The sequence below is a fragment of the Caretta caretta genome, chromosome 8 (assembly GCF_965140235.1).
Source record: "Caretta caretta isolate rCarCar2 chromosome 8, rCarCar1.hap1, whole genome shotgun sequence".
Lineage (NCBI taxonomy): Eukaryota > Metazoa > Chordata > Testudines > Cheloniidae > Caretta > Caretta caretta.
In genome coordinates this window covers 102,902,636-102,974,724 of record NC_134213.1, presented here as the reverse complement: position 1 = coordinate 102,974,724, position 72,089 = coordinate 102,902,636, and the positions used below count along the sequence as shown (strand labels likewise).

Sequence of the window (72,089 nt, the reverse complement as noted above, 5' to 3'; positions counted from 1 at the left end):
TAAAAGGACAAATTGGTCAGGATCTGTTTGTCTCAGCAAATTAGTGAGTACACGGTCCCTGACATTATTGCTGGGGCACAAATTCAGCTCTGACTCAGATAGGAGGAGGGAAAGTACCCAGTCCACCACCAGGATTGTAACTGGAGGTTTAAAATAGGTTTAAATATATTTGCCAGAAAATATTCCAATGTTTTGTGTTGTTATCTACAACGTAACACTAGGTGGCAGCAGAGAGATTCAGATATACTGCAAAGCCCTCCTCTTGTCACTGTATTCAAAGTGATTGGGCTAATATTGCATAGTTCTATAATCATTCATTTGAATTGTTAAATCAATTCATTTTGGCCTTCTTCATACTCTTCTTGTGCTTGCTTATGTTGTCGGAGTATTTGTGTGACTGCATTTCAATAGCAGAAATCCTCTTGCAAATCAAAATGTCAACTCAGCTATCCTAATGTTCCCGGAGCATGCATTTAAAACTCACTCTTTCTCTCTGAACAGTCATATGAAAAACCCCATTAAAGAGTTAACCCACGTCCAGTCCAGGGAGAAAAACAATGCGTGCGGTTGATGCGCTGATCTAGGACTACGGTAGATCACAGCTCAAACACAAGCAATAAAAGTGTGGTGGGAAAATGTGGTATAATTCTGAGCAGCGAATCGATCTGAGAAATTTGTGATCTGTTTGTGGCGATGAAGAGCAACGTTTGTTCCTCTGTGATGAGCCAGCGCAATGCCTTCTGTAACTTATTTCTTATTTGCATTTCAGTCAACCCGAAGAGCCCTGGGCATGGATCAGAACCCCATTGTGCTAGGTGCTGTACAAACACAGAACTAAAAGACAGGCCCTGCCCCAGAGATCTTACAATCTAAGTATAAGACAAGAGAGAACGGATGGAGGCAGACAGACAGGGCAGCAAAAGGAAAAAATGAGACAATATTTATTAGCTTGGTAAGTGGTGATCGCAGTCGACACTTAAGGCCCATTTAAGCCCTCTGCACAGAGGTAAAGTTCACCCTCTGGGAGGAGAACGAGAGGTGAAATTCATGAGATAAATTATTCATTACAAATCATTCGCTCAGCTCAACTATTGACTCACCTCCCCTAGGGTGACCAGAGCTGATTGACTAAATGTTAAATTGCCACAAAAACCTTTGGATCCTCTTGGATTGTTTTTGAAAGCCAATTTTCTGGGTTTCAGAGTAGCAGCCGTGTTAGTCTGTATCCGCAAAAAGAAAAGGAGGACTTGTGGCACCTTAGAGACTAACAAATTTATTTGAGCATAAGCTTTCGTGAGCTACAGCTCACTTCATCGGATGTATTCAGTGGGTGAATTCAGTTACTCAAGAACGGGAAGCCCTGGAGACGGTTGCCCTTGGCTCAGCCACAGGACAGGTCAGGGGGAAGGGTAAAGCTTCCTCAGCTCAGACTCAGAAAATAAACCCTCCAAGGGCTTGTCCTCACCACAAAGTTACCATGAAGCTCTGGTGTTCCCATCATCTTGACCCTTGTCCAGACACAAAACTTCCCTCCCTTATGTGCAAGGGGGCCAACGCGAGGTGGCCGGGACGACCAACGGTACAAGGCACACCTCAGTTGGACTCACCTCATCAGCTGCTAACATAACTTCTCTGTAGTGTGGCCACAGGCTTGTGCCATGACCAGCAGTTGAAGGCTGCCAGTGTCTTCCCACAATTCTCCCAGGGCCTCTTCCCCAGGTCTTGTCTTGCTATCTACACCTATTCCCTGCTTCCAGACCAGAAATCACCTACCATTGGCTTATTTTACCTGCAAACCACACACACCCTCACCCCCCCACCCACACACATACATTCAGATGCAGCCTTCACTCCCATCACTTGATGGCATAGCAAGCTGCCCTTTAGGAAATCAAAGGAGACCACTAACTCATTACTCATATGCCATCAGGCAGCCATGGGATTTGTTACTCCCGTGTGCCAGCTCATTCAGTCTGGAGGTGAGAGGTGCTGTATCCCGCGCCAATTCCCTGACCGGCTCTCACGATATCTGGTGTTTTTCCTGGAAGGCCCAACTCCTGGAGTCAGGTGCTTAACTGAGAACCTCAACTAAGCTTCTAGGCTTCATGGTTGTGGAGAAAGCCTTGACAACACAACCCCGAAAGGGCCAGAAAACAGAAGGCGAATAAAGGGAGCCCTCAACGGAATAGTTCTGAAAAAAATCTCATGCATTTTAAGGCTCTCATGATTTTAGAACTTGAGGAGTTGGGATACTGGCCGTGATCCTGAGCCCATTGAAGTCAATAACAAAATTCCCATCTACCGAGCACTCTAGCAAGGATCTTAGTGTGCTTTGCAGTGACTGATTCATTAAGCCTTAGAGCATCCCAAGGAGAGATAGGTACTAGAAGTATAATACCCATTGCACGTCCAGGGAAACTGAGGCACAGAGAGGTCAATGATTTGACAAGGGTACACAGCTAGTGTTGCAGAGGGAGAGCTGGGAAGGAAACCCAAGAGGCCATATTTCCACTCTTTTGTTTTGACAGCACTACTACGTAGCACTTACCATGTTCAAATTGATGCTAAGCCATTGTCACCATCACTACACACTGGTGTAGCTAAGGAGAGTATTATCTGTTATCTTCATTGTACAGGTGAGGGAAACTGAGGCATGGAGCTGGGCAATGACTTGTTCAATGCCACACTGTGCAGAGCTGGGGATTTACTCCTCAGAAGTGCCTGACTCTCAGCCCACTGCTCCTTCCACTAGGTCACAAAGCCAATACATTGTTCTTATTCCAAGTATAAAGTTCTAACTGCAAAACGACAACTGGGTCTCTTTCCTTCTATCTATTTAGAGTGTCTTGGCCATTTCTGAGCTACCTATGCTTTAGCATGTTAGCGGCACACATGCAATGTATGTCTTTTTAAATTATTTTTTTGGTAGGGGATGGGGGGGCAGAATCTGCCTTTTAAGAGTCAAGCGTGGATTCTGATCTCTCTGACCCCAGCATAAATCTGGAGTAGCTCCCCTAAAGTCCTGGAGGTTACGCTGGATCTCAGAGATTAGAATCTGGCCCTTTCGCCCCGTCTGCAGCCTGCAAAGCAAAGGAAGGTGTTTCCATGAGACTTTTTGCAGTTTATTACCTATTCGTCCCCTTTGGCTTGAGACTCTTTTCTGTCTCCTCCACCCCGTTGCACCACCGGAGAGGCCGCCTCAGAGTGACTCAGCTGTGCTGATAACATGGAAACGGTTTCCCTGATGGACTGCAAGACTCCCGTCTCAGTGGCTACGGCAGGCCCTCCCTCTCATCCTGGTTTCTTTTCATTTTACCCAACTCTCACAGCAGGGTGGATGGAATTAGATAAGGAGGGGTAGATTTTCAAAGGGCTCAATGATGAGCAGCAGGGGTGGCTGAACCAGCTACTGGAGGCCTTTGAAAATACATTACTGGGTCGCTGCTTTGAAAAGATTTTCCCCTAAGGCATCTGGTCTGCTGTCCCCTATGGGACATGCAGCTGGGACTGTTGGGTAATTGGCATGAAGCAGAGTTTCTTCACACAGTAAATGGCAGAGCTTGTTGGATCCTGCAGAAACAGCATTCTGCCACCAGTTGGCTGTTTGATTTAACCATTTCACTGCTTGTTCTGCTTTGCTCTTGGGGAGCGTTCACACCCCCGGGTGTGTGATCACATGACTGTCTGGGAGAAAGGCCAGTCTTCACATTCACATCTACATTCACCCCAAACCAAGGGTGTTCATTCATGATCAACAGAATTCATCCTTCTGCAATCCTTGTTCCCAGAAATAAGGAGTTCCAGTCACCCAGTCAGGGCACAGAAATAATATCATGCGACATAGATGACCAATCACACATCGCGAACAGCAGAGGATCAAAGTTATCAGCGTGAGAGCAGTTTACTGGCTCGGTCCAAATGGTTTGGTGAATAGTCACGAAGAAAAAACATTCACCCAAGTTGGGCTCAGTTTGTGATTGATTCACGAGCAGGCTGTCCTACACGGTTCACATCCAGGCGTAGGAATTGACGGGTGCAATTCCCTAGCCTAAGTCCTGCAGAAGGTGAGAGTAGATGGCCTAATGGTCCCTTCTGGCCTTTAACTTTCTGTATCTGGATCTGAGTGCCTCAGCGATCATCTCACTCCATCTCTGATTCCTACAAAAGGCATGAAACACACATCTCGCTGCAACAGCTGGCTACCTAATAGTGAGGAGCTAACTTCCAACAGCACAGTGATGCCCTGGGTTGATTTTAATGGCAAGAATCAGGAAGAATCTCCATTCTATATCCTCACCTAGAAGTACCACCTGGGACTACAGTGCCCCAACATCACCCTAGGTTTCTCTTCGAGGCTGCCCAGCCAAATACTGACCCAGTCTGAGCTGGAGGGTGTGTTTATATTTCACAATGACTCAGTGGCCTATCATGATCATTTGCAGTGTTTATTCAGAAAGGACCCAGGCTGAGGGATCTCTGGAGACGGGACAGACACCTTCCCTAACAGGTAGGTTAAAGAAATTGACAGTGAGCCTTTGTCCGGAAAGGAAGCGAAGTACAAATATGCAGCTCTGCTTGGGGATGGGGCATCTAGACTCCAGTCAGTAGTTAGCAGAGAGGAGGTTACCACTCTTTCTGAGCACAATAACTTAAACAGAGGCCTGCTGTCACTCGCAGAGATTACCATCTGTGTCCAGCGGAACAAGGGAAGAATAATGGGCCAGATCCTCAGCTGAAAATCTGGCTCCATAAAAGGACTCTTGTGGTTTGGGTTGATCTGGGTACCTACAGATATGGGGAAATGCTTGCTGTGACAGGTCCCTCTGCCATCATTTATTTAGGGTTGTTTTCCCTTCACTCAGCCATCAGCTTCTAACCCAGCCAGCCCCTTTAATATTCAGGAGCAACAGCTTGGTTTCAAATGTGAAAACTAAGATTAAAAGAGAGAACTAAGAACTTCCTCGCAGTTCTATCAATGTGGGGATGAGCGTGCAGGGAGGGCATTGCTGTCTGGAGCGTAGAACAGGCGACTACGAGTCATGGCTCTCGAGTTCTGTTCTTGACTCACTGTGTGAACGTGGGTTCTTCTTGGTGTGTCCGTATTATCTGGAAAACGGCCAGCACTTCGCTACCTCACAGCCATGCTATGGGGCTGAGTGGATGCCTGGTCGTGAAGCGCTTGGAGATCCTCGGATGACATGCGCTGTGCGCCAAGATTACCATGTTAATTTTTGTTGTTGATTGTTATTTTCAATGCTGCCATTGCATCTCTCTGGCACTGTCCCCCAGCGTTTGGATTAAAGGCGTTATATATAGAAATAACAGGTAATAAGGAAAGCCGGTCAGAGAATATTTTGTTGCACAACAATTTCCATTTGTGATCAACGTCTTGAAAGTTTCCAGCCCACTCTGGTAAGCAGTGCCAGGTGTTGTCATTACTGCAGAAGAGGCATGAGGTGAATACCTTTTTAAAAGCCGATTTACGGCCTTTTCCTGCAGCCAACGTGGACCAAACTTGCCTTGACTTGTAGATTTGCCTGCAGCAAGATCAGTGCTTCTGGCATGACCTCGAAAAACGCTAATGTCTGGTTCATTGATGGGCTCAATGGAGGGGCAACTGGATGAAATTCTCTGGCCTGGGCCATACAGGAGGTCTGATTAGATGACCCTTTTTCTAGCCTTAAAGCTGCGGGCATCTGAATGCCTGCATGTTCACATGACATTAAACAGCTCTTCATCTCTTTCTGAAACCAACGTTCAACGGCTTCTAGAGGAGAAGAAAACCAGGGTGAGAAGCGGTCAGCGTGGCGAGATAAAGATCTAATCGCTCAAGTGTTCACCCCAAATGACTCCCTCTAATATGATGACATTTCTGTACTTTCCCGGCACTCCCTCTGCATTGCCATGACTACAACGACTGCACAATCAAATGGCAATTTATTAATGGGGGTTGCGGGGGGGGGGGGGGCTTGGTGCCATAAATCCAGTTAAAGACACAGATAGCGCCAGCTCTGATGGCATTAATGAGATGGTAACGCGGCACTTAGGGAAACCGGGCTGTGTGTTTAGTACCGAATATTCCCCTCTCTTTTTTTGTTTTGTTTTTGAACCGCAACCAGTGGAGCTAAAAGGTTAGGTATCAGCCCGATAATCGCAAAAGACATGTCATTATTACGTGCCACACATTTATTATCTCCTCCTCCAGCCGTGTCACAGGCGGCTGGAGGAGGGCAGATAACTGGTTCCTCCATGCAGATGGTTTATTATCAGCGTGCTCCAGGAGGAGGTTTAAGACAGTTAGTGATGCTGTTTGCCGGTTAAAGATTAGAGACCCCAGAGAATAATTAACAATCCCAATACGCAGTTTTCTGCAGGATTCTTATGGTTTCTCTCCCCTCTTCCCCACCCCCTTTAATCTCTCCGTTCTAGCAGGTGTAATAAAGTGATAAGGAAAGACTCAGGGGATGTTTGTTTGACTGCTGTGGGTATACAAACCAACACTAGATGGGGTTTTACTGCTGGCTTTTCATTGATTTGAACCGAGACCAAAAACTTTTTGAGCCACTTTGCCACACACACTCCTGCGCTGGCCCCAGATACCATCCGGCCACGGAGGACGTGCCCACCGTCAGGACATGGGGAACATATACCTCTTCCAAACAAGCTGCAATGCTCACCTCAGGTTGCTCCGGCCATCTGCCAGAATTGCAGCCATGCATGGAAGCCAGGGGCAGTTTGTGGGTTAAAAAACATGCGGCTCCATTTCTCTTCTCTTCCGCCCGTGGTTCGGATCCTCCGATTTTTTTCCCCCTTGGGGAATTCTTGCATGCGCATTGTTATGACAAAACAAACTTTCCCCCATCTTTATGTGCATTTGACTCCCAAATAGCCTCTTGAGATACAAACCTCATATCCACCAAGGCCTCAAGGCACCGCAAATGTGTGATCATCCCCCAAGCAACTTCCACACAATGCAAAGACTATAATGCAGGATACTCCACCCTAGCAGCAGTGAAAACCCATCTTCATTTTTACAATGACAGGACTGCGGAACAAAAAGTTGCTTACAGAGATCATCGATCTATTTCTTGCAATGATCATTGAAATACAAGGAAATGTTCTGGTCTGATTCTGTAATCTTTGAAAAGCCACATTCCAAATTTCTTTGGGGGCCGGATACTCAGCTGGTATGGACCGGGGTTGTTTCACTGAAGGCCGCAGAGCTACACCAATTTGCATCGGTTGCTAATGCATTAGAGGCAATGGGGCATCACCAGTTTATACCAGCCAAGTACCCAGCCCTTAGTACCAAGCAACATTTAAGCTCTTTGGGGCGAGAACCATTTTTCTGGTCTGTTTGTGCAGCGCCTCGCACAGCGAGGTCCTGATCAACTACTGGGGTTCCTACCCGCAGGGTAAGACCAATAATAATAAAACCAGTGTCACTCCTGTGATTTCACTGGAGTCACACCTTATGTACGCAGCAGTCAGAATCAATCCCCATTGGAAATCTTGCCACAGACTCCACTAGCAGGCCCTTAATGGCAGTCTCAAGAGGAGAGCAGACTCTTAGTGACTGTGGCTAGGATATGAATATTGCCAACTTCCATACAACCCAAAGGCAAACGGATTGCCGTGTCCATGGGCAGCATGCCAGGCAATCCTCTCATCCAAAAAGGGTAGGATGGAGGTAGGACCATGCAAAGGGACATGAGCGGAAAGGCAGGAATGGAGCGTGACATTGTTAGAGGTCACTGAGTGGTGACCAATTTCACATTTCAAATTAGAGCAGCCTGCTCAAGTTTACACCATCCACTTACGGGAGTTCTCGCCCATCAGCCAGCCAGAGACTAAGGGCGGTAGAGATTTATGCGAGACACATCCCTTTTAAATCAGCCTCGTGGAACATCCACTTCAGGTCACGCCACCAGGCAGTGTGTGTGTAACTGCGACTATGCTGCTCAAGGGGACAAGCAGCTCATATTCAAACTGGGATAAGGCTTCACACCCACTCTGCACTGATCCTGCCTCTGCTCTGATGCCCCAAAATCACGACCCTCTGGCATTGGTGGCCTCCTGCAAGGACTAAAGCTGCTGATTTATGAAAACATACCTGCCTTTCCTGTTACCTCGTCCTCTATCCCATCCCATTTGTCTGCCCATTGTGTCACATCATCATCGTAGACGGTGAGCAATCCGGGGCAGGCACTGCCTTTGTCCAGACAGTGCCTAGCACACTGGGGTCCTGATTGGGTTCTCTTGGTTGTTGTTATTGTTTTACGCAGGTACAGCTGCTGAAGCATGCACGTGTTTACTACATGCCTGTCTACAGATGCTGTCCCACACACAGTACAGGTGATGGTCAAATGGCCATTAGCCAAGACATACAGTAATCGGAACTGTTAGGGATAGAAAAGATGGGCTAGGTCACCTAGAGGATTGACCCCCACCCCCGAGCCCTCACTTAGCCAGTGTAGAATTATACCATCCAATACACTCTCCAGTGTCCTGACAGCATTGAAATGAGCTTCCTGCTGCAGACAGCAATGCTGTGGTTTTCACATAAGACCACCACAACACGCGCATTGCAGGAGGAAGAGATGTACTAGGAATCGCCCGTGTTTCACCCCTGAGGTGGCTGCATTTCAGTGGCACTTGGCAGTGGTTCCAGTACATGTCTTCTGCAGAGTAACTTTCGCATCCTTCCGATGACAGGCGCCAGCCAGCTGTAGGACATCATGATCGTTCAGCTACTTTGAATAGAAATGGTGACCACAGTTAGAGCAGGAGGTGGGATGCCAGGTCCATAGGGGTTCTCTTGAAGGATCTGTCATTGCCAGGTCATCCTAACCTCTCTTCATTTCCATTTTCCCATCTGTAAGGTGGCAATTACAGCTGACATCCAAGGCCTGGGAGGGGGGCATGCTGAATTTCTAGTTGTTTAACCTTTATAGAGTGCTTTGGGATCCTCCCACAAGCCTCGCTATAAACTGTACAGACCATTAGTCCTGGAGTTGTGACTGTCTGGTCAGGGGTACAGCACCTGTCCTGTGAGTGCCCCTTGGTCTGTAACTTCAAGCCATCGGGACACTGGCTTGATTCTCTACCAGTCGTGTGTCTTGTCATTGCGGTTACAGCTGTTCCAGTTAAACCTCTTACCTCTAGGGGGCAGCACTGACACTGCTTAAGGGACCTGTATGTCAGGGAGTAGTAGACACAAATATACCACTGTAGTTTGTTGTACGCGATGTTGTTATAGCCGCACTGATCGGATATTACAGACAGAAGGCGGGTGAGGTAATCGCCTTGATTGGGCCAAGTTCTGCTGGTGAGAGAGACAAGCTTTCGGGCTTGCACAGAGCTCTTCTGTAGACTGCAGTTTAGTGACTTTCTCCCCCCTCGCCTGTGGTCCTTAAATAAGTATAATTGTATTTTAAAATGAGTGCTTGGGAAAGGGCTCTGAGGCCTCTCTCTCGTCATTACCGCCCTCATTGGCCCCTCTCCCACCGTACACAAAGTCCTCCATGCTCATCCCACGGTGAAGATTTCACTGGGCCCATGGATCAAATTGTAACCTGGCTGAAACAGTTCTGATTCCTTCACCCCTTACATTTTGGTTCCCTGATGCTGCTAAAGCACAACTCTAGTACAGAGTCTGCTCCCCCCCCCCCCATTGTTATGTCAGTGTTACCCCACTGAGTTCACACTGGTGTAGAACTGGAGTGATGCAATGCTGAATTAGGTCCTAAAAGTGTGGTATCTGGACCTCAGCTCTTCTTCAGCATCATGGGACCAGGCATTTACTTTTCATCATAGTAGGGAATTATCTGACCAGTTGAGGGTTAAAGACATGCCCTGATACTGCGGTGATGGGCACCTTACAATCATGGGTAGTAATAACAACAAACAATAACCCGCTCCCCTAATATCTTTGTCCAAAGGACAATCAGGAATGACAAGATGTCGACCAGTTCTGTTAACCTCCCCTTCCTCTGTGTGTGTGTGTGTTAGACCCAGACTGGGAGAAGAAGGGTGGATGTCGCCTACAAGTGCCGTGCTGGTTGGGCCAATGTGAATGGGATTGGTAGCACCTATGGGCCACACCTCCTTGTTACAGAGGAGGGTGAGAGAGTGGGCTACTTTGTGGAACCTGTGTGGGAAGTTGAAGCCCATCCTCCGCAGAAGTATAACACAGCCACTTCTGATTTGTTGCCAGATGTTACTCTCAACTTACCCGCCATTGATTTCCCTGTTCAAGCCCGTGCGGTTACAGTGAGCATGGGCTGTGGCTCGTGGTTTGTTTCCGTGTAATTGATGTGGCCTTTGCTAACTCAGTCAAGAAGTAAGTATAGAACCAGAGGGCTGGAGATAATGTGTTAAAGGCCCAGCTCTGCTCAGGGGAAGCAGGGCGTGGTAGTTTGACCACCCTGCAGCAGAAGCGCTAGGAGGGAGCCAGCTCGAATTCCTCCGGACTGCGGCCAGGCCTCTGACACCCTCTAACAAGAGAGAGCCAGGCTCATGGGTCTGGATGACCCTGCAGAGAATTCTCCATGGGACAACCTCCCCTCAGCCTGTATGGTCACTCCAACATGGCTAGCCTTGGCCTACAGCATAAGGAGAAGCCAGCTCCCCCTTTGCATAGCCAGATTGCAATGATGCTGACAACTCATTACCTCAGGATGGACATGAGGACCTTCACAGAGCCTGCTTATCACCCACTGTCAGAGCAAGGGGTCACCTCAATGTTATCAGGATCTCTGAGCCGTGGGCCACAGTTCACTGGGTGCTCGGCTTTGGATGGCATTAGTGCCTGGGCACAGTGAGAAGTCGCCATCCTGTTCAGAGTTGTCAGCCGGCATTTAAACAGCTTGCTGGCCCTATCAGCCAGAGATCAGATATCCTCATTATGGCAATACAGCCGAGAACTCATTCCCTATCAGCCAGCATAGCAAGGTAAACAAGAAATATAACAATGAACCCTTAACACGCATTAGCTGTGTCAGATAATACCTCACTTTTCTCTCTTTGGGGCTTAAAATCCAATTAAGATTTTCCAGCAATAGATTCCCTTTGTTCTTTGTAGGACTGTGCTCAGAAATGTCGGTGAGCCATCTGATCAGTTGCTAATGTGGATGGGTGACTTTCTGTCTCTACCTGTATCACCACAGCACCTCGGTTGAGATCAGGGCTCACTGCCCGCGACTGTGCCAGGTGCTGAACAGACATCCAGTGAGAGACAGTCTCTGCACAGAAAAACTTTACAGTCTCAATAGACAAAGAGAAAATGGACACACAGAGAGGTGAAGTGACTTGCCCAGGGTCATATAGCAATTCGGTAGCAGAGCCAGGATTAACCTACGGCCACACTGCCTCCCAAGCAAGCAGCTAGAAAGCAACCTCACAAGCATTAAGTCAGGCCATTTTCACTGGGCCACTGCAACAAGTGACTCAGGCAGGCAAAGTTTCACGAAAGAGTGTGGGAAGAGAAGAGGAGCTTCAAGTAAGATTCCCTGTGTTCTCCAGGCGAAATGTGCTTATGATTACTATCCTACAGAACAGATCTGAAAGCAATTTCACACACAGGCTGCACCAGGGTCATTCTCCTTTTGTGTGCGGTGGGCTCTCATCATTCATTCCAGATTACACCAGTTTCTTCATTCTGCATCAAAACCATATACTAATGAATGGAGCAATCACTGTTCCATGCCCCCTTAGCAGCCCAGCATTTGAAGAGCTCTGCAGAAGCTCAAAAGCTGGGTTTTTTTCACCGACAGAAGCAGGTCCAATCGAAGCTACGACTCACCCCCTCTTTGCCTTTCTAATATCCTCAGACCAACAGGGCTACAACACTGCAGACAGCATGTGACTGGTGCTCGGCCCATGTGTGCAAAGATGAACCAGTGTTATGGTTACTCATTACAGACGTGGTGTTTATAAGTTATTTTGAAACCAAGAAGTAAAAAGAAGAGGACCCCTCCTTCCCCACAACCCCTCCTCCCCACGGCCCATTAACGTGAGCTAAAATGCCTATGCAGTGTAAATGCTAACCTGATTTGGGCAATTAATTGATCTTTGACTATTAGTGGTAAATAGGCCCAATGGCCTGTGATGGGATGTTCGATGGGACGGGATCTGAGTTACTACAGAGAATTCTTTCCTGGGTGTCTGGCTGGTGAGTCTTGCCCATGTGCTCAGGGTTTAACTGATCGCCGTATTTGGGGTTGGGAAGGAATTTTCCTCCAGGGCAGATTGGCAGAGGCCCTGGGGATTTTTCACCTTCCCCTGCAGCGTGGGGCACAGGTCACTTGCTGGAGGATTCTCTGCACCTTGAAGTCTTTAAACCATGATTTGAGGACTTCAATAGCTCAGACATAGGTGAGAGGTTTATTGCAGGAATGGGTGGGTGAGATTCCGTGGCCTGCGTTGTGCAGGAGGTCAGACTAGACGATCATAATGGTCCCTTCTGACCTTAAAGTCTATGAGTCTAAATGACTAATCTGAGGTACAGTCCATTGAGCAAGGAGTTGTCAATAAACTCCAGGATCTGGTTTCTGAAGTCTACCTAGCATTCAGTGCTTACGCTGCAATCTGTGAGCATCCCTAGGCTAGGAATGCTTGGGAGAGCAGTTCAGACTAGGGGTAAGAGCCCGGGACTGGGAATCAGGAGTCTGCGTTTCCATCTCCGTTCCTACCACGAACTCATTATGTAGGCATGGCACTTAATTTTTGTGCATGACTCTTGTCACCTGTAAAGTGGGGAGCTCACCTGCCTCATTGCAGTACTGGGACCCTTAAATCTTAAACAGAGAAATTGCCAGACTGGATCAGCCCAGGGTCCATCTAGCTCAGTAGACTGTCTCTGACAGCAGCCAGTTCCAGCTGCATCCAAAGAAGGTGCAAAACACCCTGCAATAGACAGTTATGGGATACAAAACTGCCCTCTGGGAAAGTTGCTTCCTGACCCCCAATAATCAGAAGCTGGCTTAGGTCCTGAGGCAATAGGGTTCACTTTTCCAAAGCTCTTGGATTTTTAAAAAATCTTTTCTTTGTTATACTAGTACATGCTTTAAGATCTTCAGTGTGGTGTATTGAAAATGGTATTGAAATTGCAAGCTGTCACTTTAAACGCACAGGGTGGCGGGCTTCCTGCTCCTGCTTGCAGGCTAGGGGGCTCTCTAGAGAAGCTTGCAATCTAGACTTCACAGCAGCGAGACTAGAGTAAGGTGGGAGAAGTCATGCCTCTCTGTTTTGGGGAGCAGCCTGTATTCTTTCTCTCTGTTTTGGAGAGCAGCCTAAATTCTCTCTCTCTGGTTTAGGGTTATAGTGTGTTCTGGCTCTGATTTCCCAGAAATAAAGTTCTGTTATGCTGCGACCTTCAGCAAGAGTATTTTTAAGTTGTTGACTTCTCTGTTTGCATCCCATGAACATAACATTCAGATAAAGGGCACTTTATATATTATCAGAAGTAGTACTGTTCTCTTGACACTAGCTAGGCCATGTGTTTATATTCTATTTGGGCCCCTGGATTTCCTGGCTGCCACCTACTGAAGACATCAGCAGCATCACCTGGGTGAAAACATTTCCTAATTCCAGTAACATTAGGTTCTGGTTTCGATGTAAGCAGACAGTATACAGGGAGAGAAAACAAGGAGATTTCAAGTTTCCTGCTGTCATAGGCCGCAGGGATAACACACACTAAAGCTTTCCCTTTCTGTGTATCTCTTGCTTCTTCACCTATCTTGGCATCAGAGGTGCTGTCAGGGTGGGGGAAAGCCTGTTACCTCTCCACTGCTGGACGATACACATCCTCTAGAATCGGTGAATAACAAAAAATATTTGGTCTCGCTACAGCTCTGTTTAGCCCTTTACAAACATTCAGTGGAGTCACTCTGTATTAATAATGGCGTAAATGAGACTACTGCTTGTCCCTTAGTAATTCATTCTGTCAACACCCCCCTAAAGAAGGTATGATCCCTGTTTTACAGATAGGCAAATGGAAGCACAAAGAGATAAAGTGACTGGCCCAAGTCAGCATCAGAGCCGGGAGTAGAACCTCAGTGTGCTCCCATCCTAGTCCTTTGCCCTAGCCAGAAAACTCTGCTGTCTAGAAAAGGAGGTGTGATCTAGAAACAACATGCTTTGTTCCTTTTCTGACTCAGCCTCCAGGTAGATTGAATCGGCTGCTCACCGAACAAAAACTTCAAATCGCTCTTGAAATAATGGCGTGGGGCCATGTAGCTGTTTTTGTTCTTCTGAGAACTGCTCTGATGCTGTGGGAAGTGGGCCCCAGCCAAAATTTCAGAATCACAGAGCCCTAGACTGCAGAGCAATTTGGATCTGGCTCTGAACACCACAGATCTAGAGCCCTTCTTCACTTAAATAGACACAGCCAAAAGGCAAGAGAATTTTACACACCCATCCAGCTTCCCCCCATAGCTACATGTGCATTAGTGCTCCTATACTTGAAATTTGATCCAATACAAATGTTTCAAAGCTTGCACGGCAAATCTGTGCAGCCAGTGTAACACCCATAAAGTTCTTCCAGGAAAGCCCTGCCTTTTCACACATGTGTATACAGCTCCTAGCGCCAAGAGGCTGTGATCTTGACTGAAGCTTTTGGGAACATCTCAGTGATTCAACAACAGAGGGGGCACGGGTGAGGAAGTCAGTTTGATTTACAAGCACTCCAGAGGTTTCCCCTCTTAAACCAGAGCAAGGAATATCACAATTGGTCTGAGGTGGGAAAGAAATATTTTGAGGGTGGCAGGAGAGACCGTGTAAGCAGAGGCAAAGAGCCCTGGGCAGTTTAAAAAACTTCTCCAAGCCTAAGCTCAGTGCATTAAGGGAAGAGGATTTCATGAAGCTGGAGCGGAATGAGTATAAACTAAACTAGATGAGGCTAACCTGGCTGTAGGCTCTTGTCTTATCATTAGATTAACAGAAGTTTGAGGTAGGGACTCTCCTTGTTCTGTTTGTGCAGCACGGTAGGATCCTGGCTAGGTACCACTATTACTAAACGATAGGTTACTCCAAACCAAATCGCCTTTCCCTCCCATCCCCAACCCCAGAGCTAGTCAAACCCAGAGCCACCCAAAATTCCCTCTTATAGTCCTTCCTTAATGCCATAATTCCCTGCAGCTGAGTCCAGCCCCATTCCCCACCTGAACTGAAAGCATTCTTCTCCAGCAGAGAGAGGTAACCAGGCAGTGGTGAAGGCTATAAAGGCTTTGTCCCTAAAGGATTTTAAGTGTTAACGGCCCAGCCCTGCAAACACTTGCAACCCTGAGAGGGGATACTCCTGGGCTAGATGTTTGTGTGCTCAGGTTCTTAGGTGGGTGGGGCTGGCATATTGTATTAGCCAAGCATGCTTGGCAGAGGGTGTTCGGAGCCTCTCATCTGCAGCTAATCTCCCGTATCTCAGCTTCAGCAAAACAACCCACGTCTCTCACGTAGGAATGAGAAGCGTTCTGGTTAATTAACAGCCCAGCAAGAAGAAATCATTCTAACCTGCAGCTAACAAGGAAAGTGCCAACACCAGCCACTCTCAGGGACCTGATCCAACTCCTGCTGGAGTCGATGGGAGTCTTTCCGGTCACCTGGAGGGGAGCTGGGTCCAGCCTTAGGAATATTCACATTAGCAATAAGGGAACCAGTTTGATGTGGGGCAGGGGATAGGGCACTAGACTGCGCTGAGGAGACCCCATGGATCTGCCACTGGCTGGCCTTGCCACAAGCCATTTGCATGCGGTGCCTCAGTTTCCCCATCTGTAAAACGAGGGTAATGCTATTTAACTCTTTTCTGAAGCATTTTAAGATCTATAGCTTTTTCATCTAAGTATTATTGCTCAATAAAAAGCCATCTCCCTTCCCCATTTCAGAACCGTCTCTCCGCCAGGTTTCCAACCAAACAGGCCCTGACATCTCTTGTTTTGTTACCTTACTTTATTATTCTCTTTCCCTCATCTCTGCACAAGCAATTTCTGGCCCATTCTAGAGAGCAGCGACCATCAGAACAGAAATAACAGTGAGGCCCATGGTCCTTAAATGCTGGAAAACCCACCGAACTGATATGCGTCAATAGATTATTTCAATATTTCCCCTGTGGAGGGTGGTTCAGGCTGATGCACATTGAACCTCCTCCAGTTTAGTTCTTGCTTTAAACCACAATCTGGGTGACCTCATCCAGAAATCCTCCAGAGCTGAAATCCTCCAGAAAAGGCTAGGGCATGTGATTCCCTTTGCAGCCCATTATTATTAACAGTATACCAGCAGCCCCTAGAGGCTCCAACGGAGATCAGGGCCACATGATGCTTGGTGCTGTCCACACACATAGCAAGATGCAGTCCCTGCCCCACAGAGCATACAGTCTGAACAGACAAGACAGACAAACAGTGGGAGAAAGAACGACGTGTTATCCCCATTTTACCGATGGGGAATGGAGGCCCAGATCCCCCAAAGGCATTTTGGCTCCTAACTTACATTGAACTCAATGGACGTCAGGAGCCTAAAATATCTTGGCCAGAGAAACTAAGACCCAGATTCTCAAAGGTATGTTGAGGGGTTGCAAGCCTGAGGGGGGACATGATTTTCAACAGTTTTCAAGTACATAAAAGGTTGTTACAAGGAGGAGGGAGAAAAAATCTTCTCCTTAACCTCTGAGGATAGGACAAGACGCAATGGGCTTAAATTGCAGCAAGGGCAGTTTAGGTTGGACATTAGGAAAAACTTCCTAACTGTCGGGGCGGTAAAGCACTGGAATAAATTGCCCAGGGAGGTTGTGGAATCTCCATCATTGGTTTAAGAGCAGGTTAGACAAGCACCTGTCAGGGATGGTCTAGGTAATACTTAGTCCTGCCATGAGTGCAGGGGACTGGACTAGATGACCTCTCGAGGTCCCATCCAGTCCTATGGTTTTATGATTTCGGTGCCTAACTACCACTGAGGATCTGGGCCTAGTGACTTGACCAAGGTCACACAAGGATTCTGGGGCAGAGCCGGGAACTGCACCTCGATTTCCTGTGTCTCAATCCAGCGCCTCAGCCACAAAAACCATCCTTCTCTCTCTCTTCCATCAATGCTCTGCCTTAGATAGATCCCAATCCTAGATTCCTCGCTCGCTCAAAACTCCCACTGAGGCTGAGCCTGTAGGCTAGCCAGGAATGTGTGAGAGACACCAGGACTGAAGGTCTGATCCTAGCCTTCCTGTGGCAATCTCAGGCTGGTCCTGCCTTCTGCATGTTGCCAGGAATGTCATTTTTCACCCCGCATGAAGTTCTTTCCTGTTTATGAAATTCTTTTGGGCATCTATGAAGATGCTTTGTGCCTTGTAACTCATTGGGTGCCACCGTGACATTAAAGAATAATTCTCTTTATTGCTACCAGGAAAAGATGTTCACAAGAGGAGATTTTGGATCCGGCAAATTCAACCAATTGGCTTTTGTTCACAAAGAGGAATAAAAAGGAAAAGGGGATACCTCACCCTCAAAAGGATGCCCAGCTTTGGCGATCAATAAATAACTAGCTCTTGAGGGAACGTGTGTAGAATATTTGAGCTTCTTTGGCTATAAAGAAAGGCTGTTACACTGCACAGGTGATTAACAGAAATGCTATTACACCGGGCTAGGACTAAGAAGAAGAGATGTCATAGGTGACATTATTTTAGGCAAAGAGAAGGAAGGGGCTTCTGTACAAACAGGGCAGCATTGCAATCTTACAGCCTAGCCTGGAATGGCTTGTGATTCTGGGAGTAACAGGCTGGTTCCTGCTTCTCTCTTGCTTCAGTTGGCGGGGGGGAGGGAATGGAGGGAAATTTGAACCAGACCTTTATTCCCCCTCTGCATTGTATCTGGTTCTGAGCCATTGGAGGGGATGGCCTCTCCCATTCCCTGCACACCAACAGGGAATGGGGAGTAAGAGGCAGCCGTGGCTGTTGTCCTTCCCACCCTGCCCAGGTTTGGGTGATGCTGGGAGCAAACTTCATCTTCCGGGGCGTGGGTGAATCCAGGTGCAATGACTCCAGGCTATCGAGCTGACCACCGCACAGGGATGCCAAGTTAGAATTGGAGAGGGGCGAAAAAGGATGGCACGAAATGAGCGATCCTTGAAGGCGGCTCTTACATCAGAGTAGTGATGACTTTCCCCTCGTACTCAATGATATTTTCGTAGGCATGCTGGGTTTCTTTGGACCTGAAATGTTACAGGAAAGCCATCAGTTACTGTTACATTCACAGCATACACACAGAGAAGTAAATAAAAACATAAATACTCTTGCTGGAAGGTTGCAATGTAACATGACTTCATTGCTTAGAATTCCAAACAATAACACACAAGAACCCAAAACCAGAGAGAGAGAAAACAGGCTGCTCCTAAAACAGACCAGAACAACTCACCCCACCTTACTCGAGGCTGGATGGCTGCAGACTGACTGCTGCTAGACTCAGAATGCATGCTTCCCTATACAGCGCCCTAACCCACAAGAAACCCCCCTGAAATTTAAAGTGACAGCCTACAATTTTAACCAAGTTTTCAGTACACCACACTTACCATGACAGTAAAGGAAGGATTTATGGTTAGGCTTTTAATTCAATATTCCTTAGTTTGAATGGAGCTAGAGGAATGGCCCATGTGGTATTGTTGTGAACTGGCTTGTGTATATGTGAACCATTGTCCTCTACTGGATGAAGTCAAAACTGCTCCAACGTGTGTAACTTTTGCTTTCATGGAAATCATGAGATAAATCCATGCTGCAATTTTTCCAGCAGCGGGAGGTGGTGGCTGCTCATAGAGGATTAGCAGGCCCATCCCAGAGGGGGGGCGGGGAGGAGGCAGCAGGTCCTATCACAGGAAATGTGGGGAGTAGGGTGGCGTGGGCTGGTGGGCAGTGTCTCATTCATGGCCAGAGATTCTGGCCACTGCTGCTTATTCCTGTCCAGCCACCATGGAGAGGGAGGCAGCACTGACAATGCACTGATTAGGAGCCTTGGCTTAGCCCTGGAGAAGCACCCCTAGGACCAGGGGAGACACCCCAGCACTGGCTGGCAAGGAGCAGAGGCATTATTAGCGCTGACCCCCCACCTCGCCCCATCAGCCAGACCGGAAGCAGCAGTGGCATCCTGGGATCCTGTCCGTTGGGGAGACACTGCCTTCCCGCCAGCCTGCCCCTAACCCCACTGTCTGGGACAGGGCTGACAGCTTCCACTTCCTCGCTGTTGGAAGAATCACAGCAGTTTGGGGAGAGAAACGGGGGAGACTCGGCAGCCGTGCAGATGCCATGAAATTCAAACATTTCCCTGGGACGCTACCGTACATTAACTATGTGTCATAGGGCCTGTAATGCTAACAGCTAATGCTCAAGTAGCAGCTTCTGGAATTCTGGATGGTGGAACCAGGGCTTTCAGACTAACCAGGGCAAATCCATAACAGAATTTTACGATCTAGTGAAAATGCCTCAGCTCGGCCTGCACTAATGTCTACGCTGCTGCTGCCATCAATTATGGTTTGTCAGAGGTGGGAATTGCCAAAATGAGTGTACGGGAGGCCCCGATCCTGCAAAGGCGTATGCCCCTGCTTAACTTTACGCTTCCTTGGGACTCCTCATAGCACATAAAGTTATGCAGGTGCATGAGCCCTGCAGGATCAGGCCCTATCTTTGCTAACCTGTAAGCCAGCCCTAGAAAGCCTAGCCTGGCCAGAAACAAAAGTGAAACTGACCAGTTTGCTGATCCAAGTGGGCTGAAGAACCTGGCAGCATTAAGGGTGAACACATCCGTTTGATTTTAAAAATCCACTTTTGTTTTCATAAACTGTTATTAGGGAAAAAGGGGAGACTTGATCTGACCTTGTAATGTTTGTCACCTGGCAATCTCCCTGTTTTATGAAGGCAGATGTGGGCCCCTACACACATGCAGAGAGGAAAAGGACCAGAGGAAAAATTCTTCCAGTGCAAGCGTACAGTACAGCCAAAACTGACAAGAGCAGGGAGGAAAAGGGGGGACAATTGTACTGTGGCCCTGAGCTCAGGCCCCCCCTCTAATCGTTTGTAACTGGGCTGTAATAGGGGTGGGGCCCCAGCAAACATGATGGACCAGGGCCCTAAATTTTAATCTCAATAGGCCTGCGCAGAGCCACCATAAGCAGCCCTGTGCTGTCCCCTCCCCCCAAGACTCGGCATAGGAGGTGTCCTGGGGGCAGAGGTAGGACTAGGGGCAGGTCTGGGCATGAGAGGAGGAGCTGCCCTCCTTTACACTGGAGATTATTTTGGTGACCCGAACCCAGATGCTGAATGGCCCAAGTGAGACATCAAACCATTTCTGCCCCGCTCCTGGCATAGCACAGAAGGGATCCACTTCGGATGAACTCGAAAGTTCTTGAACGCCTGGCTCACCTGAAATCAGCCGCGGTGATCGAATACCTCCCCTCAGTCCCGTTGGATACGACATCCTCTTCCTTCTTGTCTCCTATGGTGACCACCGACTCCATATTTTCCCTAACAAAAGAAGCACATTTGAAAGAATTTAAGATAGAACCATGGAAGGACCATTGGCTGCATTGTATTTATGCCTCTTTGGCTGACACACAAGTGAGCAACAGAGTTTCAGCTCAAATGATTTCACACTCTGTAAAGCTCAGGTATCATTTGAACAGTAACCCGAAGCTTTCATACCACTTATCAAGCCGTTGAGAGAGAGAAAAGGGGTGTGTGGCAATATCTTTGGAACATGCTTTTGAGTTGCACAGAGCTCTTCCTCAGGTCTGGAGAAGGTAACCAGAGCATCCAAGCTAAATACAAGGTAGGACCGATTGTTAAGCATAAGGGGATCACAAGTTGTTGGAGAACTCTCACACTGGACGGTCACAATGTGCGCCTTCTGGCCTTAACAATCTGTGCATGAAATCTATCTATAAGGTGATCAGTGAAGTTCTTTTTCTTATGGTTCCTCCCTTGCTTTTTGTCTCAAGTGTGCGTCCTCCTGTAATGGAGTCCCACCAAGCTGTTTTTTTGATTTTCACAGTGTTGCCAACTCTCATGAGTCGCATGATAATTATTGGCTTTCTTAAAGCCCCAGCTCCTGGAGTCACATGACTCTGTGATGACTTCAGCCTTCATTCTTAAAGAAAAACTGAGAGTCTATCCCTCATGGCTGTGGAGAAAGCTTCCATATGCGACCCCATAGTGCACCCTAAAGGTCCAAAAAGCAGAAGGCCAATAGAAAGACCACCACATCTATGTTTACATCACCTCCTGATTAAGCCAATCTCATGATTTTTGGGGAGCCTGACTCCTGGTGTTTGAACATGTGGGGTTGGCAATGTTGTTTTCAACCAATGAATCCTTTCATGCTCCCCTCACAAGCAAACAAGTGAACCTCAAACGGACCTGAGATGCAGTTCGCTTAACATCCACACACCAGACTATGAATGCTTGTCCAAGCTCCTGATAATCATCATCATTTTTCACCACAGATCTCAAAGCACTTTACAAAGGAGGTCAGGATTATTCTCTCCGTCATAGACAGGGGGGACAACTGTGGCAGAAAAAGAGACAATATGAGGACTAGAACCCTGAGCTCCATGCTAGGGAGCTAGCCACCGGACCACACTGCCTCCTTGCCGCTATCGGGCAACATGACCCAGGGACAGTGTTGCAGACCAGGAGTCAGGCACATCAGCTGGTGTAAACTGATAGCCCCCTGAAGTCAGCGGAGGTCTGATCAGGTACACCAGCTGAGATGCCGCCCCAGGGCTCTATTCCCAACCCTGAAAGCACTTCACAAACAGTAACTTCTCAGCACCCCCGGGTCCTCATCCTTCTTTTCCAGAGGGGGAAACTGAGGTACCGAGCATAATTAAGGCCCAGCTCCTCAGAGGTATTTCAGCATCTAACTCATGACCTTGGCCTAAGTAATTTGCCCAAAAGCACAGAGTCTGTGATACAGCCAGGAACTGGTCAGCTAAACCAGGGTGAAGATTTCAGGATGATAGGTTTTCTCACAAGTTGTTTAGTACTATGTGTTTCTCGTCAGGCTGGGACAAGAACACCAACTCATGGCATTTCACTTCTTCCTCTGCCAGCTGCACCCCAGAATTGCAAAGATGCCGGAGAATAAAGTGGTTTGATGATCCCAGATGGCTGCTGGGGATCTTGACAGAGGTAAGTAGAGAGTTATTTCTCCAGGCTTCAAAACTAGTCCACAGCAGCTACTCTAGGCAGGGGTGTGGAACAGGGGAGGCCAGGGGTCCATGGCCTTCCCACTTTTTACCGGCCATAAGGGCAAGCGATGGGGGGAAGAGGCCAGAGAAAAATGAGCGGGGGGGGAGGTCTTGGGGGAAGGTGGCACGAGGGCGGGGCTTTAGGGGGAAGGGGTGGTGCTTGGGGCGGGGCTACAGTTTGGGCACCAGTGGCCCTCCACTTTTAGGAAGCTTCTGCTACCCCTGACTCGAGTTACCCTGCGTGACCCTCAAATCCTTCCTAGGACTAGATGGTTCTCCACCAGCCCCTCGCCTCATGCCCCAGTCCCATTGCCAATCACCCGGGCTGTATCCAGCTCAGTTCCTTGAATCTTACACATTCAGCTCTCCACTGCAGATCACAGTGCTGACCACTCCCTGGTCATCGATCCTCCAGGACGTGCTACAGCAGCTGCCACTAGCGAGCATTGTGGGACAAGTGATCTTACTCTTGAGGGCACCAGGCTACTTGCTACAGAGGTGGAGGTGGGACAGTTGGAACAAAGGGCTCCTCCTAACGAGGGAGATGAGAGGGTTCAGGAGGTGGTTTCATGGCCTATCTTTACAAAGGGGAACAAGGAAGACCTGGGAAATTAAAGGACAATCAGCCTCACTTCAATACCTGGTTTGTAAGCACCTGGAGGATAATAGGGTTATAAGAACTAGTCACCACGGATTTGTCAAAAACAAATCATGCCATACCAACTTAATTTCCTTCTTCGATAGGGTTACTGACCTAATGGACCGGGGGAAGCAGTAGATGTGATATATCGTGATTTTAGTATGGCTTTTGACACAGTGCGGCAAGACATTCTCGTAAGTAAACTAGGGAAATGCGATCTAGATGAAATTAGTGTAAGGTGGATGCACAACTGGTTGAAAGACCTTACTCAGAGAGTAGTTATCAATGGTTTGCTGTCAAATTGGGAGGGCGGATTCAGTGGGGCCTGCGGGGGTCCAGTGCTATCCAGTATTTGCATTCATGACGTGGATAATGGAGTGGAGAGAATGCTTTCTAAAATGTGCAGATGACGCCAGGCTGGAAGAGGTGGGAAGCACTTTGGAGGACAGGTTTAAAATTCAAAATGACCTTGACAAATTGGAGAATCAGTCTGAATTCAACAAGTCAAAATTCAGTAGAGACAAGTGCAAAGGGCGTCACCGAGGAAGGAAAAATCACGGGCACAATTACAAAATGGGGAATAACTCACTAGGTGGTAGCGCTGCGGAAAAAGCTCTGGGGGTTACAGTGGGTCACAAATTAAACACGGTCCAGCAATGGGATGCAGCTGCAAAGCAGGCGAATATGATTCGGGGGCGTGTTAACAGGAGTGTCGTACATAAGACACACGAGGTCATTGTCCCACTCTCCTCAGCACCGGTGAGGCCCCAGCTGGAGGACTGTGTCCAATTCTGGGCACCGCGCTTGAGGAAAGATGTGGACGACTTGGAGAGAGTCCACAGGAGAGCCACAAAAATTATAAACGGTTTAGATAACCTGACCTATGCGGAAAGCTTCAAAACCCTGGGCCTGTTTAGTCTTGAGAAAAGATTTGGAGGGATGGGGGACCTGATAACAGGCTTGTGATATGTTAAGGGCTGTTATAAAGAGGCCGGTGATCCATTGTTCTCCATGTCCACTGAAGGCAGGGCAAGAAGTAATGGGCTTAATCAGCAGCCAGGGAGATTTAGGTTAGATCTTTGGGAAAACTCTCTCAGGGGAGGTAAGCTCAGGAACGGGCTTCCAAGGGAGGTTGTGGAGTCCCCATCACTGGAAGTTTTTAAAAAGATATTGGCCAAACACCTGCCACAGAGGGTCTGGGTTTACACGGTCCTGCCAGAGCGCAGGGGGCTGGACTTGCTGACTTCTCGAGGTCCCTTCCAGCCCTACACGTCTATGATTCTATGGCTGATAGACCAGCGATTGACCCAGCGACCTCCAGAGCTAAAAAGCTCCCACAGCTTGACCTTACTAGGGTGATAACGGACTCATTGTCTCTGCGGACTGGGTACAAAGGAGGAGGATCTGTAACATACACTTACCAGTAGGTTATACATGTACTGAATTGTTCACGAGCTTTGTCTACTTTCTGCAGCCAGAATGTTAATAACTACAGCTCAAAAAGTCCCTGCTCAGGGACTTTGCCTGAACATAATCACTAAGGGTTGCAGGATTTTGCCCTCTGGGATTTCTGGTGGGTCAGTCATTCTTTAACTGCTCCTTCTGCCTAGATAGCAAATCCTACATCCCTGCAGTTGGCCCTCCCTGCTGCACAGTAACATCAGTGCCAGGTCTGCAGCATTGGGTGAGACTAATTTGTCAGACCTTTGAATTGTTTTCTGCTGCTAACTGGTTTTTCCAGTCGGTCTCTGAATGGGCTGTTGCAAAATACTTTGCAATGTTCTTTTTATTTCAACAGTAGAAGAGACTCTGCCTCAAATGGTGTCTTGGAGTATGCCTCTGAGAAGGTGTGTTTGTGTGTGTCCGTGTCCCAAGCTGATGGTGCCAATTGGACAGGCTGTTCTGGGTCAGCCTATCATACAGCTAGACGTGAGCCAAAGAAGTTTAGACCTGGAGCCAGATCCAGCACTGTGCCCTCCCCTGAGGGAGGTTTGGATCTACTGCTCTGACTCCGCTCCGTTGAAGGTGCATGTCTCCAATTCCCTTCCCTGCTTGCTGGCGGGTGAGGTCTGGGGCTTGCACAAGAAATGTAAAGGCAGAAACAGGCAGGGATTAAGCTGCTAACTGCAGCCACAGTGACAGAACCAGGGCTGGAAATGCTGCCAGGTTGCTACGCCTCCACAGCGTCTTTCCTGGTGAGAGGCAAAATGGGCTTCTAGCCTTCCCAGCCTAGCCGGCAGATTCTAACACGAGACAGGACACCGAGGAGCAATGTTTGAGCCAGAGACAAAACTAGGCTCCTGGGGAGAGGGGGTCAGATGTGACACGTAGTGCTGGCTCCATCACCAAACAGCTGTGCAACGGGGCCTCTTTCCTGACTCTTACTAGACACCATTAGGGAGCATCCAATTTGATGTAAAAATCAAAGCATGTACTTTAGCCCAAGGGTAGCCTGTGCTCTGTGTTAAGGAGAGAAGGGCATGCCCAGAAGCTAGGAGGGTATGGGACCTGATCCTCAGCTATCCTAAGACCCATTTATGCCACTCTGGTAGTGTAAAGGGGATGTAAAGTGCCAGAAATGGACCCTTGAAAATGCCCCTGCACTAGGGGCTTCCTACTTTGTGTAGGTCTGCCCTACTGAGGAGTAGGGAGTGGATCAGGGATGTGGCCAGATCACACTGTGCTACAGCTATTTTCTGCCTCTCAGGGCCCACGGGGGCACAGGAAAGCAGCATTGAAGTTAGAGCAGCCCTGAGGCAGCTCTAGCTTACACTGGAGCCAGACAGACCCCTGCAGGATCCCAACGGCGGTTTAAAGCCAGAGACCTTAATCCCCTCTTTCACAGACTCAGACTTCAAGGTCAGAAGGGACCATCGTGATCATCTAGTCTGACCTCCTGCACATCACAGGCCACAAAACCACACCCACCTACTCCTGTAATAGACCCCTACCCTCTGGTTGAGTTAGTGAACTCCGCAACTCATGATTTAAAGACCACAAGTTACAGAGAATTCACCATGTATTCTAGTTCAACCAGCAAGTAACCCATGCTTCAGAGGATGGTGAAACCTCCCAGGGTATCTTTCAACTCTTTCCCAAATACAGAAACAGAGTAACTGAGAACCAGGCCCATATTGTCTACTGTATTTCTCTCTTCATTCAGCTTTTCTCGTTCTTCTTCTCTAACCCTTTTCTACCCCTTTCTGTTTAGCTTTCACTTAGCCTGCTCTCTCTCCTTGCTCCCCATTTCACCATAGTTTTTCATTAGAATTTTTCTCTCTGCTTCATTTCTCCCCTCCCCCCAGCCTCACGAGCCCAGAATGGTCCTGGCTTGAGTCAAACTTTCAACCCTGGAATGCTTGGGTTTGACATGAAACCAAGCAAGTCAACCCATCTCGAGGGTGGTGACCTCAGCAGCATCGCACAACCTGTCTATCTGTGGTCTGTGTTTAACAAGTTAAATCTTAATATATTAAACCATTCATCAGAAGTACACATATGGCCTCCATCAACGTATTATCTGAGCAACTACTGGTCTTTAATATCTTCATCCTCACAACACCCCTGGGAGGTAGGGAATGGCAAATCTCCCTACTGCACTGATGGGTTCATGAGCAGCTAGAACCCACATTAGCCTGCCACGCTCTGTCTGTGTGGACCCTGCTGACCTGCACTAACAGTCCATTAATGTGCTTTGATCTACTCCTCTTTGAAACTGGACTAGATCAAAGCGCACTAAGGAACTCTTAGAGTGCATCAGCAGGGTCCACATGGATGAGGTTGGCTAGTGCAGGGGAGATTTACACCCCTGCCGCAAAGTAAACGTCCAGGGAAACAAACCCTGAGGCCCAGATCTCAAAGGTAGTTGGGTATTTAACTCCCATTGAAATCACTGGGAGTTAGGCGTGTGAATACTTTGAGAATCTGGGCTTAACTAACTTGCCCAGGGCCATACAGGAAGTCTGTAGCAGAGCAGAGACTTCAACCCAGACCTCCCAAGTCTTACTGACCATCCTTCCTCTCTGGCCAGATCCCCAAAATATGTCAATGAACATAACATCACTGATCTCCATAGGCCAGATTTTCAGCAGCTATAATTTTTGATACCACTCTTTAAGTCAATCAAACATGGCCCTCTGAGACTGGCTAGTCAGTCGTCCTTTGAACTGCCCTGTATCCCTTGGTGGCACCATGTAAGTGGTGAAACATGCATCATTTCAGCTGGCCTTCCCTGATACCGAGTAAGAGCTGGGCCAAGGAGCAGTGTCTGTTCTAAATGCCACCCGACTGAAGGGACTGGAGCGATGAACATTTCAATGAGCTCAGGGTCTGGAACTTCAGCCCTTTCGCTTCCTGAGTTTGGAACTTGTACATTTGCCACTTTTATGTCTCGGTAACAAGGCTTTGGCATTTTAAGCACCATTTCTGGATTCTGTCAGGGACAGGAAGTGAAAGTGCCACCACAAGGCTGTGGAGTTACACAGTACGACCATCGCCTTGTGCGGTGTTGTCCACGGTCCCTGTAAACCGATACCATTAAGAGGATCAGAAAAGATTCCCTGTTTTTATCCGCTTTGTGCAGTGATCACATTGTGCCCCACGCAGATAAAACTCGAAACGCCCTGCTTTTGGAGTTGCTCTGGCAACAATGAAGCCCAAATCAAATGGAACGAGGAAAACTCGCACTTACTCTTTTTCCTGACACCAAAACTTATTGACCACAAAAGCAATTGCCACCAGGACTAGGAAAACAGCCACTGCAATAACCCCTTGCATCCATGGCTGGAGATTTCCCCGGGCTGCAGAGAAAGGGTGGAGACAAACGTTAGAGATATTTTTAGCTTCACCTGTTCTGTTTAGGTTCTTCAACTGCCTCTATTAATATAGTGTCAAGTATCAGGGGGTAGCCGTGTTAGTCTGTATCCACAAAAACAACAAGGAGTCCGATGGCACCTTAAACACTAAAAGCTTGTGCCCAGTTAAATCTGTTAGCCTTTAAGGTGCCACTGGACTCCTTGTTGCTTTTCCATTAATATAGGATCTCAGGGCTCAATCCTGCTGAGCTTTCTGGTCCCAAGCCAGCCAAGCACTAAACCCATGCTTGAATTTAAGCACCTGGAAAACCCATTGAAGTCCATGTAAGCACAAGTTTAAGGACCTTGCAGGATTAAGTCAAAAGTGCCTTGTGAGGCTGAGTCAGTGATTGTGATTGACAGCATGGGGTAGCGCTGGGAAAGTGAACCCAGAGTTCTTCAGCCATAAGCTGGGTCTTGACCTCAAGACCACTCTGCTTTAGTAAGGATCCGGGGAGCTGGTTGCTCTGTGGTCTGAGCCTTGCAGACCCAAACAGGCAAAGAAACAGGATTGGCATTAAAAATCCACGTGCCATCACCACCAACTGCCCGTCCATCCCCCACCACATCAATACCATCCCATGCCTCATGCAGACTAATGGGGACAGGACTTTAGCCTTGCACTGTGGGATGGACTTTGGCACTGAGCACAGTGTGCCAAAGTAGCAGCCCCTCCTTTTGTACTTGAGAGTTGTATCAGGGCCCCATCAGATGAGTCAACCCTTTCCTCTCCCCCGTCCCTCATTTCCATTGGAGAGGGGCCCAAACCAAAGCCTTGAGTCCAAAGGCTCTCCCAGTGATGAGTGGTTAAAAATCTGGATCTAAATTTTGCATCTCAGACCCATCTCTAATGTTATATTTCCCCTTGTAGAACTAAAATAAGCCCCATGTATTTGGGGAAAGGACAGTCTTTTCATTATCCATTTGTACAGCACCCAGCGCAGAGGTCCCATTCCTGGGTTGGGGCCTTTCGACATAACCACAGTATAAATAAGTAATAGTAGCAATATAGCCCTCATTCAAAATGCCATTTGTTTCAGAGAGAGAAAAACAAGAAAAAAATGAATATAAAGTCTCCCTGAGAAACAGAGAGAGAGAGAGAGAGCGCATAATGTGACTAACTAGGCAACGTTCTGCATCTGACAGGAAAAACAAATTGGCACCTGAGAGAAAGGGTGACCCAGTGACTAGGTGCTAACCTAAGACTTGTCAAGTCATGTGTTTAAGCCTTTGTTCTGCTGTTGGCTTGGGAAAGTCCCTTACAGTTGGGTTTTTGGAGGTGCCTAAATGCTTTTAAAAATCAGCCCTTTTTTGTTCTGTGCCTGAGTTCCCCATCTGTAAAGTGGGGATAACATCACAACCCTGCCTCAGAGTGGTGCTGTGTCAATAAACACATTAAAGAGTTTGAGGTGCTCAGAAGCTATTATAATGGGAACCATCTAAGACCCTTTGATAGATGGCTTACCTGATGTAGGCTACAATGATCTCCATTTTACAGATAGAGAAAAGAATCATAGAGAGTCTAAGTGATTTGCCCAAGGCCACAGAGGAAGTCTGTACCAGTTGTATACAGAGCAGGGTACTGAACCCATGTCTCCAGAGTAGTGCCTTAACTCGTGGACCCTTCTGCCTCTCAGAACTCAAGATAACACACAAGAACCCAAAACCAGAGAGAGAAAAAACAGGCTGCTTCCTAAGGCAGCCAGGTACAGCTCACCCTACTTTGCTTTAAGATGGCTTTTTCCAGATTGGCTCTGAGAACACACTTCCCTACAGAGCCCTCTAGCTTGCGAACAGGCAATGGTGTCCCTAGCCTTTGTTTGCCAGAAGCTGGGAATGGGCAACAGGGGATAGATCACTTGATGATTCCCTGTTCTGTTCATTCCTTCTGGGGCACCTGGCACTGGCCACTGTCGGACGACAGGATAGTGGGCTAGATGGCCCATTCTTATGTTCTTATGAACATGAGCAGAACCCCTTTCCCCCTTAAGGTGATAACTTGAAAGTCCAACACAGTCCTCAATTTACTATATCTACGGGGCTTTTTCAGAATCTCTGTGTAGTCGGCAGGATGGTCTCTCTGGCTATTGTGTGGATGTGCAGGGAACGGGCTGCAGAGAGCACTCTGTGCAGGGACTAGGGATAATCCAAGTCCCTGGATTTGCAGGAATGCAGGGACTGTTCCCTCCATATGCTCCCAAGGATGTACATCGCCCTGATAGGATGGTGCGGTCTGTGCACCATTCCTATGCACTGGGGTGCGCCTTGATGACCAATCGCTCGCTGAGCTGCCCTGGGGGGAAATGTGACTCCACGTTGCCCACAAACCAAGGCTGTGATTAAATGCCTCAACCCAGCTCTGTACCTGCACCTTTATCTTCGCAAGCACACGCTGCTCCACCCAACCCCTCTTTCCCGAACCGAAAGCCTCCATCCATCCGCTCACACTGAGGAGTGCCGTGTTTTCCTGAGTCTGTAATCCGTCACTAATTATTATGATGTTGCAAAGCGGATTATGGTGGGTCCATTAGCATAACAAACCTGGCAGAGGAGGTACCAGCATGTTCGGTGTGACACTCCGCTGGCTGGCGGCTGCTCGTTTGGAGTGTGATCACCTTCCAAGTTTTGGGGGAGGGACAGGGCTGGAGGGGGGCCAGTCAGCAGCAGAGGGAACCAGTTGCAAGCTGGGGTGATGCATTCAGGAGAATGCAGGGAAACGACGCCCATGACAACTCGATAAGTCAGAACAAAAGCGCATGCGGTTCTAATTCCCCCGGCTCCTTTGCCAAGCCACACAGAGGTTTCCCAACTCTGCTAAGCCGTAGAGCTACCCACTAGCTGGCTCTGTGGTGGGAAGCGGGGGAAGAGAGCATTAAAGGCTTCCATGTTAATAGCAAGGATGAACTTGGGGTTAAGTCTTGGGACTCAGGAGATCTGGCTTTAGTTCCTAGCTCTGCAACAGACTTCATGTGTGTCACTTAAGCCCAGATGCTCCAAGTATTCCGATGCCTAACTCCTATTGAAATCAATGGGAGTTAGGTAGTCAGAACACCTTTGCGGATCTGGGCTTCAGCTCCCCATCTGCACAAGGGGGATAATAATCCTTTACTTTGCCTGGCTTGTCTATTTAGATTGCAAACTCTTTTGGGTCAGAACCGAGACTTGCTATACAAATGGGCCCTCACGGTATTCCTTGAATACAATAATAATAATAATGGGACTTTCTGCTTCCGAGCTAATCTTTGAGCTGTCTGCCCCTTCCCAGCAGGGCTGGGAGGAAGGTCTCTGGAATTTCTGCCTCTGACTTGGACAGAATGGGTTTCAAACATCTGAAAGGTCAACAGGAGGGGAACTAGTCTGGCTGTGTTAATGCTGCATTAGGGTGAATGAAGTGGAGAGAATCAAATCTCGTTGTGTCCCCTGCCATGTCACCCATCCCAAAAACATCCCTACATCTCTGGACCTTCTCTCTAGCAAAGAAACTCTGGTTACTGTGGCAACCTACTTGGAAGGAGAAACTGTACCCTGGTCCATGCATGACTCATTATAGACTCATAGACATTAGGGCCAGAAGGGACCATCATGATCATATACTCTGACCTCCTGCACATCGCAGACCACAGAACCTCACCCGCCCACTCCCTTATTCAATCTGGGGCAATTATGATTCATTATTTTTAAGTAAAAGAGAGACAAGGTGGGTGAGGTAAGCCCTTTTATTGGGGCAACTTCTGTGGGTGAGAGAGACAGGCTTTTGAGCTCCACAGAGCATTTCTTCAGGTCCTGAAGAAGAGCCCTAACGGAGAGCTGCGTGGAGCTCAAAAGCTTGTCTCTTTCACCAACAGAATTTGGTTCCAAATAAATACTTCACCCACCTTGTCTCTCGCTTATCCTGGGACCAACATGGCTACTGCAACACTGCAAACAACTTATGAAAAATGGCATTTTGAAGGGCTGCCCCCACCCCACTCTTTTCACCCCAAAGGATCCCAGCATGCCAACCATGGGTCAGATTCACTGGCGGGTCACACAGATATCAGCCCTGCTGCAGATTCCTGCGCATGGCAGCTTTGCCCCAGGAGTGTGTTATGTCAGGACAAAGCAGATGCAGCTCTGCTTACGGGGAAGGGGCCAAAATGTGAGCATCGCTCGCTGAAAACGAGTCATGGCCAGAGCAACCAAAGAGTCAGTCCCCCCACTCAAAGGCTGTTCCAAGTGGCGGAGCTCTGATAGATCTCTGGCAGTTTGAAAGCAGCTGTCCCCAGCCCTTATCGAAGCCACAAGCCTTGAATCTCCCCTTGGATGGCCAGGGCATTGCTGCACCAGCTGGGTTGGATCTAGCCCTGTGTGTATTTAAGGATCACATCACCCCTTGGAGCAATGCAGCCATCTTCTTGATAGAACCAGGGCACAGGACCAGCGCTGAACAGCAGCGAGGGCGGTTTAGGTTGGACATTAGAAAAAACTTCCTAACTGTCAGAGTGGTTAAGCACTGGGATAAATTGCCTAGGGAGGTTGTGGAATCTCTATCATTGGGGATTTTTAAGAGCAGGTTAGACAAGCACCTGTCAGGGATGGTCTAGGTAATACTTAGTCCTGCCATGAGTGCAGGGGACTGGACTAGATGACCTCTCGAGGTCCCTTCCAGTCCTACGATTCTATGATTCTATGAAGGAAAGCGACTGCTTTTAAGCATTGGGAAGGAAACTAAAAATGGCTTCACTCCCAGGAGGAAAGAAGTTTATGTAAAAGGGAAAGACACAAAGAATGCTGCCGGATGGGTCCTGGCCCAGATGAACTTTAACAATGTTTTTCAAGAACGGGGCTGGCTGGTAAAATGTTTACCTTAGATTAGCAGCACAGCCGAAGTTTCAACAATGGTCCCTAAAGGGCTCGCTCAGACAATGGTCTCTCTGTTTATTTGCTAATCCATTTCAATAATCAGTGCCTAGGTAGGGACACCGTAGAGTGAGGTCAGCATTTGCATTAATAACTCCTGTTGACATGTATTTGGGCAAGGAGGCTGGGAATATCCTCTGGGGGGCAAGGAAGGGGGCACTCAGAAGCTAACCAAGATCCCAGATGATCAGGACTTTGTCTTTCAACAGGAAATTGAAAGGCAAGCTGGTTAGAACAACAGTAAAATCCTACCCTACCTAGCATATAGGCAATGGGCCAAATTCAAGAGTGAGGTGCCTGGTGGTGGTAAGTTACACATCAGGTGTAAATGGGTATTTACTGGCATCCAATATGTGCATATAATGAGTGTAACTCATGCCAAATAGATCAGAGGTCCCAAACTGTGTGGCGCGCCACACAACTACCATCAAACAACTACCATTTCCTGGTAGCACTCAGCCAAGGGCCACAGCTGCAAAGCATCCAGTCCTACACTGGATGGTGTTTGGATCCAGGGATCTAGATATCTCTCAACTATTTACATGCCCCCCCATTACCATTATATCTGGGCACTTCACAGTCTTCAGGGTCCTTATCTTCACAATGCCCCTGTGGGGTAGGTCAGTGCTGTTATCCGCATTGTGCAGAGGGAAACCGAGGCACAGAGAGACTAAGTGACACAGGGGAATTGAACCCAGGCCTCCCAAATCCCTAAATATCCTCCCTCCACGGCTCAGGGCCTGGTTCTTTTTGTGGTTTTACTCCTTGCTCGAGTACCTGCTCCCCGAAATGGCCCTGTATGTAGGACCCAGCTCAGTGTTTTCTTAGTCTGGTTTCATTGTTTTGTCCCCCTCTTTACAGAATTTGATCACTTGAGGGGGTTGCTGCTCAGAGGAACTTGACTGCCTGGTGGTGGGTAAGTGGAAGTCCAGGCTCATCCTTTCCAGGCCTGCTGCCTGTTCCCACCCTGCTCGTTCTCCCTCACCCCAAAAGCCTTTCCTGGGAGCCCAACGCCCCTCCCCAAACCAAAAGTCTCCTTCACACACCCCTGATGTCCCACCAAAGTCATCCTTCTGCTGAGACAGACCCTGCTAAGGCTGTCTTGTCTTTTCCACTTTGCAAACCTAGTGGAAATGCTTCCGTGGGCTTCCGCCCAGCACTTGACTCTGCCGGAAGCCCAGCCAGTGGGCCAATTTCTCTTGCCAGCAGATAAGTTTTCCCTCCTGGGCATCTCATTTATTCTGAAGGCTGGGCTAGCCACAGCCCCGCCGAGAAACGAGGTGGTGTAGCACGGGCTGCCAGATCGAGATGGGATTCCCTCCAGCGTCACTGGAGGGAATGTGCCAACAACACAAGCCTGCAATAAGGGCAAAAATGCAAAGCCATAGACAGCAGAAATCCAGAGACAATCAAGCACGTGTCACGACTGAGCATTCAGTTGTTGCTGTTTCCGACAGCATCTGATGCATGCATCTGATGCATGTTATTTAGGAGGCATGGCTCCTACGACAGCTTCTAAATTTGCAGCGAGAGTCCCCAGCGGGGGCCGAACCCAGCACCCTCAACTCAGACCACTACTACTTCAAGTACCACTCTTAGATCTGTCCTTTTATCTTCTGTACAGACCCCTCCTCAGCAGGAGGGAAAAACACACTGTAGGAGCAGGGTCTGTGGGCCCCCAGAATTTGGGAGCATGCAAAATCCCCCACCGTTGCTTGTTGAAGCCCTGCGATTACACATCTCATCATCTGTGTACCCACAGCTGCAATGTGTACATGCAAAAGCAGGGATTCGCGTGGGCAACATTGCAGGCACAACTGAAAAGACTCGGTTGAAAAACTTGGCTCCTTGAGTCTGCATTTGAACTGCACCAAGGCAGAATTACAACCCCCTTGGGAGCTATTTATTTCTTTGCTGATCTTCTTGACAGAAAAAAAAATAAATGCACATCTCAAGCCTAATGAAGCCCTGTCCAACAGCCCTTCCAGTTGTTTGAAAGGGCTTTCCATAGGAAGAGACATAAGATCAGGCCAAAACTCCAGCCCTGAAACTCTCCCACAATCTCTGGGAAAGTTTGGATTCAGACTGAAATCTGGATCCGCCTTTCACAGCTCCACGTGTAAATGCAGCAAATGAACAAGGCCTGTGTGTCAGCTGCGGTGATTCACCGTTTGTCATCTGCTTATGTGCCCAGGTGTAAAATCCCCTCCTTAGCAGGAGGGACACAGTGTCATTAGCGATATTGCACAAGCACAAATAGGTTTCCCAGGTTACAAGATCACTGAGTGCATTAATCATCACTTGCTCCTTAAGGCTTTTAATAACACACATGATTTGCATATGAGTATGTGGCAGGGCTGGGAGAAGAAGGAAAGGACACTGCCTGCCTCTGGAGTTGAAACACCTGTGTCCCTGCGCATTTGCTGTAAAACCAGGAGGTGAATATTTCCACGAGTTCTCATGGCCCACGGTGGTGCTGGGGAACTCTTACAAAGAAAGAGCTGTAAACAAAACACAGAGATGGAACTACACACATATACCCCAGCTCAGGATCTGGCCCAGGAAGATGCCATGGTCTAGGTCCTCAGCTGGTGTAAATATACGTAGCTCCTTGGACTCCAGTAGGACTCTGACAATTTACTCCAGCCAAGCATCTGGCCCACATAATGACAAAAACTAATGTCTCTTTTTTAGTGGCTGTAAACGTGCTTTGCATACACCCATATTTATAAAGCAGAGTCATCTGCAATTGGCTATGAACTAGACTCAGTGTTGTCAATTCTCTTGATTGTACCATGAGTCTTGCCATATTTGGTGTGTTCTTTAAGCCCCAGCTCCTGGAATCGTGTGATTATAGGAGACTCTCTGTTCTTGTTTTAAAAATAGTAAGTTTCTAGACCTCATGTCTGTGGAGAAAATTATGAAGCAAGTGCAACCCTAAATGTTCAGTAAATAGAAGGCAAATATAAAGACCCTCAAATGTATGATTCTTTTTAAAATCTCATGTTTTTTTTAGCCAAGCTCATGATTATGGGAGGATCTGATTTAGGATTTTTGAATGCCCAGGACTGGCAGTACTGTAAACTTAGCAACCAAACAGAACAATCCCAGCAGTACAAGAGGCAAAAGCGTCCAGCCCTAACTTAGCACAAGGCTGTAGGTTGAGGACAGTTTGTTCTGTATGCTAAAAGATTGATGCCCAAAATCACCTCTAAGGAAAGTAAACACTTGCCTAACTTTCAACAGGAGACTGGTCCCACTGATGCAATGGGATTACTCATGTGTTCAAAGATTTGCCGAAGCCGGGATCCAGAAACACAAGAGCAGCCTCGCTGACTTTCACAGAGGTGTGTAAATAGAGTAGGATTTGGCCCCACTGCTGGCATTTCCCCATAGGTCATAAACAAGAGGGCTTAACTCCTTGCTCCCAGTCCCACCCATGGGGTTGGGCAGGTCTAGCTGTGGACAGAGTTTAGTCCTAGGAATGTGTCATCATCCCAAATAATCCTGAAGCCTGGACTGCTTCATTTCCTTCTCTGGTTCATCCCTCAGCTGTTGGATTCTTTTTATTACTGTGTTGGTTTTTTCCTGGTCGGTGGGTGAGCATTAGCGGTGCTGGACGTGACCCAGGGAAGTGATGTTCACATCCAGATCCAGATGAGGCTTGGGCCCGTGTTAGCAGCTCAAGGGCGAACTTGGGTTCAGGCAAGTTGTTTTTCACGACATTTCAGCCCCAAAGACTGAAATTTCATCCGTTCATCTCTTCCCAAGAGGTTTCCACCATCTTGGGCCAAGATCTTGCTCCAAGAGCTGTTTTCACAAGATTTCAGCAGCATCCAAACCTGACCAGGAAAATGGGCCCTCTATGGTTTTGAATCAGCACTGACCAGCATTGACTAGGATGAGATGTGCCCCTTACCCTATTCAAATTCACACACTACTCCCTTCTCCCCACAAGGGCACCATGTCCCCTTTCTGTGTCAGTTCAGAAAGTTTTTCATGTTTCTGCTTTGACTTCTGTAATGGGCACCTTTAGTTCCCTACATGCCCCAGCATCCTTTGCATCAAAGGAGATGGCGCAAAGGTCAGTGCAGGGCCATGAAGGTACCAGCAGCACATGGACAAGGCAGAGACTGGAGAGTAAGTGGAGACAAGAGGGAAGGGGTGACTGGTGGTTGGTGAGTGGCCATTCTCAGTGCCGGGTTTACAATGGCTCCAGAGGCTCCATGGAGCTGGGCCCATGCTCAGAAGGGGCCCCGGCCTGCTCCGGTTGCCCTGTGTCCCAAGACCCCGCTGACTCCCCCGCCCACCACTTGCTCCTCTCGGCCTGCCTGCCAGCTGGCCGAGGGCTCCTCTCCACCCCTTGGCCGCACCCGCCGGCTCTTCTCAGCCCCCTGGCTGGACCCCTCCAGCTCTGGGCAGTGTCTGCTTCCCACCACCTGTGGGGCCCCACCTGTCTCCCCGGAGCGGAGCTGCCTGGGACTGCTGCAGAAGCCTGGCCAGTCTCAGCCGGCGGGGGAACAGTGTGGAGGGCTTGGCTGGGCCCCTCCAGGCAAGTGCGTCTTGAGGGACCCCGGCCGGGGCAGGTCTTGGCCTGGCTGATTGCGCCATTCCCGAGGGGATGGAGCGATTCTCGGCCCTGGAGGTGCGGGGGGGCTGCCAATGCACATAGCCCTTGCACATGCTGTTACCTGCTTTGCACAAATCAGCCTATATGGGCACATACACATTGGATGGATTCTGGGGAAAGGGTGCATCTTTCTGGGGTGCTTTGAAAATGTGCCTGTTTGTGAGCTTTGGCCATATCTGAAACGTCATATAGGTCCCTAAATCCAGAAAAGCGTCATTAAAAGGTCCAGTCCTGCTTCCATTTAAGTCAATGGCAACACGCACTTTGACTGAGTGGTGCAGGATTGGACCCTAATAACTGGGAGATCCATGGCAGTTAAATTCTGAGAACAAGCAAGTAAACAAACAAAACAATAAAGGATGGAGCAACACAAAGTGCGGGGGGGTGGGGTGCAGGGCAGGGGTTCAAGAACATTGAAAAGACAAGATTAGCTTTAATTATTCATCAGAACACTTTATAATACTATTAAATGTCCTGTTGTATTTAATAAAACCAAATGATGTCACAGTAGCAGGAGGCCTCTGTGACATTAAGTCTTCTGAAAAGTGGGTGAAGCCATCGATTTGGGGGAGATTTTTTGGCAAGCATGATCAAAATTGCAGATTCACAACATGAGAATTAGGGAGATCTCATTGCATGAGCAATGTTTCTCAATCAGGGGTACACATACCCCTGAGGGTATACAGAGGTCTTCCAGGGGGCACACCAACTCATCTAGATATTTGTAAAAAGAACAGGAGGACTTGTGGCACCTTAGAGACTAACAAATTTATTAGAGCATAAGCTTTCGTGGGCTACAGCCCACTTCATTGGATGAATAGAATGAAATATATAGTAAGAAGATATATATATATACACATACAGAGAAGGTGGAAGTTGCCATACAAACTGTAAGAGGCTAATTAAGATGAGCTATTATCAGCAGGCGAAAAAAACTTTTGTATAATAGCTCATCTTAATTAATTAGCCTCTTACTCCACTTTTTCATGTTCTCTCTCTCTCTCTATATATATATATAGAGAGAGAGAGAGAGATCTTCTTACTATATGTTCCATTCTACGCATCTGATGAAGTGGGCTAAGCTTATGCTCAAATAAATGGATTAGTCTGTAAGGTGCCACAAATACTCCTGTTCTTTTTACAGATACCTAGATGAGTTGAGGTGCCCCCTGGAAGACCCCTTTGTACCCTGAGGGGTATGTGTACCCCCGGTTGAGAACCATTGCTCATGCAATGAGATCTCCCTAATTCTCATGTTGTGAATCTGCAATTTTGATCACACTTGCCAAAAAATCTCCCCCAAGTTTTACAACAGGCTACATATAAAGCATTAGCAAAGCCAGTACAAACTAAAATCTCATACAGATACTGACTTGTTTACACTGCTCTATATACACTATACATTGAAATGTAAGTACAATATTTATCTTCCAGTGGATTTATTTTATAATTATATGGTAAAAATGAGAAAGTCAGCAATGTTTCAGTAACAGTGTGCTGGGACACTTTGTATGTTTATGTCTGATTTTGTAAGCAAGCAGTTTTTAAGTGAGGTGAAACTTGAGGGTACACAAGACAAATCAGACTCAGGAAAGGGGTACAGTCGTCTGGAAAGGTCGAGAGCCACTGTCCTAGAGTAACTAAAAACCTAGCACTATGTCTTCACTGCAAAAAAACCCTGTGTCTTTATATCAAAAGAGCAATCTCTGTGTCAGATCTTAGTGGAGGTAAGGCACAGGTCGATTACCTCAATGGAGTTAAACACCAGATTGGAGGTGTATAATATTGTGCTCAGTGAGCTACACAGAGTAAAACACTACCTGTGTCTTTCTTGTCTCCACTAGATTTCACAGCAAGACAGCGAACATGCCTTGTTTTTTTTTTTTGTTTTTGTTTTGTTGTTGTTGTTTTTTTGCAGTGAAGACAAAGCTTCAGATGAAATGCTTTGTTTTCAAACTCTCAGCAATTCATTTGTGACACAGACAGAGCATCTCCTAAAGGGCACTGAAGTCCCATCTCCTTCACCTGGCTAAAAAGAAAGTTCTCTGTCGTTGCTCCTTAGCTGACTTAAAGACTAACCCCTTCATGGATCAGTTGTTTCACTCAGAACCAGAAACTTTCAAGACTCAACCAGTTCCACTCCGAAAAGTAGGAAATCACACTCACCTTGCTGGCAATTCACTGGCTCCAGAGCCATTAAAAGGCACAGGGCAGCAACCTGGAGAGCCTGCATGACTGGAGAGCAGTTGTTTTGTTGCTCAGTGTGGAGGGTTCTTTGCTTTGTGAGAGGAACAATGAGCCCTGCTCCCTCTCAGAAGCTTTTGAGAGAGCCGAATGTGAAATCTGAAGACCCAGAGCACACTTAAACACGGCTGACTCCGATGGAAATGAGCCTGGTAAATTGTCAGTGACATTAATAAGTGGCTTTTAAATGGAGGAGGTACAGATGGATTTGCATACCTGCTTCCTCTTTGAGCCAGGTGAATAAGTAACGTCTAAGATTGTTTGGGAGTTTGCAGACATGCGGTTTGAATAATTGGCAGTTATTGTAGAGCCTAAAGGAATTTCAGGGGAGACAATGAACCGTGTTTGTTTATTTACTTACAATGGGGATTGTGGGGAACCGATACTAAGATCAACACATTCTTTCTTGAAAGGAGCACCCTGGTGTAGCACGTTTGCATGATACCAGAAAATGCAACAGCACCAAAACCAGAGAACCAAATCAAATGAAAGCCCCCAAAATCTAGCATTTGTAAAACTAAGCCTTCAAACTCTGACTGGTAGAAACAGTTGCACAGAAAATAATATACTCTACTGGCTAGTGGGCTATGCCGTTGCCCTAGGGAGGATGGAATCAGAACAGCAGGTCATAGACCCTGTACAGCTATGGGTGACTCTTTTTTAGCTCCAGTGGTAGGAGCTTGTGGTAATGTAGGATCTGAGTTCTATCTCAGTTCCAAGTGACCATGGTGTGCAACATAGTGATAACCATGGGGAAATAGTTTTATTTTGTGTAATGACACATCCACTCCCAGTCTTTATTCAAGCCTAAGTTAATTGTATCCAGTTTGCAAATTAATTCCAATTCAGCAGTCTCTCGTGGGAGTCTGTTTTTGAAGTTTTTTTGTTGAAGAATTGCCACGTTTAGGTCTGTAATCAAATGACCAAAGAGATTGAAGTGTTCTCTGACTGGTTTTTGAATGTTATAATTCTTGACGTCTGATTTGTGTCCATTTATTCTTTTAGGTAGAGACTGTCCAGTTTGACCAAAGTACATGGCAGAGGGGCATTGCTGGCACATGATGGCATAGATCACATTGGTAGATGTGCAGGTGAACGAGCCTCTGATAGTGTGGCTGATGTGATTAGGCCCTAGGATGGTGTCCCCTGTATAGATATGTGGACACAGTTGGCAACGGGCTTTGTTGCAAGGATAGGTTCCTGGGTTAGTGGTTCTGTTGTGTGGTGTGTGGTTGCTGGTAAGTATTTGCTTCAGACTGGGGGGCTGTCTGTAAGCAAGGACTGGCCTGTCTCCCAAGATCTGTGAGAGTGATGGGTCGTCCTTCAGGATAGGTTGTGGATCCTTGATGATGCGTTGGAGAGGTTTTAGTTGGGGGCTGAAGGTGACGGCTAGTGGCGTTCTGTTATTTTCTTCGTTGGGCCTGTCCTGTAGTAGGTGACTTCTGGGTACTCTTCTGGCTCTGTCAATCTGTTTCTTCACTTCAGCAGGTGGTATTGTAGTTGTAGTGATAACCATGGAAGCTTTAGACCTGCAAAAATATACTTACACAGATTGAAGTTCCAATGAACTCTACTTAAAAAACAAAAACAAATAAACATTCTCCTATTGTGCCTGTGATCCAGACATCTCAGCACTGATCTGCTGCTTAAATTGCAAGCTCTTTGGGGCAGGGACTATCTTACAGGCACAGAAGCACATTCTGGGTGCTGCTGGAAGATAAACAATATGTAATAACAAGGTGAAACTGACTATAAACAAAACTGAAATTGTCCTGTCTGGTGTCATTGTCTTGGCTGAGAAAAAGGAAAATAATAAACCCAAAGTAAACAAGCAGTACAAAGTAAATTAGATTCTTTCATTTTCCATTATCTAAGATGTTATTAATAACATAGGAAAAGAAATTTGTGATTTAAAAATAGTTGTCTATGAGCCAGATGCATTATTGACGACCCTAATCATTCAAAACTCATGTCACCCCCTCCCCCAATCACGAGATTGTCCGAAAACTTGTAAGATTCTAAAAATAATAAATATGTGGTTTTTTACTTGAGCTCTGACATTTTCAACTTTTATGCCCCCATAAGGACTAGAAACTTTCCTTTTTAAAAGTAAAAGCTGAGATTTTCCTAGAACCATCTGACTCCAGGAACTGGGGCTTTAAGGAAAACACCAACTATCATGTTTCAGAGTAACAGCCGTGTTAGTCTGTATTCGCAAAAAGAAAAGGCGTACTTGTGGCACCTTAGAGACTAACCAATTTATTTGAGCATGAGCTTTCGTGAGCTGTAGCTCACGAAAGCTCATGCTCAAATAAATTGGTTAGTCTCTAAAAATTGGTTAGTCTCTAAGGTGCCACAAGTCCTCCTTTTCTTTTCACCAACTATCATGAGGCTCATGATAAAATCACGAGATGTGGCAACACAGCAGATAGTGTCCCCTCAAAACCCAGCCTTCCGAAAGTTTTGTCTGAGTTTACCACACACGCGGAAGAGCTAACCTCAATTCTTGACTCTGCCACAGCCACCCTGGGTGACCTTGGGTGAGTCCCTTCATCTCTTTGTGCCTCAGGTCCCCATCTTCAAAATGGGAATACCAATATTTTGTTTCTCCCAGCCTTTATCCATCTTGTCCATTTAAATTTCAAACTCTTAAGACTCACTATGTGTCTGCAGAGTACCTAGCAGTGCATAGTGGGGCTTAGCCAGTCAGCCCTTCTAGTGCTACTGTAAGAGAAATAATAAATAATGGGCAAGTACTTGGGTTGTGAAGACGTAAAAATGAAAGTTAGTTTTGACTCCTTTATGAGCTTTACCTCGGTTACATTCAAAACATATTGCTGGTCTTGGTTTGTTATTTTTAGGCTTGTCAGAATTCCAGTTTTTTTAATATATAATTTTGATGGATATCGATATCTATTTTTAAGCATTTTTTTAGGTTTTTTTAGTGACGTAAATTTTCCCAGTTGTGCAAAATTATGGGGGTGTGGGGGGAGGAAGGCACTTATTTAATGACCATAGATGATGAGGTTCAAAAAGTTAACGCTTTATAAACCGTGACAACAGAAATTGTCAGCAGTGCTTGGCAAAATACACAAAGTGAATATCCTTAAATCAACAAGTCGTACCTGTTTTTGCTGTTCATTCCCTAGTCTATCTGTAACAGGGCTCCTTCTAAAGTCTAACTCGCTGGATTTTGACTCTGCGTTCCCGAGCAGCATTTTTATTACTTTGCCTATCTATAAATTTTGATGATCATTGATGGAACTATTTTTCACCTGTTCATGTGTGTTCGGTGAAATCAACATGTACCAACATTTACTGATAAAAATCGAATCCTTCCAAGCCTAGTTGTTTTCCAGTTTCACTCACCAGTTCACCTCTAAGTAGAATTCGCTGTAATAAATGTCCAAAGTGGAGGCATTTATCACAAGACCAAAGGCCCTGGAAGAACCAGCAGTAAGATATCCCATCCTACTGGCTCCATGTAGAAGTCTAGGAGTACTTGTGGCACCTTAGAGACTAACCAATTTATTTGAGCATGAGCTTTCGTGAGCTACAGTGAGCTGTAGCTCACGAAAGCTCATGCTCAAATAAATTGGTTAGTCTCTAAGGTGCCACAAGTACTTTTGCTCAAATAAATTGGTTAGTCTCTAAAGTGCCACAAGTACTCCTTTTCTTTTTGCGAATACAGACTAACACGGCTGCTACTCTGAAACATGTAGAAGTCTGTATCTCTGCGGTGGCTGGCGTCCGCTTAAGCCACAGGCTATCAAAATATTGATTTGTGAACGTCCTATCTCAGTGCTCATGAAAAAGGTCCGATTTGCCCCAAGCGGATAAAATTTATCCACTTGCATAGAAAAATGGAAATAGAATTCTATTTGCTTCTTAAGACCAAACAGCACTTTATCACCACTGGTTCCTCCGTTTACAAGTGTTTTAGGTAAACATTTGTATGCTTTCCTTGCTTCAGAGTCTACCGAACAAATTATCTGCTTATTTTGATGTTTTAATGCATCTGCTCTGTTCTCTGATAGCCATTGGAAAGGTTTTAGCTATTGCCGAGCTTCGGATATTACAGGTTTGTCAATATATTGACTCTTAGGCACGTCAGATTTCTCATTTTTACCATGTGCTTTGTTTTTTTTAGCATTGCCTTCCCACTGACTTGTAACTGCAGCTTTGTCTGACAACAGATGCGTTTTATAGCTCTGCTTCCCCTAGCATGTAAAAGAACTGCCTAGCCCATTAGATTTTTTGTCTGTGTTTTGTGACATTTTGCATAGTTTGCTGTGAAGATTACACAACTCAGGGGCCTGGTGAACAAGCATGCACCGTTTTGCCTCTAGATTACTGGCGCTGATCCAGCCCAGGGCCCAAACCCTGCAATCAGATCCACGCGGACAGACTCTTGTATCACCTGGAGTTGCACTGATTTCAGAGGGATTCTACATGCACATCAGGCTCTACTCATGAGGATCAGATGGCAAGCCAGAGGCCCAGATTGGTAGCGAGCAAAATCTGTTCCCAGCTCATGACTCTCCAATGGCCTGTGGGAAATGGATTGATGCTGGGCTCAGTCGGTCCCCTGTGAACAGGAATCCATATTACAGAAATATCCACTGACACTGATATTAACCGGCCCCCCCTTGGTGAGCGTTCTGCTAAGGAAGCGAAGGGATGAATAGCGATATAGACTGAACTCCCCTTTCACCTTTAGAGGGCCTCTCTCCAGGTCAGGACTGAGGCTCATTGGCAGGACATGCCCTGCTGCCCCTCAAGATGTAGCAGTTCAGCAGATAAAGGGCTTATTCCAGAGCCCACTGAAATCAGTGGAAAGGTTCCCCTTGACTTCAGTGGGCTTTGGCTCAGACCCAGAGAGATTTCAGAGTAGCAGCCGTGTTAGTCTGTATTCGCAAAAAGAAAAGGAGGACTTGTGGCACCTTAGAGACTAACCAATTTATTTGAGCATAAGCTTTCGTGAGCTACAGCTCACTTCATCGGATGCATTCTGTCTCCCTGGCTGTCAGTCTGGCCTCTTTCCCAAGCACCAAGTGTAGTTTAAAAAGAATTATAGAGCACTTTAAGCATCTACATGTATTTGATTCCTTAGCTACAGAGTGTCAGCATGCAGAGATCAGGTGGGGCCCAGCCAACATCCATTAAAGTCAGTAGAAAGATTCCCACTGACTTCAGCAGGAGATGGATCAAACCCGTTTTCCCAGCAATCCTCTGCCTGGCTTATGTAGCCACTGACAGCATAGTATCTGAGCACCTACCTGTCATTAATGTATTCATCCATGCAACACCCCTGTAAGAAAGGGCAGCGCTGTTATCCCCATTGTAGATATGGGAAACTGAGGCACAGAGAAACTAAGTGACTTGGCCGAGGTCACATGGAAAGTCAATAGCAGAGCAGGGAATTGAATCCAGGTCTTCCAAGTCTTTTGCAAGTGCCCTAACCACTGGGACATCCTTTCCCCTCAGCTTTTAGCTGGAGAGTTATGGAAAAGCTGGGTATTCTCTGTACAGTTTAGTTTATGTTACACTGGACATTTTAAAAACCATTTTGTTTCATGGCTCTACAAAGGTGACTTGCAATTTTGCAGCACCTGAGCAGTGTCGCAAGTAAGACCAAGCTCCCTGTCAAGTCAACCAGTACAAGGGCCATTGTAAATCCTCCATCATTCACAGTCTTTAAAATAAAACGGGCCTTGATTTCTAAAAGGCGCATGGTAGTTCAACCTCAAGCCATTGGCTCAATGCAAGAATTGCTGGGTGAAATTCTACGGCCTGCATTTGACTGGGTAATGAGAACTACCAGAGTTACAATGGTTCTGGAAGGGATATAAAACCTCCTGCTTCAGGGCAGAAGCCAACCATTGTCAGGTGATATGAGGAAACTTTCCCTGAGGGCAGGTTATCCCCTCACTGTCCCTTGTACCTTTCTGTGAAGCAGCCCATGCTGGCCACTGTCAGAGACAGGATCTGGGATGAGGATCCTGGTTTAATCTAGTCCAGCAACTCTTATGCTCTGGTGCAGCACATCGGACCAGCTGCTCAGCAAGTTTCCTTCAGGCTTTACAACCTATGGTTCTGTGAGGAAGGGCTTGTGGAGATTTTATTTAAGGTAAGGATGTCAGAGATGTGACGTATAGCATGTCTTTGTTCAATCACAACAAGGAGTCCGGTGGCACCTTAAAGACTAACAGATTTATTTGAGCATAAGCTTTCGTGGGTAAAAACCCCACTTCTTCAGATGCATGGAGTGAAAGTTACAGATGCAGACATAAATATACTGACATGTGAAGAGAAGGGAGTTACCTCACAAGTGGAGAACCAGTGCTGACAGGGCCAATTGGACAAGGATGGATGTAGTCCACTCCCAACAATAGATGAGGAGGTGTCAATTCCAGGAGAGGCAAAACTGCTTCTGTAATGAGCCAGCCACTCCCAGGTCAAGCCCAAATTAATGGTGTTAAATTTGCAAATGAATTTGAGCTCTGCTGTTTCTCTTTGAAGTCTGGGAAAGCTTATGCTCAAATAAATCCGTCAGTCTTTAAGGTGCCACCGGACTCCTTGTTGTTTTTGTGGATACAGACTAACACAGCTACCCCCGATACTATTTTCAATCAGTCCATCTGTGGACAGGAAGTGGAAAATGGCTAAAATAGCAGGAAACGTACCAGAGAAGATGTAATAAATTTCAACAGATTAAATCTTGCTTTGCAGTTTGATTTATGATTTCATAATTCTTTCCACGGCAACCCATGGCCTCTGATCCAGCAGATAAGAGAAACTGCCAGCTTTCACTGAATACAGTTCAGAGATTTGGGGAAATCTTATTTTCTCTGGTTTCAGAGTAACAGCCGTGTTAGTCTGTATTCGCAAAAAGAAAAGGAGTACTTGTGGCACCTTAGAGACTAACCAATTTATTTGAGCATGAGCTTTCGTGAGCTACAGCTCACTTCATCGGATGCATACCGTGGAAACTGCAGCAGACATTATATACACACAGAGATCATGAAACAATACCTCCTCCCACCCCACTGTCCTGCTGGTAATAGCATATTAAATGTCACAACAGCTAAGACTGAAGTTTTGGTATGCCCACTTTACAGGTGGGAAACTGAGGCACAGATAGGGGATGTGACTTCACACAGTGAGTCAGTGGTAGACTGGTTCCAGAATCCAGGCCTCTCAGGTCCCAAACCAGAGCTTGTGAGTCCATTTTGCAACCTCCCAGTGAATTTAGATTATTCATTGTCCCTTTGTCAAGTATTGTGAACAATCAGCTGCTGGCATTTTAGAATTTCCACGAATCTGCATGAACATTTTTCATCAGACTTACTTTGACGAAAAATGGCTTTTTAACCAAAATTAAATTTTTCACAGTGAATTTTCATTTCGGTTAAAAAAAGAGAACTATTTCCAATTAAAAGTTTCAAAAGGAAAATCATTTAATTTTGGGGGGCATTTTTAAGGTTTTCATTTTATGGGTTCTCCCACCCCTTATTCTCCCAATTTTACTTTTTCAACCCCGGAAGAGAGGGAAGAGAGGAATAAAACTAAAAGGGATAAACATGGCGGGAGGGACACAAAAACCTTTAAATGTGTGGGTGCGGGGGGGGTTCCCCCTAAAAGAAATGTACATTTTGTTTCATTTCAAATTTTGTTGAAAAATGTTACAAAAAACTTGCAAACAAAACAAAACTTGTTCATTTATTTTGCAGTGTTTCATGACATTAAATATTCTGACCCCGCCCCCAGCCCTACCACCAAATTTCTTGACCGCTTTCTCTTTAGATGATTTAGTTGGGGATTGGTCCTGCTTTGAGCAGGGGGTTGGACTAGATGACCTCCTGAGGTCCCTTCCAAACCCGATATTCTATTATTCTATGATTCTACAGCACTGACTCTCAAGTGTTTAAAAATCCCATGGTTCCTCTTCAGAGACAGCCTAGAACTGTATCCTTGATGAGACAAAAGCTTCTGTTTTGTGCAGTGTACCCATCTGCGCAGAGCAGTGGTTCTCAATCAGGGGTACATGTACCTCCTGGGGGTGTGCAGAGGTCTTCCAGGGGGTACATTAACTCATCTAGCTATTTGCCTAGTTTTACAACAGGCTACATAAAAAGCACTAGTGAAGTCAATACAAACTAAAATTTCTTACAGACAATGACTTGTTTATACTGTTTTATATACTATACACTGAAATGTAAGGACAATATTTATATTCCAATTGATTTGTTTTATAATTATATGCTAAAAATGAGAAAGTCAGCAATTTTTCAGTAATTATATGCTGTGACATTTCTGTATTTTTGTCCGATTTTATAAGCAAATAGTTATTAAGTGAGGTGAAACTTGAGGGTGCACAAGACAAATCAGACTCCTGAAAGGGGCGCAGTCGTCTGGAAAGGTTGAGAACCAGAGGCATAGAGCACTAGTGAAACCTGGATTTTATTCCCCACTCTGCCGCAGTCTAATGATCACCCAGCAATCAAGTTACGTCCCCTTTTATGACTCAGTTTCCCCCTGTGTAAAATGGGGATAATGACACTGACGTCCTTTATAAAAGGCTTTGAGATCTACGGATGAAAACTGCTATATAAGAGCTAGGCATTATTATTGTGGGACTGCCTGGATCTGACAGCGTCTCCGATTTTCGAGGTATTCTGTTTACACAGGGAATAAAAGTGGATGTTTGAAAGAAAATTCTGTTTCTGCCCAGCTGAAATCCTGCCTCCTTGTGCAGTCAGACAAGCAGCCTCTCACTGGGAGAGATTCGCTTCCCCGCAGCACACACACGCACAAAAGAGAGGGAAGAAAGAGGCTCCTCTTGCATTTTGCTTCTCACTTCATGAGCCGCCTGAGGGCTGGTGCTAATTAGACACATTTCTACACAAGAGGCCTTTCTTTTGGAAGCAGGCCTGGAGTCATCCAAGCAGAGGAAAGCTTTGAAAAGAGGGCATGGCTACAGATTGCCTGGATAAACAGCGGCGGGTGGGGGGTGAAGACTATTTGCTAACACACACTAGATGTCAGGACAGGGCAAGTGTTTGTGTTTGTTTGTTCATTCCCCTGCAGTTGGAGGCCTGCAGATACCTCCTCTGGGCTACTCAGAACTGACCCGGCCAGACCGACATGTGACTGAGGCTGCTACTCGTGCACTTGGGATGGTGATAGAATCATAGAAGCATACAATATCAGGGTTGGAAGGGACCTCAGGAGGTCATCTAGTCCAACCCCCTGCTCAAAGCAGGACTAATCCCCCATAGTTGCCCCAGATCCCTAAATGGCCTCCTCAAGGATTGAACTCACAACTCTGGGTTTAGCAGGCCAATGCTCAAACCACTGAGCTATCCCTCCCACCCCGATGGCCGGTGAGTGTCGGTGTTTAGCATGGTGATGGCTAAAGGCCAACGTTGGAATGATGACGCCTGTCACTTATCCCAGTGCCTAGCCCGAGGGATTGCAATGCCTAGCAGAGGAGTGGCTACAGCGGGCCAGCCCCCTCCCCCCCCCCGCAGATCCATAGGGTGGCTATGCCCAGCTTGGTGCTGCTCGGGAATGGAGTGATGGTGCCAATCAATCACAACGATGCCTAGCCCCAAGATATTGCACTGCCTAGCAAAGCAGGGCCCAGAGGGAGCCAGTACCCACCACAGCAGATCCACAGGGTGCCCAGCCCCGGCAGAGCACAATGCCCAGCGTAGCACTTTCCAGGGGATGCTAACGCCATGTTACCCACAGCAATGCACTGGAAGTAGCAATGTACACCATGGCAACGCTTAGAGGATAACGAGATGCGGGCACAACAGCACTCATGGAGTGCCAGGCCTCTGTAGGGCAGAAAACAGCCCAAATCAATGTTGTGACCTATAAACCCCATGGCTGAAGGGGTGCCCCACCTGCAACCCAGCCCAGGGCTCTGTGTGCACGGGACTCAGAGCTGCCTGGGATGGGGGGGGACTCAGTGTGCTCCTCCCTGGGCAAAGGGCCAGCTAATTGGGCCTTCCCTCTCCTTCTAAAGGTGACATAGTAGCTTTCGTCTCTGCCCCAGCTCCACTCCTCCCATCCCAGCCACAGTGGGGCTAGCTGAGAAAAGCGTGAGGGGGGACAGAGGTGGAAGGATCGGCTGGAGAAGGACCTGCTGCATTCCACCCCCCTGCTACCGCTACCCTCCTTCTGCAACCACACCCCCTCAGGAACTGGCCTGTCCCAAACAATTGAAGCCCCGTAGGCTCAGCCAGTGTCCCAAGCAGCTCACCCTGTTATTTTTCTGATGCCTTCTGTAGTAAGATGAGGTCCTGAAACATAAGTCTTCGTATCCGAGGCCTGGTATGACGCCTAACGCCTGAACTAAAGTAACGGTCAAGACTTTGCTAACATAAAGCAAAGTTAAACTGTGAGCCAGAGGCAGGCCCTGCTCACAGAAGCTGGCAAGAAGAAGGCTGATGTTGCAAATGTACATATACCTAAAAGGTACTAAGCACTCGTAATATAAACACGTGCCAGGATGGTACCAGAACAGTTCGGTACGAGCACATTTCACAGAGAAAACAAGGAACAGGCTGACCCATCCTAAAGACGGGGGCAGGAGGGTAATACTACAGAAGGGATGTGGACAAATTGGAGAGAGTCCAGCGGAGGGCAATGAAAATGATTAGAGGGCTGGGGCACATGACTTTTACGAGGAGAGGCTGAGGGAACTGGGGTGATTTAGTCTGCAGAAGAGAAGAATGAGGGGGGATTTGATAGCAGTCTTCAACTACCTAAAAGGGGGTTCCAAAGAGGATGGATCTCGACTGTTCTCAGTGGTGGCAGATGTCAGAACAAGGATCAATGGTGTCAAGTTGCAGTGGGGGAGGTCTACGTTGGATATTAGGAAAAACTATTTCACTAGGAGGGTGGTGAGGCACTGGAATGGGTTACCTAGGGAGGTGGTGGAATCTCCATCCTTAGAGGTTTTTAAGGCCCGGCTTGACAAAGCTTGGCTGGGATGATTTAGTTGGGCTTGGTCCTGGTTTGAGCAGGGGGTTGGACTAGATGACCTCCTGACGTCTCTTCCAACCCTGATGTTCTATGATTCTGTGGTGGAGAGAGTTGTTTTGTTTGAACCAACATGTGCAAGATGAGAGGCAGCACCCTAACACGTAGAGGGGTTGCACCTCTATACATCGGAGTCATGTGTAACCTGTTTGTACCTGTGTAGAACGGATCAATGAAATTGTTTTTAATTGTTCACTTTATTAATATAACTTCATAAGCAAAGTTTTATGAATGAAACAACATTCATTCATAAAACCGGTTACCCCAATAACTGGCTAATTGAGTTTCATTTCAATCCAATTGCTGCTTAAATCGCTGAAACGTACACTGTTTCAACACTGTAACTTCTGCTCACTGTTTGTCATTCATTATACTTGTCTATATTGTAACTTCTGTTCACTGTTTGCCATTCCTTACCCTTGTCCATATTGTAACTCAAACTCCATTTTAACTTGTCCCCAACTCAATTTTAAAATGCTCACTCCATTTTGTAAAAGCTTGCTGCAACCTTCATTTTTGCAAAACCCTGCTGTAATCTTATTAGTTTGGTTTAGATGTGTGAATGAGGTAAGTATGAATGGTGGAATCAACCTCCAGCCCCAGCCTGTCCTGATGAAATAAAGTGTAAACACCAACGGCAGCAGATGCAGACAACAGCCCTGACAAAGCAAGAAGAGGCCACCCTAAAAAGAAAAGAACAAAAGTACAACTGAAGAAACATCAAAGCCAGGTCCTAGGCTGAAAGTCATGTCTGCAATTGATGGGTGACCAATCACACCAAATCCAGAGGCAGCCTGACACAGCAAGACCTATAGACTCTGAATTCAAACTAAAGCCTACAAAAAAGGATGGATGAGATGGAAGATTTTGGAGGGTAACATTCTGCTGCCAACATGGAAGGGCATCGGTGCATGCCCGACAGAGACCCAGCCCTTCCTTGTGCCCGGCTTTCCTGGCCAGTTAGCCGCCACAAGTTACGAACCCAAGCCATGAACTCAAGCTACATTCAGGACTGGTAACTATACAGCAGCTACAGAACATTTGATGTGCATGCGTGTGTGTGTATACATAGGTCGTAGATATTAGTTACTGGTCATAAATCAAATTGTGTTACAATAAATGTGGCATTTTGCCTTATCCCCTTTAATAAGATCCTGCTGGTTTTTATTTTATTGGTATAACATCTGTGTATAAAAGTGTACCCCTGGGGCAGTGTCTTTGTCTGTCCTAGAGGGCAGTGGAGAATCCCGCCACGGACTGAGCTGGTCCATTGTCAGGGGGCACATATTCGTCGTATGTCCTGTAGCGTCTGCAGGAAACTATTACTGTGCTTCGTTTGACAATAAACCTGGCTGGGTGCCTTCGTACCTTATCAGAGTCTGTGGTCATTGGGGATTCTCTCGGGGCCTGCTGTACCAGCGATCTGCACAGAGCTGGGGCAGCACACAGAGGGAACACACGGACATAGCCAACTGTTATCAACATTGAACAGAGCAGAGCACCACACCGGTGACGTCTGACGACATTGGTGACCCCGACCGCTGATCTGGTGAGTAAGTGAGCTGTCCTAGCCACGAGCTAGGGAACCCCCTTATCCCCTCCCTTTCAATCCCCACAGAGTTTGATAACTCGTGGACCCCCTGGGTTGCTAGCAAAAGAGGTCCATATGAATTTAAAAAATATAGTGGGGAAGAAACATGGAATGAAATTTGTAAGGCTAGGGCAGAAACTGTAGCCTTGCAATGTAGAATATTGCAAACTATAACCATGGTTGTTAAATGGTTAAGACCAACATGCCACAAAATTGGCGGGGCAAGTAACAGAAACAAAGAAAGTATTAAAAGAATCCAGAGGATGCTACAAAGCCCTGGCCTGCTCTCACTCTCCTTGTGGGGTGGCAAGTAGTCCACAGACAGCAAGCACAGGAACAGAATAAAACCAGCTGTAAGAAACCTACAAAAAAGAGATGGGCCGTCCCCTGTTATAGAGATCTGTGATCAACAGTAGGCTTCAGGTAGCTCCCCTGTGCCTGAAGAATGGGGACAGAAATGGAAAAAGGCAGCCCTACCAAAATTAAAAGAGGAAACGGAGTCCACTGCATTGCACCCACCACCTTATAATAAAAGCCAAGTTCCGGTTAAACTTAAACTGAGACCTAGACTGGTGCCTGTCAGAATGGGAGAAGTAAGTGCACAGAAGGAAAGAGTAGCACACAATACTGTCACTGAATTGGTAAATCCGATGAAGGAAAAAATGGAACAGTTCACAGAGCACATTAGGAGACAGGAGTGCGACTCGATTGCAGGGGAATGAATAAAAAAGAATTTCAAAGAAAAAAAACGAAATGAAGCAGGTTAACATCTAGAATTGATGCGTTAACGCATGGAGTTGCCCAAAAACAGTCACCTGCAGTAAAAAAGGGCACTCCCACCATCCATTTGGTACCACACTATTTTAATATTATGGTTGGAGTATAACCATCGTAATATTATTAATACCGGGTTTTTTTCAAAGTTCAACAAGGTCTCAGTTATAAATATAAGTACATATATTTCTGTCTCAACAAATAATGCTATCGCAAACCAAAAGAATACTCTTTTATTAATCACAGTTTTGTTTTTTATTTTTATTCAAAGAAATAAAAAGGTGGGAAAAATCTCAACTTTAAGATTAAGGTAATATTAACAAAATGTCAATTTCTTGTTTGGGCTTTTTATAAACTTGTTTGCACTTTTGAATATAGTTATAAGACTGTCATAACAAAAATGTTTTAAAATAACAATTTATGCACAAAGCTAACCAAATAATTTCAACAGGTTTCCACCTTTTCAACAGGTTTCCACCATTGTCTCTCAAGCATCCGAAAAGTACAGTACCCTCAAAGTATTTGCATAGACCTGTATTTAAAATTCATTTTGGTTTAATTTTTATTTTCTTTTATAGTATGTTAAAGGGAAGTAGTGGTTGTTAAAGTTTGTGCTTCTAAACAGTTAACAAAAGTGGAATTGGTATCACAAGTAAATTAAATCTAAAAAGCTTGGTAAAAAATCTGTTATTAACTCTTTTGCTAAAACAGAGTGCTCAGCAAGGGAAAGCAATACACCTTCTCACAGAAGACTGTGAGCATCTATTTTAGTGGTTAAGCATTTTATTTAGTATAAAATGTTAGTAATGCACTGCAAATGAAAATCAATGTCTATACAACAATTGCAAAAGTATAGCTTGTGTTATAAAAGACTTGGTCCCCATCACATCGTAAACAAACTACGTTCATCAGTGTATTAAATTTGGATGACTGAAAACAAGAAGAGATGTCAAACAAACAAAAAACTTCATTATGTTAACTAACTAGCTGTTTAAGGTTACATCCCACAGACCAAAGACACCAGAACATACCACACCAAAGACACCAGAAGATATCACACCACAAAAACACCAGCTTATATCAGTATACAGTGAAGAAACCCCCCAAGTATCAAGAAAAGAAAAATGAAGTGCTTTATAAATAAGAGACTGGTCAAATACACTTCAATCTACCATATATGAACAAGCAAGTTGGCCATCAGCTGGAAATCAGTCAGTTCATTTGAATTTGGCTACTGTGTAAAAGCCGCTATTATTGCTTTATTACTCAGGGCCGCCCAGAGGATTCTGGGAGCCTGGGGTCTTCGGCGGTGGGGGTCCTTCCGCTCCGGGTCTTCGGGGCACTTCTCCAAAGACACGGAACGGAAGGACCCCCGCTGCCGAATTGCTGCCGAAGACCCCGAGCGGAAGAAGCAGCAGCGGGTCCTTCACTCCAGGTGTGTTCGGCGGCACTGAAGGACCCGCCGCCAAAACGCCGCCGAAAATTCTCCCGAGGACCCCTGAGAACTCTCCTGGGGGCCCCTGTGGGGCCCGGGGCCTGGGGCAAATTGCCCCCATCCCCGGGCGGCCCTGGTATTACTGTATTATTGTTGTAGTGTTGTGTTATTGTTGCATTTCTGTATTATTGCTCTATATCATTTACAATGTGCATAACATTACTAAACTGTTTAACCAACACACAGGTAAAAATCAACAAAGAAATGGCAGAAAACAACATGAAGGCAAGGAAAAAACAAACTGGTTAAGAAATTAAGTTACACAGTAACTACAAATTGGGTAAACAGTCATAATTTGGGTTACTGACACTGCATCCTAACTAAGGCACGTTATTCAAAACAATCTTGTTCAGTGTCTGGTTGCCAATATTGAATCCTGACACAGCAATATTTGATAAATTGGTTACTGTCCATTCAGTAAGTTATCTGGAAGACAGCAGCCATAAGAAACAACTGGATCTAGGTCAACTAAATCACAGAGCAGTTCAACCAATGGAACAGAGAAGCTCGCCACGTCTGTTTCCTGCCCAGTGAAGCTTACCAGAGGGTGACAACCAGCAGTAAGGGTAATCTATAACATGGATGGACAGTACTGGGTAGTAACTATTTGCAATATATTTACAATACAACTATTTACAATATATATATAGGCCTCAGTGGTGGTTTCGCTGCTCCAAATTTCTGTTTTACTTCTCATATACATAGCACTGCGGGACACCTTATCACAATCCCTAGCCCAGTATTTCAAAACACTCCGCCTACTGCTAATAATGATACAGATGGTAACTGTAACTGCCCTCATAAAAGTGGGTTGCTATCTGCAGTACCACAAGGGCCAAACTGCACCACCAGATTGGAAAAGGATTGTTATGCTTGGATATAAAGTGCTGTTATATGTAGACATACATACTATACATATATGCCCATTTACACTACAAATATATATCCCATATCCATATTACTTACATATATTAATTATCTGGGAGGGCCCCTAAGACTCAATTATAAAACTACCTTCCTCAGGCGAGGTCCCGGGCCTAACATTTCCAGGCCCACCATAAGGGACTAAATATAATTGGACAATAAAAACCGTCTCAGTCGTACGAGGGAATGTGCAGACTAAGGTACAGACGGGGCATGAATGTACGGATGGTAAAATAAGGTAACCACATAACAGTGTTTAGCCCACTGGGTTATCTTTAGTCCATGCATTATGCGTTTCCAGGACGATGGGTAAACAGCCTCCCCATAAAAAGACAAAAAGTATGGGAATGTGGTAAGATGAGGCCCTGCAACATAAACCCTTGTATCAGAGGCCCGGTATGAGACCTAAAACCTGAACTAAAGTCGTGGTCAGGACTTTGCTAACATAAAGCAAAGTTAAGCTGTGAGCCAGAGGCAGGCCCTGCTCACAGAAGCTGGCTGATGCTGAAAGTATACACATACCTAAAGGGTACTAAGCCCTAGTAATATAAGCATGTGCCAGGATGGTACCAGAACAGTCCAGTACGAGCACATTCCACAGAGATAACAAGGAACAGGCTGACCCATCCTAAAGACAGGGGCAGGAGGGTAATATGATGGATAGCAGTGTTTTGTTCGAACCAACATGGACAAGATGAGAGGCGGCACCCTAACGCGTAGTGGGGTGGACCTCAGTGCGTCAGGAGTAATGTGTAACTTGTTTGTACCTGTGTATAAAAGTGTCCCCCCTGAAGCGTTGTCTTTGTCTGGCCTAGAGGGCAGTGGAGAATCCCGCCACGGACTGAGCCGGTCCACTGTCAGGGGGCACATATTCGTCGTATGTCCTGTAGAGTCTGCGGGAAACTCTTACTGTGCTTCGTTTGACAATAAACCTGGCCGGGTCATTGGGGGTTCTCTCAGGGTCTGCTGTGTCAGCGATCTGCGCAGAGACTGGGCCGCACACAGAGGGAACCCACGCACGCAGCCAACTGTTATCAACACTGAACAGAGCAGAGCACCACACCGGTGACGTCTGACGACACCTTCGCTTTCTGGCCTGAGTTGTGCCTTGACTCTGTTAAGTTCTCGTGCCTAGAACGCATGCCTAGAGACCAAGTCCCAGGGTCTTCTCTCACAACCCTTTCACACCAGCCTTACTCCATCGACTTCAGCAGCGTCACTCCAGATTCACGCCAGTGCGAGCAAGAGGAAAACCAGACCCCTCCCCTGCCTCCTGCCAACTCAGTACGTAATCAAAGGCACTAGCTGATAAACCAATACAGTGAGCCCCCATCCTGCTTCACAGCTTCCAGTGAGGCAGAGAGCAGTTCCCATACAAAGTGAAATTCAAAATACTAGGCTAGATCTCCAGCTGGTGTAAATCAGCATTGCTCCACGGATTGATTTACACCAGCTGAGGATATGGATTATTAATTACTGTCCCCATTGCCCTAATATTTCATGCATCCTCCTTGGACAACCAGTGCCTCAGGGGTTGCCTAATTTGTAGCTAAAACACTGATGATATTATTGCAGCACCTTTCATTCCCAGGGAACCCAGAGCACTTTGCAAGGTCAGGACTAAAGCCTAGAGTTCTTATTCAGTCCTTAGCAGACGAAACTCCCACCCATTGCAACGGGCCAGGCCTGAATAGAGATGGAACAAAACTACTCTGGATTCAGCACAATAATCATCCATAGCCGCAGACTTATACAACCCTGGGGCAGTACTTACAAGAATTCTCCAGTGGGGCTACTCCCAAGCGTAATGGCTATACAGACAGAGTGGGTGAGGTAATATCTTTTAGTGGACCAACTTGTGTTGATGAGAGAGGCAAACTTTCAAGCTAAAAAGCAAGCTCCCGACAGACCAGGACACACCTACTCAAGAGTGGCACTTGACCCTGCCAGAACAACAGATGCAAAACCTGCAGAGATATCATAGACTATCAGGGTTGGAAGGGACCTCAGGAGGTCATCTAGTCCAACCCCCTGCTCAAAACAGGACCAATAACCAATTTTTGCCCCAGATCCCCTAAATGGCCCCCTCAAGGATTGAACTCACAGCCCTGGGTTTAGCAGGCCAATGCTCAAACCACTGAGCTATCCCTCCCCCCAGATTGCTACTGCTACAATGATCAACTCCCACCCCAACACACCTTTCAAGAGCCAGGGGTCCTACACATGCCTATCCCAACATGGGGGGTACCTCCTCCAGTGCACTAAATGCCCCAATAACAATACATGGGTGAAACCAGACAACCGCTAGGCTCGCCAGTGAACTCACACTGAAAAAATGATAAAAGACAAAGACACCCTGTCACCTGTGGGTGAGCACTTGTCACAAAGCGATCGCTCTATAGCTGACCTCTCAGTCCTCGTCCTCAAAGGAAACCTGCACAATTCCTTCAAAAAGGTGAGACTGGGAGCTTAAATTCATAGGTCTGCAAGACACTAAACATCATGGACTGAACAGAGACCCTGGATTTATGGCTTATTACAACAATCTGTAACTCACTAACCCCCCCTCCCCTTATTTGTCCTGTGACTGCAGAGGTGTTAACAGGCCTGAATGGTTCCTTGGAATATGTGCTGCTCACTACCTGTGCTAAACAATCTGTTCCACTTGTATTTAGCTGTGATGCTGGGAGTACCTTTCCCAGACCCGAAGGAGAGCTCTATGTAGCTTGAAAGTTTGTATCTGTCACCAGCAGAAGTTGGTCCAATCGACTAAAGATATCACCCACCTTGTCTCTCTAATATTCGGGGACCATCACAACCACAACACTGCAGACAGACAGACTCGTCCATCAGAAATGCATCTAGCTCTTGAGCAGCGCTGCCTGGGGGAAACCTGCAACCAGTTCTTGAATAAATCTTAGGAAGTCACCCCCTGCTGACTGATCCTTCACAAGCCGCAGGAGCGTCCTGCATTCATTGACTGCGTGACTCAAGGCAAATGATTTGTTCTGTCCCACTCTTGAGATGAATACAACAGCGGCCTGGCAGCACACAGCAACCCTGTACAGCAGATTTGGAGTGGAAGCGAAGAACACCGAGTCCAGTAGAAGCTGCAGAGGGAATTTCAGCCAGGCAAAATGTGATCAGCCAAACGACAACTTGGCCAGGACAAGGAAGTGAAAACTTCATCTCTCACAAAAGAGCCAGCCTATCCTATTCTGCCCCATCCTGGGTGAAATTCTCTGGCCGATGTGATGGAGACGCTCAGACTACCAGTGGTCCCGTCTTGCCTTAATCTATGAAACTCTGAATAATTCCAGGGATTCTAGTCATGTAACATCAGTCCTGCCTGCGTGCAGTCGTTGAGACCTTTCATTCATTATTTTCCTTCTGCTCTCTGTTCAGCACACAGAAGGATGTTACATGACTAGTAATTCAAGGAAAAGTGTTACTGTAATACTGTGGTGGGAGATAGTGAGTATTCCAATATGTGATACTTAAAAAGAGGGGAAAGATTAATTTTATCTAGATATTCCCTATTGCCCACCGGTATCAAATGGAATGTATAATTTACTATCTGATCACCATCTCTAATCTTTGCCCCATAAAATCAGCAGCAAGCTGGGAGGGTGTTTGAAGCCTCCAGCTGCATCCACTGATAAGCCAGGAAGCTGGAAGGACTGGAAACCCCATAACAATGATCATCTCAGCTGACAGCATTGGTGGCAGAAGAGTTTTCTTCCTTCTTTTCACTAGGCATGACCCTAAATGGATTTCATGATCATCCTGAAATAATAACTGGCCTTTGTCACGGTGAGTCTCCAGTCATGAATGCTGATTGCACAGTTGCCAAGGAATAGCTGACCCGACTGAGCAGAGAAAGCAATTGGGCTACAGGTTAGGCCCATGGACTGAGCCCCGTTGGAGTGCCGATAATCTGCTTTGGCCTTCGTTGTGTAGTTTGAAATTGGCAGATTTCAGGGCAAGTGCGATCACATTTGCCTGATGTGAAATTAAGCACTCGTCTTATGTAGAGGCCAATGACGCTCAACACAAAGCTAGTTTTGTTGTATGTGGCTGACTTAGCCTTGATGTAGAAGCTATTCACAGGCTGAGACGAAATTACACCTCCAAAAATATGGTGATCTTATTATTAATCACTTTTAATTATTATAGTTTTAGTATTACGGTAGTGCCTAGAGGCCTGAGATCAGGCTCCCATTGTGCTAAGCACTGTATCTCCACATAATCAGAGACAGGCCAGTCTCAATGATCTTACCATCTGCCGAGAAGGAAGCACTGTCTTCAGCCCCGTTTTTCAGATGAGGAACGGAGAAATGGAGTGACTTCCACAAGGTCCCCCAGGGAGTCTCTGGACGATCCAGGAATTGAACCTAGCCCCATGTCCAGTGGCTTAAGAACAAGAGCAGCTTCCTGTCTAAATAAATAAGAAGAAAGCAACTAGTTCATAGTTCAGTGCCCCTTTATGAACAACAGCATCATAGCTACTATCACCCACACAAACGACAGGTCAGGTCAGGCCCAGAGAAGATAGAGTTGGAGAGGAACCAACTTTCCCCCCTAAATTGTGAAGTTATGGCTATCACGTGGGAGGAAACTCGGAAGAATGAAAACACCCCATCTCATCTTGTGTACTTTAAGAGGGCTGCAAGGCAGTGGCAGCGGAGAGAAATGTCCTATGAAAATAATTATCCTATGTGCCTTAATAGAAGAAAATTAAAAGCATAAACTATAACCAGACATTAAGTTGCTTTTCTTCTACTAATTGAAATAATGTTCTGCCCCACTCCCCCCCGCCCCCCGCACACACACTATCCCTTTCAGATGCTAATCCCTATCAAACATGGACTTACAATTACAAATTCATAGACATCTTTCCCAGGAGCAGAAATGATTTTGCCCCGTAACCTCTAAGATGAGGTCTTAATAGAAATTCACTAGCAGTAGCTGGTAAAGCTTCATTAGCCAGAGCGAATAGGCAAGGGCAAGCAGCAGTGGTCCCTAACCACTCTAGGGAAAAATTAATTTAAATTACTTTGTAAAGTGACATGGCCAGATAATGTGTTTCCTTCTTGGATGATTGTTTTCCCACATCCTAATGCGCTTGTAGATTAGGTTGCCTCGGTCTCGGTGGTGGGCCATATTGACATGCCTGTGATTTATTAACAACCGCATCCTCCTGGAAAACTCCGTAACCCGTGAGTTGGGAGGAGGTGAGCTGGATGTGTTTGCTTGCATATTTATTATTATTGTCAATTTTGGAGCAATATGCAAGCTGGTGCCCATCTGATGTTATTAAGGGAAGCATTCAGACTGACACAGGTAGCAAACCTCTTGGGGGAAATCCACCTTCAACAGAACCCAGCAGAAGTGACTTTCTCAACTAGGGCTCCCAATCCAGAAGGGCATTTGAGTGTTTTCCTGAACCAGTATTTATAGACCTGAACCAAAGAAGACTGAAGTCAATCATAAGAGCCCCATTGACTTCAATCAGCTTTGGATCAGGTTTTTTGAAGCCAAATCCTGAGCCATCCCAACTCTTGCTGACTTTGCCGAAGTGCCTAGCCTGGATCTGCTCCTGCTCCCATTCACACCGATGGGAGTTTTGCTGTGGATTTCACTGGGAACCCTTCCATTCCAGTGCATTGTGTGTGTATGAACCACATCGTTTTAAATGGGACACTCAGTGACTGAGATCTACAAATGAAACCACTGAGGACAATGGAGGTTTGGCAAAGGGAAATTGACAGTTGTAATTATTTACAGTGCTTGGCTTTTTCAGGGTTTCAGCTTTTTTGTTTTGTTTTTTTTTAAAGCTCTCAACTGTAGCCAGCACTGCATATTATTAACCTGAGAACTGTAGTGCAGAATAGGCTGGCTGGTTAAATCATCAATGGCAACACACAGATAATTCATTAAAGAGACAAAGGTTTCAAAGGGCCTTTCTGCAACTTGGGAGGGATGAATGGGACTGATCATATGGGCTGATTAAATAGGGTGGCTACTGACCCTGGAGTCCTAGGAGACCCCAATGAAGCCTGGAGAGCTACCTGAATTGGAGAAGGAATATATTTATGTATCTGAATCTTTTGTTGGCAGAATTACTTAAACTGCTGGAGTGATTGTTTAACCCTTGGCTTACAGAAAGGATCACGATGGCTGATTAGATAGATAGATTAGATAGATAGATAGATTGTCACCAGGACTAGATGCTTCAGAGGAAGGTCTAAGCACCCCCCAGCAGTCAATGACATCACACACACATCTGGGGTGACTTTGAACCGGCATGTTCAGGCTCAGATTGGGCTGATTGCCTTTCATTGCTCATTAGCAACACCCTGTGGACGAGTGAAGGAAAAGCATGGATGAAAATAACAGCACCATTCATAAGCGAATGCAACTCCACCATGGCTGAGCGATGGATTTTGACCATGCAGCATTGTTCATCTTCTAAGCATTTTGTAAAACTAATTGGTTAATCCTTCCTACCGCCCAGAGACATGGGCAGGCAACTAAGTATTCTTCTCCTCCTTGTACAGCTAGAGGAACGGAAACACACATGGGTTAAGTGACTTGCTGAAGTCCACAGAGGGTGTGGGTGTCAGAGCCAGGATTAGATCTCAGGAGAGCCATGCTCCTGCGAGACCAGGTCTTTGGCTCCGGGTTGAGACAGGAGTCCCAGCCTATACCCTTCATTCAGAAGGTGACCAAACAAAACGGTTTGCTTGAATCCCCTTGCTCTGATTCTTTGGTATTCTGTCGCTTGGGCTTTAAGTCACTTTTACACGCCCCATATTCTGGGGCTGGGCAGGGCCCTGCTTGGCCACTGGCCTCAGTTGGAGCAGCCTCTTCTCTTGGTCCCCACCAAGCCCTGGAAGCAGAGAATAGCTGCAGTGCAATGTGATCTGACCACACTCCCTCCCCATCCCTGGCCTGCCCTCTGTGTCCCTCTCCCTGTGAATCAGAAGCACCCATTCACTTTGGAGGGGATTTGAAATCCACACCCCCGCTCGCAGTGTCACCAACACTCTCTCCATTTGTAACAGGTTGGACCAAACCCCAGCTCCTAACAGCCCCAGAGCTTCTGAGCTCCATCAAGGATTCAGCTGCAGGAGCCAGACTCCCCAGCAGGGGACCTACTTCCAACCTGCACCATCAGTAATATTAAAAGACTGCCTTGCTTTTCTCAGCCCCCGCCCCCCCCCCCCCCCCCCACACACACACACACACCCCAGGCCCTTCCTGAAAGGCAAACACCCACTGTGGGACAGGAGCCGTTATTCCCACCAATTGCTACAGCCAAAGCACTTCCCTAATTCAGCAGCAGGGAAAACAAAACCCACCCCCTAGCCCCCCAAAAAACAGACCCATCGGACACAAGCGAAACCCATCTGATAACCTGCACTTCTATTCAACAAGCTCCAGTTGTTTCCTTACAAGTGTCCTCCAACCCCGGCAAGTGCCTCACAAAAGAGTCACTCTCCTCCTCTGTGGCTGTTAAACAGTCTTATTATTAACCAGTCTGCATCTGCTTCGGGGAGACAGCAACCATGCAATTACCATAACAGAGGCCCAGGATTTTGGCCTAGCCGCTTGGCTGTAGCTTTGCAAGAGGCAGGAGGGTTTGCTTGGTTAAAAAAAAAAAAAAAATCTAACAAAAACACAAGAACTTAAGTCACTTTTTTGGCCATAGACCAAGCAAGCAGATGCAGGTACTAAAGGGGGGGGGGGATGAATCTGAGCACATATATCTCTGCTTCACATAATCACTATGGGCCTCCCATTGTAATGAGGCAGTGAGGAGGAAGCCAGAAATGCTGAATGGATTTCAGATTAACCCAGGGGGAAGTGATTTTTAAAGGTATGCTGGTACAGAAGGAACCATTATCAGGAAGCAGCGGCTGCGTGCCTCTGAAATGTCGAAGGTTCTTGCTCGCTGAGTGGGACTGTCACACGTAGTGAGCCGTGAGAGTGTTGTAGGGCCGGGGGGGCTAACAGCCGGGCACCCCCAGGGGAGGCAGGAAGAGAAAGAGCTGAATAAAGCCGAGAAATGTCATTGTGTCATATGGTCTCTGGGAACAGCCATGCCCTTTACACGGGCGGTGTGAATAGATTTCAAGGACAGAAGTCTGAGACCCCTGAGAGACGCTTTTGCCTGGGATCGAAGAGAAGAGCAGGTCTCCAGGATGGAGAGATCTGCTAATTAAAAAATACACAGCAATTGAACACCACCGCCAAGAACAAGGCACTGCCCTATGCCCATTCTTTCCAATTGGAAAATACCAGGTTCTCATACTGGGGTTTGCAAATGATGCGATATTAATGAAATCCCTCTGACAATTGACAGACAAGTCCCCCGGGCCATGTGGAAGAGTCAACTGATTCAGGGTCTCACGGAGCAACGGTGTGGAACGACATGGAGTGTCAGTGACAAACCGGGCTCTACTTCTTCAAGGCACAACGTCCATCATAAAGGGCACCATTGCTACCGACAGGTCCTAACTGTAAAGCAATATCAAGGCTCCCGGGATTTCTTTTCCTTGGATTTCTGTGTTCAGATCAACATGTGATTGATCGTAAAGGGCTGAAATCCAGATGTTCAAAACGAAGACAGGCCTTTCTGGGCACAAGCGTAATTAGAGCTGGTGGAAAAATTCTCGTCACTCACACGGCGATTTTTGGTTTCAGAGCAGCAGCCGTGTTAGTCTGTATCCACAAAAAGAACAGGAGGACTTGTGGCACCTTAGAGACTGACAAATTTATTAGAGCATAAGCTTTCGTGAGCTACAGCTCACTTCACTGGATGCATAGAATGGAATATGTAGTAAGACGATATATAGATACACATACAGAGAAGGTGGAAGTTGCCATACAAACTGTAAGAGGCTAATTAATTCAGATGAGCTATTATCAGCAGGAGAAAAAAACTTTTGTAATGATAATCAAGATGGCCCATTTAGACAGTTGACAAGAATGTGTGAGGATACTTAACCTGGGGAAATAGATTCAATTTGTGTAATGACAACAATGTTTGTTCATCAACATTTTTTTCAAATGAAGCTAAAACTGAAAAATTTAGACTACCAAAAACCTGGGGGGGGGGGGTTTTGGGGGTTATTTTTCTTCTTTTTTTCTTTATTATTTTCCCCTCGGGGGAGGGGAGAATGTTAAAAGAGCAGGAGAAAGGGAAAGGGGGGGCACAAAGAAAAAAATTCATTTAATGTTATTGAAAAACCAAAAAAAATGCCATGAACAACGCTGAACAAAATGAAAATGTTTTCTTTCTTTTCAAATTTTTTGCAAAAAATACTTCCTGTTTGTTGACCAACCCTCGTTATGAGGCATGATAACAAACAGCACATGGCTCTAAACGCAATTATTTCCAGAGGAAATGTTTGGCGTGGAGGCTATATAGCTGCTGATTACAGAAATAACGCCCACTAGATCTGTGCACTGGGCTAATTATTGTAAAGCACTATCTAGTGGTTGCGTACCACTGCCCTCTACTGGAAAGACACAGAACTCCATCGATAAAAGAACAGGAGGACTTGTGGCACCTTAGAGACTAACCAATTTATTTGAGCATGAGCTTCCGTGAGCTACAGCTCACTTCATCGGATGCATAAAGTGGAAAATGCAGTGAGGGTGTTTTATACACACAGACCATGAAAAAATGGGTGTTTATCACTTTAAAAGGTTTTCTCTCCCCCCACCCCACTCTCCTGCTGGTAATAGTTTATCTAAAGTGATCACTCTCCTTGCAATGTGTATGATAATCAAGGTGGGCCATTTCCAGCACAAATCCAGGGTTTAACAAGAAAGTCTGAGGAACAGTGTGGGGGGGGGGGGTAGGAAATAACAAGGGGAAATAGGTTACCTTGCATAATGACTTAACCATTCCCAGTCTCTATTCAAGCCTAAGTAACCTGTTTCCCCTTGTTTTTTCCTACCCCCCCCCCCCACTGTTCCTCAGACATTCTTGTTAAACCCTGGATTTGTGCTGGAAATGGCCCACCTTGATTATTATACACATTGCAAGGAGAGAGATCACTTTAGATAAGCTATTACCCGCAGGAGAGTGGGGTGGGGGGAGAGAAAACCTTTTGAGGTGATAAACACCCATTTTTTCATGGTCTGTGTGTATAAAACACCCTCACTGCATTTTCCACTTTATGCGTCCGATGAAGTGAGCTGTAGCTCACGGAAGCTCATGCTCAAATAAATGGGTTAGTCTCTAAGGTGCCACAAGTCCTCCTGTTCTTTTGGCGGATACAGACTAACACGGCTGCTGCTCTGAACCTCCATACACGTTTGTCATAAGCCCCATAAGGCTGACAGTAATTCTCCTTTAAGTGACGGGGCCTGCGCTGTCAGAGCAGACGTCTGAGTTCTATTCCCACCATTGCCAGGAATTTCAAAACTGCCCCATTGTGCAGCCCAGCAATAACCTTGAAGCTCTAGGTGGCCACGGATTTATTACATTACCACAGAATCACAGATGGAAAAGGCCTCTTCGAGTCACTCTAGCCCACTGCCTACCGTATATCTGTGAGTCCTGTGTCCAATCTGGTTTGAAAAGTTCCAAGCAATGAGGCCTCCATCATTTCTCCCTAGGAGACTAGTCCTCTGCCAAATGCATCTCACAGTCAGGACGTTTTTCTTCATCTTTGGCCTTACGTTTCCCTTTCTCAATTTCACCCCGCTATTCCTGACTTAGACGTCTCTGACATAGGTGTTACACAGTCACTGTCAATTGGCCAAGTATTTCCAGGCAAAAGAAGTGTTCTCTAAAACCTAAAAACAAGAGGCACGTTTTCAGATTTGTTAAGTCAGTGTAGAAAAATTGCTGTGTTGTGAAATCAAAAGCTGGAGCACTGTGTGTGAGACAAACCTGAGTCCTCTTATTGTCGAAGGCGAATGATACACACAAAGTAAACAAACAATCCGCTAGACTGAAGAGCCCATTATCAAATAATTGTTCCCCGGCTAGGTACTTAAAAACTGTGACTTGATTGCAGTCTTGGAGAACAAATATATAATAACGGGCTCTTCAATCTAGCAGAGAAAGATATAAATAATATGATCCAACAGCTGGAAGTTGCGATACTTTCACTCACGTTGAACCCCACCCCATTCCACACTAGTCTCATGGACATCACTGGGATTAGTCCAGGTGTCAAATGCAATTCGCAGTCATAGAGTCTAAGGCCAGAAGGGATTATTGTGATCATCTAGCCTGGCCTCCTGTGTAACACAATCTAACAAGTGGGTTAGGGTTAGGGTTACCAGTTAGGGTTGCAGAACTCATGGGCAGAGGGCAGAATAGGCCTGCGGTGGCAGCCACCACCGACCTGGCCACCAGACGCCTGGGCCGTGGTGGCCTCTCCTTTTCCCCTCCCTGCTGGGAGTGAGCCTCTGCCAGAAGTTTTTGCTTATTTATCATGCGCCATGCAGGTTGCCGGGTGGCTGAGGAGGACTCCCCAGGGAGATTACTGATGAAGCTGGGAAGCTGCCTGGCGCATATAAAAGCTCAGCGATCTCCGCCCACCGCTGCCTGGCTGCGCCTCTCCAGCACTCCACCCCCCTCTCCAGAGGTCCCTGCCGCTGCTCACTGGTTCGTCCTCTCCTTCCCGCTCAGCCCCCACCCACTGCTCACCACATCCCTCCCCTTCTCCCCACCACCACTCGAGAGGGGAGGAGGGATGCAGACAGCAAGTGGCTGTGTGGGGTGGAGAGCCCGAGTGAGGAGGGGGGGAGAAGCGGAGGGCCACACCCGGCGAGTGGCGGTGGAGGGACCGAGCAGGGAGGAGGGGGTGGAGGAAAGGAGGAACACATACAGCAAGTGGCGGGGATGGGGGAGAAGAGGAGGGATGCACGTGGCGAGTTGGGAGGGGGCAGAGTGGGGGAGGAGCCAGGGAATTTAGCTGCCAAACTCTAACAGACCTCTACTGAGCATGTGCCAATTGAGATTTGGCCAGAAGCTTAGAAATGGGCCACATGTGGGTTGATTTCCACAGAGACAGCAAAAAGCACATCCCTGACCCCTCTCTACCCCCTGTTGCTAAGCGCTGAGGTATGTGGTTGCTGCCCCAGCATTGTTACAGTCCTTGGCCCGCCAAGGTCAGCGACACCAGCCGACAGGGCGAGCGTTTGCATTCAGCAGACCCCGAAGTTATTCACAAGACAGACCTCTGGCTCGGTTCAGGGGCGAAGGTGCTCGGCCAGGTTAACTGTCGATAAAGCAGGCTGCTAGCGCTCTCTAGGTGCACAAACACACGTGTGCCCGCGACAATGGTACCCGCTCAGTCCACGCACCAGGACGCTGCCCCCTCGGCTGGCCAAAGCGGCCTCTCCTATGACTTCTCCTTTTATACGTGGATACAAACAAGTTCGGTACTACGCTCCGGACGTGATTAGTTACCACCCTACACCTTGTACCTGCTAGTTTGAACAAAACGTCCTCCTCCATTGTCCCGTCACCCCATCCTTATCTTCCGAGGGGGCGGTGTGTTTCTCTACCATCTCTTAGGAATGTGTTTATGGAGTTACTTGAGAACTCTGGGTGTTCTTGTACCATCCTCTCCGGTCGGGAATGTGCTTACTTGGCTAGCCAATACCTAGTGTGGTGTTATTTTGCCAAGGCCAGGCCTCCTCTGGTTCACAGCCTTTGGTTCCCACTGTTAGTTATGCCTAGGGCTCCAGCAAGGCCTACACCCCTCTCCTTCCCTACCCAAGTTAAGTTCCCGCTCCAAAGAATGAAGGTACTAGAGTTTCTCAAGGAAATGGTTCTAAAACATTGTTTTACGTGGGCAAAACAATTTATATTTTGCCCTAATCTCATTCTCAGAAATGGCAGAACCAATTCAGCTGAAACTTCAAACATCATTTAGAAAGTCATCCTGAGGCACATAGGCGCCAACTCCTTGGGGTACTCCAGCCCTGGAGCTAAGTGGGTGCTTAGCACCCACCAAGCTCTCCCCTCTCCCCCCAAGCCCCCGTGCTTCCAACCTGCCGGCAGCCCCACTGATCAACTCCTCCCCCTCCCTCCCACCGCCTCCTGCAAACTGCTGTTTCGTGGGGCGCAGGAGGTGCTGGGAGGGAGGGGGAGGAGTGGGGATGGGGGGCGCTCAGGGGAGGGGGCGGGAAGGGGCGGCGCAGGGGTGGAGTGGGGGCAGAGGCTTGGGGGGAGGAGTGGCGTGGTGGTGGGGCGGGAAGTGGCGAGGCGGGGCAGGGGCTTGGGGGAAGGGGTGGAGTGGGGGCAGGGCCTGGGGCGGACGGGGGGAGGGTCGAGCACTCCCCCACCCCCCAGCTAGAGGGGAAGTTGACACCTATGCTGAGGCAGACACCTTGCATGGGAAACCTGAGCCCAAACAATTAAAGTTTGGCCAAGTTATAAGCTACTGAAAACTGCATCTCATCATGGGACGTGTCAGGCCACCTTAGCCAATGGCAGTGCGGCTCTATTCTGGGCACTGCTGTAATGTAGTCAGACACTGAAAACAATGGTAGCTCCCAAGCAAATTGCCACTTCCCAATGCTATTCCTATTGCAGCCGTCAGAATCCAATTAAAACCAGCAGTCATACCAGGTTCCTATCCCCAGCGGTTTGACATAGTCTGACCTATAAAGACAATAACAGCTCAGACGTCTTAGGGCATGAAGATCAAGACCAGAGAATGAGCGTTTTCCTGTATGTGCACACACAAAATCAGGAGTGAAACTGCCAGCTGGGATCATTTATAGCTGGTAAAACAATAGCCCAGGCTCTGTGCCAGGTTACTAGAGTTGCTATTTTTGTGCATGTTCAATTTGTTTTACGAAAACCTCAATAGTGGTTCCAAGTTCTTTTGAATTTCTTTAGTGTGAGAGACATGACTGGAGGCCCGACAGCACATAGATAAGGGGCGATAACACGGTGGCTATTATACAGTACACTCTGTTGTTAGTTACCATGCATTGGGTTAGTATTTTCTATTATTAGTATTTTCAGTCTTTGGCTCCCTTTCTTATGGACCGTTGGTATGCGTGTAGAATCATAGAAGATCAGGGTTGGCAGGGACCTCAGGAGATCATCTTGTCCCAACCCCCTGCTCAAAGCAGGACCAGTCCCCAACTAAATCATCCCAGCCAGGGCTTTGTCAAGCCTGACCTTGCAATAGTACTGGGCCATATCGCGTCGGTTTATAAGCAGAAGTCCACACTGACTGCATGGCTTAAAAGTTTCTGTTTAAAACTGAAAACCCTAAAGGTTGTGTTTACATTTGGAAGGATTCGATTTTTATCAGTAAACATCGATTTCACTGTGCACCCCAAAAAGTAACCCCCCAAAATTATTTCTAGAGATAAGAACTGAAATGTACAGAGAGGCAAAGAAAGAAAAATGCTACTTGAGAACTTATTACAGTTTGATTTAAGGACATTTACTCTGTATATTTGACCTGCAATGTTGACAATTTGTGGTTGAACGGCTGAAAAACTTTAACTTTGTGACTCTCAATGCCTACCGGCATTAAATAATTATTGTCCAACACCTCCCACCCCCACCATAATCTGACGCAACTGTGAATAAAAATCTAAAAAAAATGCTTAAAAATAAACATCGATGTTATCCGCTGAAATTATAAAAAAACTAAAAATCTAGTCAGCCACATTGTATTATGCGCCTCACATAATATTTGCAGCACAAATCTAGCCAGTCTCCTCTCTTTATCAGGAAGGCAGTGTTGTCTAGTGGATAGGACAGCAGAGAGCGAGTCAGGAGTCCTGTTTCTACTCCTGGCTGTGGCAATGAGCTGCACTGGGCTAGTCATTTCCCTTCCCCCTGCTATTTCCCCTCTCACCCATTGTGTGTCTTTTCTATTATACGCTTTTCAGGGCAGGGGCTGTTTCTTACCATGTGTTTGTACAGAACCTAGCACAACAGAGCCTGTTGGAGTCTCTCGGTGCTAGCAAAATAATGTAATTAACAATAGGGACTTATGTGGCTCTCCTCCCTATAGTACGTCCATGCCAGTGATAGCATGGTGTCTGGTCGCATACGAAGAGCAGTGGGAAGCCGTGTTTCTCTCCACAAGCCTGCGGTTTTGCTTTGGAGGGCAGGTATGAAATCGGAAATGCAGACCGCTGATTTGCAAACCAGAGGTACAGCAAAGGGGAGTCATTTCAAGTCTCCATGTACGTTTCCTGATCCCAGGCGGGGCTTGCCCATCGCTGCCCAGAACATCTGCGATAGCAAGTCGCTAACAAGATACAGTGTGGCCCCAAAGGAAACTTCATACAACTTTTCTCTGTATTTCCAGATCCCCTTTCCCGCTTCCTTGAGGAGAACGCAGATTTGGCACGCTGAAGAGAGTTGACACTACGTTGTGTGCTAGTTGCTATAACATAACTGCTGGTTTTGGGTGTTAACGTTTTTCATTTCTGCTCCAGTGCCCTGCATTTGAACGTATTTCTAGAAGCATTAAATTCCTATGCTCCAGAATTGAAAAACTTCAAATCCAGACTCCAGCGAGAAACTGCTGAATTGGAATTCATTTGCAAATTGGATACTATTAATTTAGGCTTAAATAGAGACTGGGAGTGGCTAAGTCATTATGCAAGGTAGCCTGTTTCCTCTTGTTTTTTCCTACCCCCCCCCCCCCAGATGTTCTGGTTTAACTTGGATTTAAACCTGGAGAATGGTCAGTTTAGATGAGCTATTACCAGCAGGAGAGTGAGTTTGTGTGTGTATGGGGGTGGGGGGGATGTGAGAAAACCTTGATCTATGCAGGAAATAGCCCGACTTGATTATGTAAAGAGTTGTCACTTTGGATGGGCTAGCACCAGCAGGAGAGTGAATTTATGTGGGGGGGTGGAGGGTGAGAAAACCTGGATTTGTGCTGGAAATGGCCCACCTGTTGATCACTTTAGATAAGCTATTACCAGCAGGACAGTGGGGTGGGAGGAGGTATTGTTTCATGATTTCTGTGTGTATATAAAGTCTGCTGCAGTTTCCACGGTAAACATCTGATGAAGTGAGCTGTAGCTCACGAAAGCTCATGCTCAAATAAATTGGTTAGTCTCTAAGGTGCCACAAGTACTCCTTTTCTTTTTACTGGCTCTCAAAGACTCCTACATTCATAGCACCAGATGGTATCAACTACCCTGTCTGAGGAGGCAGGACAGCATGTGAAAAGTGGCTTGCTCTGAAGCCCACTGAAGCTAATGGGAATCTTTCCACTGATTTCAACGGGCTTTAGATCAGTCCCAAAGCCCGCCATGTGTCACAGCAGATAATTGAAGGCTTTGATTAGATTGTAGGTCATGACGGAGGCTGAAAGGTGCATAAGAGCTGCAAATATCATGCCGGAATCTGCTCGCATTTGTACCAGTCATTTAGTCCCAGTGACTTTAGTTGAGCTGTACCTGATTTACATCTTGGTTGTTTCATAGCAGGTACATACGCTGTCTGTTTGGACAGCCAGCTGTTACTGCTTAAGGGAAGTGTATATAAGATTGACTGGCAAGATCCGAATTCTAACTAACTAGTGGCAGGACTAGTTACATACAACCTGGGCCCTTGGAGTGGGAGGAGAGGGTAGGGTATCTAACCGGTCAGTTTGTGCACTGATTTGAAGCAGAAACAACCACCCTTGGGCCCAGGATTAGAATATCAGGATCAAGGTGCATTGGCAGAGCTGAGTGGCTGAGCCCAGAACTGAAAGATCAGAGGTCGTGCAGATTCAGATCGTCCTCTGCCGGCAGGGCTGTAGAAG

The 72,089-nt window shown here is 46.8% G+C and overlaps 1 protein-coding gene and 1 long non-coding RNA gene across 2 annotated transcripts; one reads left to right on the top strand and one right to left on the bottom strand.

Annotated features, from left to right (window-relative positions):
• Window positions 1-17,352: 17,352 nt before the first annotated feature.
• PDZK1IP1 (PDZK1 interacting protein 1) lies at window positions 17,353-39,639 on the bottom strand. The gene is made up of 4 exons (XM_048861502.2): window positions 39,398-39,639; window positions 27,540-27,648; window positions 20,384-20,485; window positions 17,353-18,186 (listed from the first exon to the last, which is right to left on the bottom strand). The coding sequence occupies exons 1-4, from the start codon at window positions 39,462-39,464 to the stop codon at window positions 18,114-18,116; spliced, it is 351 nt and encodes a 116-aa protein (XP_048717459.1). The 5' UTR covers window positions 39,465-39,639; the 3' UTR covers window positions 17,353-18,113.
• LOC142073036 (uncharacterized) lies at window positions 39,623-51,680 on the top strand. The gene is made up of 2 exons (XR_012669738.1): window positions 39,623-39,711; window positions 43,825-51,680. It is a non-coding gene; the product is annotated as an uncharacterized LOC142073036 (long non-coding RNA).
• Window positions 51,681-72,089: the final 20,409 nt, after the last annotated feature.

Excerpts from the sequence above, each read along its gene's own strand:
- PDZK1IP1 (XM_048861502.2), bottom strand. The coding sequence starts at position 39,464 with ATGCAGGCTCTCCAGGTTGCTGCCCTGTGCCTTTTAATGGCTCTGGAG. Across the intron at positions 20,486-27,539 it reads TTTTGGTGTCAGGAAAAAGA|GGAAAATATGGAGTCGGTGG; the intron begins GTAAGTGCGAGT and ends TTCTTTTGTTAG. Across the intron at positions 18,187-20,383 it reads ATCACCGCGGCTGATTTCAG|GTCCAAAGAAACCCAGCATG; the intron begins GTGAGCCAGGCG and ends GTAACATTTCAG.